The sequence below is a fragment of the Sceloporus occidentalis genome, unplaced genomic scaffold, assembly GCF_023333645.1.
Source record: "Sceloporus occidentalis isolate IW3139 unplaced genomic scaffold, rSceOcc1.0.p SCAF_21, whole genome shotgun sequence".
Classification (NCBI taxonomy): Eukaryota; Metazoa; Chordata; class Lepidosauria; order Squamata; family Phrynosomatidae; genus Sceloporus; species Sceloporus occidentalis.
In genome coordinates this window covers 9,779,343-9,840,477 of record NW_028317001.1, presented here as the reverse complement: position 1 = coordinate 9,840,477, position 61,135 = coordinate 9,779,343, and the positions used below count along the sequence as shown (strand labels likewise).

The following is a 61,135-nucleotide window of genomic DNA, read 5'->3' as shown; positions in this document are numbered from 1 at the left end:
ACTAATTTATTCCAGGATTTGCTCTTCCTTTTCCTCATATTTTTTGTTATTAATGTTGTTTTGTCTCTCTTTACTTTTAGTCCTGAATCATATTCCAATTCCACTATTACATCCATCAATTGTCTTGTGCTCTTTCCTGGGTTCTCCAGGGAATACAAATGTCGTCTGAGAAGACTCTCATTTTAAACTCAATTGTTTTTAATTTTTATTCCATTGATCTTATTTTCTAATCTTATCCTATTATTCAGTGCTTCAAGGATCAGAATGAACAAAAGGGGTGAAAGTGGGAAAGCTTGCCATGTACCTTGAGAAATCTTAAATGCCTGTTTTTTTTATAGTTAACAATTATTTTGGCTCTTTGATCTTTATACATTGCCTTTATCCATCTTAAATAAGAAGCTCCTATTTCCATTTTTCAAGTGTCACAAATAACATATCCCATCCTATGTTATCGAAGGCCTTTTCTAAAAAGATATGTGTTTTTTTGTTGTGCCTTTGAAAATATTCAATTATATTTCAGATGTTTTGAATGTTATCTCTGACTTGTCCTTATGAATACAGTGTTTAAGAACTTTTTTTGAGTCTATGGGCCAAAATCATAGAAAATAGTTTATAATCCATATTTAATAAGGAAAGTAGCCTATAGCTCTTTACCTCAGTTGCATCTCTATCTTCTTTTAACAGCAAAGTTATATTAGCTTGTTTCCATGTTTCAGGATAATGGTTTTCTTTGATGGCATTTTCTTTGATGGCATTTACAGGAAGAAATTCCTTTAAACCCTTTGATCTTTTTGCTCAATATGACATGTAAACTGGAAAAGGAAGTAGCTAAAAGATTTTCCAGACTAATTTTGTAGATGGTCATTTACAGTATTGGAAAAACATCCAAATTCCTAAAATAGAGGAGTGGATAATTAAACTAAGAGAAGCAAAGGGATTGGACATTTTAACCGCAATCATGAGGGATAAACCAGTTGAGAAAACTAAAGAGGACTGGTCATGCTTTGATTTATTTTGTAATACTAATTATTATTGTACAATCCCAGATATCATATGGAAAGTCTACATGAACATTAGAGGTTTAACACGTATTGATACCTTGTAGGAATTTAAGTAAATTAAATAAAAGGGTCATCTTAGCTTAACTGGGAAGTAACTTAATAGTACATTTCTGACTGTTTTGTATATCAGGATGTTATTTATTGCATGTTGTATGTGTATGTTATAGGTATTTCTACCTTTTTGTTGTTGTAGCTGTATTTGTTATGCAAATGTCTTGGTATGTTGTTTTTTTCATTTTTGTTTGTAAAGGATTGTTTATAAATAAATTGCAAAAGAAAAAAAAGTGGTTTCCAACCGTATTATTTCTGTAGTTCAGATACAGCCTCAGTCGGTTATAAAGGACAGAAGCACCCAAGTCAATTTTTTATCCTGTTAAGAATGGTTTTGCTTTTTAAAATAAAAGCAGTTTGTTTTAGTGTCTCATCCTTATTTTTGTTGTTTGTTTGTATGTTTGTTTGTTTCCTTCTTGGTAATATGAGTTATTCTGGTCTGTCTCCTTCCTTCTTGCCTGAAAATCTATTAATAAGGAAACTGGGGAGACTTTAAAACCTCCCAAATGAGCAACTTTTGGCCTTGTTTGGGGGACAAGCCTCCTCTTAGAAGCCAAAGCCCAATGTTTGTGAAGAAGAAGAATCAGGCTTGTATTAAAACTCTCCTCCCCATTTCTGATCCCTTTTAAAACCCATGATCCCCAGAAGGAGCAAAGCTTTGTAATAAGAAAACCCTCTCAGAAAAGACACACAAAAGACACACAAAGAGACACACTTCGTTCCTTTTGGCCCAAGGAGCCTGGCCTCCTTCTGACTCTGGAGCCTCAGGAGAGAAAGAGAAGCCTCTGTTCAACAGAGGCTCAGAGAAGGTTCCGGAACATTATTCCCCAGAGTCACAAACAGCACAAAATGGACATTGGAACACAAAATGGCTGCCTCTGCCTGAACTAGGGTTGCCATTAGTCCGGACCTCCAAACCGGGACAAATGTAGGACAAAATTTTCAAATGTAGGACCTTTTTTTTGGGGTCCTACATTTGAAAAAGAGCCTCGCTGAGGGGAGGATTCCTTCTCTGCCTGGGCTCCATTGGAAGCAGCCCAGGGGGAGAAGGAATCCACCCCCAGGGAGGCTTTCTTTCCCCCCTGGGCTCTGTTTTTGCTAACGGAGCCCAGGGGGAAAAGAATCCTCGCTGAGGGGAGGATTCCTTCTCCACTTGGGCTCTGTTCTCACCAAGGATGGAGCCCAGGTGGAGAAGGAATCCTCCCCTCAGGGCGGCTTTCTTTTCCCCGCCTGGGCTCCGTTTTTGCCGGCGGAGCTCAGGCGGGGAAAGAAGTCTGGCCTCGGCAGGCGAGGCTTCTTTCCCTCCCTCGGCTCCAGCGGAGCCAAAGAGGGGAGAGGGAAGCCCCCCGCCAAAGGAGAGAGGCCTACAGAGGCCTCTCTCTCTTTCCCCCACCACCGCTGTTGCACACTTTGCAACAAAGCCCGGGGGCAGGGGAAATCCCGGGGGCAGGGCCAACCCGGGGTGGGACCGTGCGGACCCGCCCAAAACCGAGAAAGTCCCGCCCACAGGCGGGATATGGCAAGCCTAGCCTGAACGCTTGGCAGTTGGCAGTTTGAGGCCTTCAGGGAACCCAAAATGGAGGATGAAAGTGCCCCAAAGTCAGAAGGGACCCCAAACAGCATTTCAAAACCTTAACAGCACCTAAAATCTTTCCTGATGCTATAATACAGAGACTCACTGAGATACTCTTTATAAATGCGTCTTTACATGTCTTTATAAATAAATAAAATTTAATAATACTAATGCTACTACTAATAATAGTAATAATAAGTTACAACCAGGAGATTTCTCCCGGTGGCTTCTCCCCCAGAGGCCTCTGCGTATGCTCAGGAGCCCCTTCTTCTTCTTCTCCTTATTCTTCTTCTGCAGAATCCTCCAGAGGTCTCTCTGCTCCTCCTCCTCCTTAGGCTCTTCCTGTAAGCCCTCCTCCTCCTCCTCAGGTCCTTCTTCTAAGCCTTCCTCCTCTTCCTCCTCCTCTTCCTCTGGCCCTTCCTGTAAGCCCTTCCTCCTCCTCAGGACCTTCCTCTAAGCCTTCCTCCTCCTCCTCCTCCTCCTCCTCCTCCCCCTCCGGTCCTTATTCTAAGCCTTCCTCCTCTTCCTCTTCCTCAGGCCCTTCCTGTAAGCCCTTCCTCCTCCTCCTCCTCCTCCTCCTCCTCCTCCTCAGGTCCTTCTTCTAAGCCTTCCTCCTCTTCCTCCTCCTCTTCCTCCTCCTCCTCAGGCCCTTCCTCTATGCCTTCCTCCTCTTCCTCAGGGCCTTCCTTTAAGCCCTTCCTCTTCCTCCTCCTCCTCCTCCTCAGGTCCTTCTTCTAAGCCTTCCTCCTCCTCTTCCTCAGGCCCTTCCTGTAAGCCCTTCCTCCTCCTCCTCCTCCTCCTCCTCCTCCTCCTCCTAAGCCTTCCTCCTCCTCTTCCTCAGGCCCTTCCTATAAGCCCTTCCTCTTTCTCCTCCTCCTCCTCCTCCTCCTCACGCCCATCCTCTAAGCCTTCCTCCTCCTCCTCCTCCTTCTTAGGCCCTTCCTCTAAGCCTTCCTCCTCATCCTCTTCCTCTAAGCCTTCCTCCTCCTCCAGCCCTTCCTCTAAGCCCTCCTCCTCCTCCTCCTCCTCAGGACCTTGCTCTAAACCTTCCTCCTCCTTTTCCTCCCAGACTTTGGGGGGAATGTTGTGTGCCTTCAATTCCTTTCTGGGGATCCTAAGGCAACACTGTCACAGGAGTCTCTTTGTAGGTTTTGTTGAAGGGTGTTTACCATTGCCATCATTTGAGACTGAGAGAGTGTGCCTTGGGGGCTGGGGGTGTGCTGCGTGCCTTGAACTCGTGTCTAGTGACCCTATTCCCAGGGTTTTCTTGCCTTCAGGTTTGCCTTCCACTTTGCCCTTTGTCTTCCTCTGAGGCTGAGAGAGTGTCTGCTGCCCAAGGTTCCCCCGCAGTGGGTTTCATGGCCCAGAATGAATGCCATTTCCATCATGTAGATGTGTGTTTGTGTGTGTGTGTTGTATGCCTTCCAGCTGGCCATTGGTCTTCCTCTGAGGCTGAGAGAGTGTGACTTACCCAACGTCACCCATTTTATATAATGGGACTTGAGCACCTATGGATTTTGCTATCCAAACCAAATCCCAAAGGATACCAAGGGCCTATTGTTTTTCCATCTTTTCTTGCAAACAGCAAAGCAGATCTTGCTTGCCTGATCTTTGCATGTTGGGCAAATGCTAAGAGCTGCCTTGTGAGGTTAGGAAGAGAGTCCTGGAAAACAGTCCTCTTCTTCTGGACCCACAGACTCAGAAAGACATGCCCCCCCCCATTCAATGGGACCCCTTTCTTTGAGGCTGCTTTAGGTCCAGGAGGGTCTCTCAGGAGAGATTGGGAAAGTCAGCATTTGAGACGTTCTGGTCCTTAAAGGTTAATATCTCCAGGCTTTGCTAAGAGGGCAATATATGGGATTTGGGCAGATCCAGGCTGCAGGGCTCTCTCAGATCTGGTTCAAAAACACTGCAGAAATGATGATGATGATAATGATGATGATGATGAATCTTCCCTTCAAACCCACAGAGCCTTGTGGATGCTCAAATAGTAACAGAGGTCAAAAACACATTGCAGAAATAATCCAGTTTGCAAAAATAAACCACTTTAACTGCCCTAGTTCAGTGCTTGGGAATCCTGGGAATTTTAGTTTATTATGGCATCTGAGTTGTCTGACAGAGAAGACTAAATATCTCACAAAACTACAGTTCCCAGAATTCCCTAGCATTCAGCCAGACAGTTAAAGCAGCCCTGAACTTGGACCATTGTTAGAGGTTGGCTTGGAGCCTGAATAGGGTTCTAGAAGGCTGGTGGCTTTGGTCGTTGGCTGCTTAGGAAGAAGGGCTCCTTCTGGGTTTCCTCGGCAGGAAAGGAAAGGAAAGGTGGGTGCCTCAAGATGCCGATGGGAACCCCCTAAATTTGGTTCCTTTGTAAGTATGCTGACTGAGGGGGAAGAGAAGGGAGATGGATTTGGTCCCCAGGGAGGCCCCCAGTCAGGCAGGGCAGGCCACACAACATTCGCTAACTCCCAAGTCAAATCCTGGTTTCCCTTCTTTTGCCCAGAACCTAAACCTGGACCAGAAAGGATCAGGTTTTATTTGCTTTCTTCTCCTGTAACAGGTGTTTTTCCTTGTCATTTTTACACGTGGCATTAAAATGCGATATATCAGGGCCTGGCATTGAGCTTCCAGTTTTCATGCATGATCTTCAGACAGGAGATGAGGCTGCCTCTTCTCCATTTTGGAGGGAGCCCAATTCCAGGAAAGAGGAAAGGTCAGAGGTGATGTGAGAGCAGTAGCTTATTATAATTTGTGAGGCTTGGTTAATTGGTTTCTTCAACTAGAAAAATTGCAGGGGTCTATGGATTGGTTTAGTTTCTTGCTTTCTCTCAGTTGTGGTGGTACAAGGGCTCACTACTATACTCTGCATTCGCCATCTGGCAAGAAAGAAGTAGGCTAAATTAAATGCTTTTTATCCTTAGGTTTTTGTGGATATTTGGGACTATGTGGCCATGTTCTAGAAGAGTTTCTTCCTGATGTTTCGTCAGCATCTGTGGCTGGCATCTTTGAAGATGCTAGACTCAAGATGCTGGCGAAACATCAGAAGAAACTCTTCTAGAACGTGACCACATAGCCCCAAAAACCCACAAAAATCTATGGAAGCCGGCCATGAAAGCCTTTGACTTCACGCTTTTTATCCTGTCTCTCCAAGCAAGTGAGAAAGAATAATTCTCTCATTTCCCTTTGATCTGGGAACAGACCTTTAAAATTTTCTCTCTTCATTTCTACACAGGAAAGTATACTGAGTAGATTTGAATGACAAACTGTGAGTGACTGTGGTTAGTAATTTATGCATTAGGCTGAATGAGATCGCTAGAGGTCCTGCCCCAGGTCCTAGGTTTTAGCTCACAAACCTCAAGACCTGAATTCACAACCCTATAAGAGAGATGGAGGGACACCAGAAAGTAGGCAACCTGTACATATTATCCAATTGTAGCAGTTTGGTGCCATGTTACCGGCTGTGGATCCACCCCAGAGAAACCTGGGAATGGGGTGCTTAGAACTGGATGTTTGGTAGAGAGCCCCAGTGCAGTCCTTCATGAGTTGCTATATAATTCTAAGTACCTGAGAGATGAAATCCCAGGATTCTGTTGGACAGAGTCCTGGAAGTTTCAGGGTGTCAAAGTGCTAGGTTTGGGCAATGGAGATACAACCCAGGTGCCAAAAATGACCCCTAGCAATTCTGGACAGACTCATTCAGTCTCTGTCTCTATTGGTGGAGGGGGTATTTACACCAAAAAACCCATGGATCTTCAAGGGATCTCCAGTTTATTTAGTTTATTTATATACATCCATCCTTTCTCCCAATATAGGGACTCAGGGTGGCTAACAGCAAATTTAATATAGTACAAATTCGAAACAACACAAAGGCATTAAAATTATAACATTTTTTTTAAAAAAATTAAATCATTTATACAGTTGGACTATGAAAATAGTAAATTGCATCAAAAACCACATACAAACCTTGACCTCTGAATTGCAGTTCAAACCTTATTTCTTGTTTTGCTTAGGATCCAGCCCTTGAGGCATCAGCATTTCCAGAAAGGAGAGAAAGTGGAAGTGCGAAATACTTTTCGTTTGGAGGAAGTGTCTATCCAGATTCTGTCCTGTAAAACTATTAGAGCCCCCTTTGATGCTGTTTTTGATTCAGAACATATGATTTTAAGGCATCTTGCACTTCTATCTCCATCCAATAAACCTTTGAACTCTTTCAAGCATTCTGTTTTCCTGGCTGTCCATCCCAAGAGTATGAAACATAGCACCAGTCATGGAGATTCAGTCTTTTTCTTAATGGGGATATGGAGCGAGGGTCATAGGATTCCCACTCCTGGCGTAAGATGTGGCCCAGTTGCAGATATTTGAAGTCCTTAAAGTTAGCGCCAGACTGGGAGGTTTTGGGAGTCCCTGTCCCTCCAAAAGTAACTTTCCCAAGAGCACTCTAGGTCTCCCTTCCAAAGAGCAGCAGTGGATGGAGAAGGAGTCCTTGGGAAGCAGATGAGAGCTTGGCTTGACCCCCAAGGACTCTTCCTTGAAGGTTTCCATCTCTCTAGGAAACGGTGGAGCCTGGGAGGGAGACTGAGGACTAGGGCATGCTGGGAAAAGCTTCAGGGGGAGCTTATGGGAGCAAATGTGGGACTTTGCTTTCTCCTCCTGATTATTTACGTGCTCTCCTTTGAAAGGCTTGAAGACAACACAAGGTAAGCTCAATGGTGGAAAAGACTGCAAAAGCCATCTTCCCTGTACGTTCCATGCTCACCTCCATGGCACCATAGGAGTAAGCAAGTTTCCACTGAGGGCAGCACAGTCAAAAGACAAAATCCAAAATGGGAAGTGATCTTTGAGATCCTGATGGTCCTCTGAGAGGAAAATGGCAGCCCCTGAAACCAATCCTGGCCAGCTTTTGGAAAAGTGCCCTCAAGGTTTGGCCCAAGCGGCTCTCAGCCCCTTGCAGACTGTCCCTTCCCTGAGTCTTGCTCTCCTGGAGGATCAGAGGGGATTCTGGGGGGCCTGGGCACCTCCTCTTCTTAGGGACCCTGAGCCCCAGGTTCAGCTGACAAATGGTAATCCACCCATGAGGAGCCCCCTGTTCCCCGCTCTGTCCTGGCACATGCCTTAGGAAGCCTCTTCCATGGGAATTTGGGAGCTCCTGATCTTAGTGGAAATGGGAACCTCTGGAACACTCCTATTCTTCCCAGCAAACAAGGTATAGTTGTGAATCTCTTCCAAGGAAGAGGGGTTGTTGCTGTTGTTGTTGTTGTTGTTGTAATAACAGGGCTCCAGTCAATGGTGTTCTTCTTCAGGCAGTAAAGGGAGGTTTATGCAAACGCAGAATGACATCACTGCTACGGAAGGCTCTCTTGACCAATCAGAGAGCAAAATAAAGGTTCTTCTGGAAGCTTCCGTGAGAAGGAGATATAAGGCCTGAGAGACCAAGAGACAGTTGGGGGAATTGTGTCGGTTGGAGAGCGAGAGAGAGAGAGTTAAAGAGCGGATCTTAGAAGTTAGTCTCAGAATTGGACGCTTAGGTTTATTTATTGTTTTAATAGCTTTTATGAACTGAATATTATATACTTACAAATATTGTACCTGCAAGACTCTTAATACCTTGTGTGACGTATATTTCAGTTATATGTTGTTAACTATGATAAATATCTCCTTGGAGTAGCTACTACTTGACGCTCCTTTTACACGTATCTTGGCTCGGTTGATCCTTGGGAAGATCAATAAAGAAGTAGAAATAAGGTTCTTTAACCGGTTCCAGTGTAGTTTAAGGGAAATCCTTTTATAATTCACTGGGTGGAGGCAGCGTGATTTAAGGAATTTAAGGGTCTGCTGGGCTAAGAGCCATAACAGGGCTGTGGTTTGGCTGCTTGGACCCCAGGAGATCATCACAGTGTCTGATCCCACGCATTGTGCAGGTCATACTCTCGATGTGGTCTTCTGTATGGAACAGGCACATCCGTGGGTGGAGGTAGTCCATATCTCCGCATTGCCATGGACCATTGATCGTTTCCTGGTCAAGGTTGGGCTGAAGGTCACTATTCCCTCCGTTGGGGGCAGAGGACCTATTAAAATGGCCCCACATAGAAGCTAGTAGAGCTATGGCTGTGAGATCTACTGGAGCAATCCTTAGATCCTACAACCAGGCAGGGGGTCATCTGGTCGCACCAGCTCTAAAAATATTTCAGAGTAACGTTATAGCTCAGATCCTATATGGCGCTCTGTGTGGGGATGGGATGATTCCCAGTTGGTGAAACTGGAGGCCATCCAGAATACATCTTTCAAGAAATTGCTTCTACTTTCACCTGAAACACCTGCAGCTTTGGTTCGGGCTGAGGTCGGCCTCCCTTCCATCAGAGCTTGTATTCATTTTGCTTTATTTAACTACTGGAGATCTGTAATAGATTCTCCGGTTAAGGTTTTTCCTAAGTTGTGTTTCCAACATTTACCAAGCTGCATTTTTAACCATGATGTGTATCTGGATAGACTGGCTATTAACATTTCGACATTTTCCAAATGGTTTAGATTATATAAATTGGACCATCAGATGGCTGTTTACCTAGGGAAGCTTACATTCCCAAAGCTTAGGCAGGCTTTTACAGCTCTTCGTTTCCAAACAATGCCTTCAGCCATGATCGATGGTAGATATTCACACACACCTACGGATTCCCGTTTATGTATTTGTGGAGCTCCAGAAATCGAGGACTTGCCTCATTATCTGCTTTTTGTGCTCACTATTTACTGATCCAAGAACTAAATTTATGGGATCTATTCTGTCCAATTTACAGTCTAATACCACTTCTGAAGAGATTTTTTTTCCTCCTGTCTGATATTGATTCTCAGGTAACTTATAATGATTCACTGTTTGCCTCAACAGCAATCAAAATTTGGGCAAGGCTAATAGTGGACATCGCAGTTGATTGTCATGGGGATGATCTTATCTAAACTTTGAAGTTTATGTTGTTTTATTTAAATGCCTGGAATTTTATTATGTATAAAATTTGTATGTTAGTTATTTTATGGAGCAATTTATAATTCTGAATTTCTGTCACCGATTTTACATTTTAATCATGCGAATGGCCTTTGGCTTAAGCATTAATAAAAAAATTGATTGATTGATCTAATGCTATTGAAGCCTATGCTGTGTGATGTTCTTTATTTGGCACAAAAATCTCCCCCAAATGAGGCATCAGAAGGGAGGGTCTCTCCTCTGCCCCACTTTCCAGCAGGAAGGGGGCTCCTCAAACCCCTTTTTACCTTCAGATCCCCCTCCCCTCCATGGCCATGCCTCTCTCCAAGGGTCCCCCCTGCCCTCTTTTCTCATAATAACCTCCCAAGTACCTGGGCCTCAAGGACCCCCCGAAGGAGGGGGTAGGGAAGGAAAGAGGGAAAGAAGGACTGGCAGGCCCCTGCCTTTCTTTGGGGGGAAATCGGGGTTTCATTCCTTCTTACAACTCCCCAGACCCCTCCCCAGAAGACCCTCCAGCCAATCCTTCAAACGAACAAGGGCTCTCCTCCACTTCCCTCCCTCAGAGCAGGCTGTGAGGGCAGCAATGGCTTCAGATGCTGAAACTCTGCATGCACATTAGCAACCAAAGGCCCCTCCTGAGTATGCGCAGGGATCACACGGCCCTTGCTGCTGCTGCTTATTCCACTCTCGGCCTTTGGAAGAAGGGAAGGAGTATGCCCTTCCTTCCTTCCGTCCTTCCTTCCAGAATGGAGCCCAACCAGCGGAGCTGGGCTCAGGAGAGAAAGGCTAGGAAGGCTCTGCTTTGTACATATAGCTCTGTTTCTCTGAGTGTGAGTGTGTGTTTGTGTGTGTGTGTTTGCCTCTGTTCTTATGGCTGGGAATGGAGCTGAGGACTGAGGAGAGACGAAAGTGTCAATTTTGTGCAAATTCACAACTTCTGTCCATCAGTGAGTCCAGTGTGTTGAAACAGCAAAGAACTTTATTAAGAACACATGGTGAGAAATTCAGCTTTTAAATCAGAGCTGCCCTCCCCAAGCCAAAGAATACATTAAATCCCTAAAACCAAAAACTCCACCCTCTTCCAAACCTAGCCCCCACCTCCAATTCCCACAGTCTACGCCTCATAGGTAAAAAAGCCCCCTTTGCCATGCCCAGAAACTAGCCCTCTTTATGTTACTACCGACTACCAACTTTCTTCATCCAACATCCCACAAATTCCAAAAGCTATCATTCCCTTAACTATTCTAGCCAGCTGCAACAAATCCCACCCCTCCATCTAGCTAACCTATTCCACAACCCATAATCCCCAGCCAAATTTATAAACTAAAGCAAAGAAATATACTAATAGCAATTAAAACCAAAACTTAACAAAATAGTTTTAAAACTTAAACAGACATATCGACAGATAAACTTAACAAGATCACAAGGGCCTTTTCTTATCACCAGCGGACTGAAAATATATTCTTTGTATGCATTCTTGAGAAAAATAATGTCATTTCACTTCTGGGATTTGTATGGCTTCTCTCCAGTATGGACTCTCTGATGTCTCACTAGGTTTGACCTCTGAGAAAAACATTTCCCACAATGCTGGCATTTGTAGGGCTTTGCTCCTGTGTGGATTCTCTGATGCAACGTGGCAAACTTTACTTTATACATTGAAGAAGGAAGAAGATCTTGATAACTCTCTGTGTTATAATTGAATCTCTGAGCAGCAGCTCCTTACCAGGAAGAGTGTGGGAAAAGAAAACCTTGGACTGAGGAAAGCTGGACTCTGTTGTAAATTACTGATAAACATGGAGGTAAAAAAGAGGAGTAAGCTTCTGAACTTACTTTTCTGTGGTAAGTGCCTGCTACTCCTTTACAGACTATTTGTTGTATCTAAGCTGAAAGTCACTAAGTATTGAGTTGTAAGAAATTGATGTAGAAAGTTAATAACAGATCCTGAATGTTTGGAATACCTGAATGTTTGTGTTTACAAAAGGGGTTTTCTTTGGTGCATTTGAATTAACAGAAGGATTTGAATAAGATTGGATACTGGACACTGGACTGGACATTCGATATCTTGATAAAACAAACTTTAAACATTAATTTGGAGAGTGTAATTGTTGGACAACGAAAGAAATTGGAAATATTGGGAGTTGACTGCAGACAGCTGGGAAGACACCAATTCAAAAGTGAGATAAAACAGCGAAAGGAACACATCTGGAGCTCATTACGGACAGCTGGGAGGACAGGCTGAGTAAATTAAGAGAGAGAAATAACAGCGTAAAGATAACAACCAGACCTCACTGTAAACAGCTGGAAAGAAGGTGGAATTAAAAGACTAGACAGTGATGGAAGAGAGAATCAGACTCAAGGCACCCACATATTAAGGGGAAAACATCTAAAGCAATAAGGACTATAATTATCTGATTCCCATATTGGTATTTGATATATGCATACTTTAGTACGGATATTGGTTTTGCATGAATAGTAAATTAGGGATTGTAATCCTCTAAAGTGAGTAAGGAAAATAGGAGAAAAGGTAATAGGTAAAACATAAGTGAATGCAAACTAGAAGTATGACGGCGAGAAGAGGATCATTGGGGCAAGTGGACATCTCTGCTATAATACTAGAAGAAGTAAGGGAATTTTAAAAAAATTAAGAAGGAGATACGGGATGAATTGAAGGATAACAGGAATGAGATAAGGGAGGATATGCAGAAAGAGATAGATGGATTAGGGGGGGAAATAGACAATTTAGCTAAAGAGATATCAGGAGTGAAAGTGGAGGTGGAGGAAGTATTAGAAAGAACGGAAAGTTTGGAAAAAACAGAAGAATTGGAAAAGGCTCAATTAAGGGAACAACAGAGTAATCTTCTGCAGCAGGTCAGATATAGGGAAAGGGCAATTAAAATTAGGGAAAGTAAAGAACAAGACAAACAAATATATGACAAAATTATACCTATGCTGGCAAAATATGTGGATATTGAGGAGGATTTGATGGAGGCACAGATTGATAAGATATTTAGACTTAGCTCAAAGATAGCAAAGGAAAGGAAATTGGACAGAGACATTACAGTATGTTTTACAAGCTCAAGGATGAGAGAGCAAATATTGTAAATATGAGAAAAAATTGATTGTGGAAGATAGAATAGTGGACATTTATAAGGATTTATCATTGCAAATAATTAGAAAGAGACAGGAATATAAATTCCTAACAATATTCTTTTGCAGTAAGAATGAGATACTGTACAGATGGGATAAGATAGAAAGAGTGATCTTTCATTACCATCAGAGGAGATATAGGATAAGTACAATAGAACAAGGAAAAGCCTTTTATGAGAGATTAAGCAGAGATAACAGAGAGCAAGAAGAAAGAAATAAAGAAAGGGACAAGAAGGAAGGAGAAAGTGTAAATAGACAAAGAGAAGAAAAGACCCAGAGAAAAGGGCAAGGAAGGAGAGATAATCTAGGGATTAAGGAGGTAAATACTGACAATTTGGGAAACAAAAGCTCAGAAGAGGGTTACTCAGGAGAGATAGGAAAGTCTACATAAAAGACATAAGAACCTCTCTAAAAGGAAAATGGGGCTTAAAATAGTTTCGTGGAATGTAAAAGGAATAAGCCAAGAGAGAAAGAGAAAGCATGTAATGCAGTATCTAGGGAAGAATCATTTTGATTTATTGTGTTTACAGGAAACAAAAATAAAAGATGGATATATAAAGAAGAAAGATAAAGACGGTAGATTCTTGTGTGTGGAGATTTTGATAGATAATGTTAAATCTGTACTGATTAATGTTTATGAGCCATTAGAGAAGAAGGAAACCTTTTACAGAAATTTGGCGGAGGTTAAGAGAGAAGTTGATAATGACAAATTAATCTTGACAGGAGATTTCAATGGAGTTCTCAATCCAATTTGGGACAGGAAATCCCAGAAAAAAGTAATTAAGAAAAGACAAGGAAAATTACCAAGAGGTTTTTTGTTTTAAAAGAGGAATTTAATTTGTTAGATGTTTGGTCACATTGTAATGGGAACAAAGGAGGGTATACCTTCTATTCAGATGCACATAAATCCTTCTCAAGGTTGGATATGTTTTTCGTGACGAAGCAACTGGTTACTAAAGAGAAAAAAATGGAAATTTGGCCAAGGACGATGTCGGATCATAATATGATAGAGCTGGAATTAAATATAAATTGGGACAAAAATATAGGATGGAGAATGAAAGAGGATATCCTAGATGACGAAGAATTTGTAAATAAGGTAAAGAGAGAGTTAAAGATGTTTTTTAAAGAAAACAGTGGAAAGGAGGTAAAAATGAAGGTTGTATGGGATACTAGTAAGGCATTTGTAAGAGGACTATTTATACAAAGAACAATGGAAATTAAAAATTAGAAAAGCAGAAAGAGAAAAAAATTAGGAATGAATTTAAAATAAGAGAACAAAAACTACAACAAACAAAAGGGGATAAAAATAATGAATGAAATAAAACTATTAAAAGAACAATTAGAGAAAAAAATGACAGAGGAAATAGCTATAAATTTAAGAAGATCAAAGCAAAATCAATTTGAGAATGCTAATAAAAAAAGCCGACGGATGGCTAATAGATTAAAGAATGAGAGAGAAAAGAAAATGATAACTAAAATTAAACAAAATAACACAATCATAACGGAACAAGGGAAAATTAAAAATACTTTCACTACATATTTTGAAAAATTATTTGAGGAAAAAGGTGAGCAGATATATTCAGAAAATCAGTTAATAGAAATAATTGATAAATATAATGAAATAAAATTAAGATCAGAACTATAGTGTTTAGGTCTTCAGCTTCCAGGACTGGGTGCAGTTAGCATATCAACTGAAGGAGATAATAGGCACTCCTCGCCGTCACATGTATCTGAGCTGACATCTGGAGTGATGGATCCAGGAGCATCCCCCAAACTACTAACACAGTCCTTTAGGGAAAGTGTGACCCCTTATACAGGTGGATCACACGTGTCAAACCTCCATACCTGGATTAGGATCTCCAGCATTACGCAGCTCTGTCTTATCTGGATTCAGCTTCCTTCTGTTTTTTTCTCACCCAGCCCATTAATTCTTCAAGACATTCATTCAGAGGGGAGATGCCTTTCTTAGTTGACGCTGAAGTCCGGGACATGGAGAGATATATCTGGGATTCCTCAGCATACTGATAACACCCCATGCCATGTCTCCAGATGATCTCTCCCAGCAGCTTCATGTTTATGTGTCCTAAGGAACATCAGATTTAAGCTCCCTCTTAGAGGACCAACTATCCCCAAGAATCTCCATCTAGAATCTGCCCAAGAGATAGGACCAGAACCACTGCAATGCATTGCCTCCTCGTCCCCAATTCCTTCAGACGTTCAAGAAAGATGCCATGGTTGATGGTATCGAAGGACCCTGAGAGATCCAAAAGCACCACCAGGGTTGCACTTCCCCTGTCCATATTCAAGCAGAGATAATCTACTAAGGCGACCATAACAGTCTCGACTCCGTATCCCATCCTGAAGCCAATTTGAAATGGGTCTAGATAATCTGTTTCATCCAAGACCACGTGGAGTTGAAGAGCAACAGCTTTCTCAATCACCTTGTTTAGAAATGGAAGATGGGAGACCGGTCTGTATTTGTTCATGTCCAAGGGATTTAGGGAGGGCTTTTTCAGAAGCGGCTGTACCACCGCTTCATTTATGGAAGATGGAAAATAGCCCTCCCTCAGAGATGCATCTATGATATATCTCAGGTGAGTCCTAAGTGCATCTCCTCCTTGGATGACTAGCCATGAAGGGCAAGGGTTGAGAGGGCAAGTTGTCTTCTTCACACTTCCAAGGAGCTTGTCCATGTCTTCAGTACTCACAGATTTAAATTGATCCAGGATGATCCCATTCACAGAGTCACTGGACACCTCACCTATAGCATCAGCAATTATGTTAGCATGCAAGTTGGCTCTTATCTGAGAGATTTTATTTGCAAAATGGTCATTTAAAGCATCACAGTGAGCTGTGGAAGGCTCTAATAATGGGTTCTGGGGGGGGGGGAGTGCCTGAGTCAGGTCCCAGATTCCCCCCTCCTCCCCCCAAGACCCCAGAGAAAACTCCTCCCCCCCAAATAATGTTGTTTCCAATGCTATTGATGCCTATGCTGTGTGGTGCTCTTTATTTGGCACAAAAATCTTCTCCAAATGAGGCATCAGAAGGGAGGGCCTCTCCTCTGCCCCACTTTCCAGGATGGAGGGGGCTCCTCAAAGCCCTTTTTATCTTTGGACCCCCCTCCATGGCCATGCCTCTCTCTAATGGTCCCCCCTGTCCTCTCTTCTCATGATAACCCCCAAGTACCAGGGCCCCAAGGAATCCCCCGAGGAGGGGGCAGGGAAGGAAAGAGGGAGAGGAGACCTGGCAGGCCCCCTGTGTTTTGGTTGGGGGGAGAAGAGGGGATTCCTTCTTCTTATAATCCCGAAGCCCCCCTCCCCCCGAAGACATTCCAGCCATTCCTCTGAACAAACAACGGTTTCCCCCCATTTCCATCCTTCCTTCCCTCAGAACAGAGTGTGAGGGCAGCAATGGCTTTAGGGCTGAGACTGTGCATGCGCACATACATCCAAAGACCCCTTCTGATCATGCGCAGGGATCACCAGGGCTTTACTGCTCCTGCTGTTTATTCCACTGGCGGCCTTTGAGGGAAGGGAAGGAGTGTGCCGGGGGTTCAGCAACCTCCCCTTCCTTCCTTATTTTGAGGACACTTCGAAGAGGCCACAATGGAGCCCAGGAAAGGCAAGAAAGGAAGGCTCTGCATTGGAAATAAAGTCTATGTATACTGTATGTATGTAGATATAATACACACACACACACACACACACACAAACACACACATATATACATATATATAAATGTATGTGTGTTTGCCTCTGCTGTTCTTATAGCTGGGGATGGAGATGATGGCTGAGGAGAGAAGAAAGGGTAAATTTTGTGCAAATGCAGAACTTCTGTACACCAATGAGTCCAGTCTGTTGAAACAACAAAGAATTTTATTGAGAAAACATAGTCAGAAATTCAGCGTTTACGTCAGAACTGCCCACTCCAATCCAAACAATACATTAAAACCCCCAAACCTAAAACTCCACCCTCTTAAAACCTAGCCCCCACCTTCAATTCCCACAGTCTAGGCCCCACAGGTAACAAGCCCCCCTTTACCATTCCCAGAAACTAGCCACCTTCCTGTTAATATCAGCCTCCGCTTTCTTCAGCCAACATCCCACAAATTCCAAATGCTATCATTCCCAAAACTATTCTAACCAACTGCAACAAATCCCAGCCCCCCATTTAGCTAACTTATACCACAAACCACAATCCCCAGCCAAAGTTACAACCCGAAACAATTATCTATCCTATTAGCAATTAAAACCTAAATCTAACAAAATACAATTTTAAAACATAAACAGACATATGGACAGAAAAACAAAATCACAAGGGCCTTTTCTTAGCACAGCAGGATTGCAAATATATTTTTTGTATTCCTTATTGACAAAAATAATGTTAGTTCACTGCTGGCATTTTTATGGCTTCTCTCCTGTGTGGACTCTGAGATGTCTCACTAGGTCTGACTTCGGAGAAAAACATTTCCCACAATGCTGGCATTTGTATGGCTTCTCTCCTGTGTGGACTCCCTGATGTCTCACTAGGTCTGACTTCTGAGAAAAACATTTCCCACAATGCTGGCATTTGTATGGCTTCTCTCCAGTGTGGACTCTTTGATGTCTCACTAGGTGTGACTTCATAGAAAAACATTTGCCACAATGCTGGCATTTGTATGGCTTCTCTCCTGTGTTGACTCTCTGATGTGTCATTAGGACTGACTTCATATAAAAACATTTCCCACAATGCTGGCATTTGTATGGCTTCTCTTCAGTGTGGACTCTTTGATGTACCACTAGGTCTGACTTCTGAGAAAGACATTTCCCACAATGCTGGCATTTGTATGGCTTCTCTCCAGTGTGGACTCTTTGATGTATCACTAGGTGTGACTTCATAGAAAAACATTTCCCACAATGCTGGCATTTGTATGGCTTCTCTCCTGTGTGGACTCTCTGATGTCTCACTAGGTCTGACTTCATAGAAAAACATTTCCCACAATGCTGGCATTTGTATGGCTTCTCTCCTGTGTGGACTCTCTGATGTCTCACTAGGTCTGACTTCTGAGAAAAACATTTCCCACAATGCTGGCATTTGTATGGCTTCTCTCCTGTGTGGACTCTCTGATGTCTCACTAGGTTTGACTTCAAGTAAAAGCATTTCCCACAATGCTGGCATTTGTATGGCTTCTCTCCTGTGTGGACCCTCTGATGTCTCACTAGGTTTGACTTCAAGTAAAAGCATTTCCCACAATGCTGGCATTTGTATGGCTTCTCTCCTGTGTGGACTCTCTGATGTATCACTAGGTGTGACCTCCGAGGAAAACATTTCCCACAATGCTGGCATTTGTATGGCTTCTCTCCTGTGTGGACTCTCTGATGTTTCACTAGGTCTGACTTCTGAGAAAAACATTTCCCACAGTGCTGGCATTTGTATGGCTTCTCTCCTGTATGGACCCTTCGATGCATGACAAGGATTGACTTGTAAGCAAAATGTCTCCCACAATGCTGGCATTTATGTGACTTCTTTCCTGTATGGATTCTCTCATGACTCAAATATTTTTCTGTAAAGAAGCACAGTGACAGATAAGACTGAAAATCAGCGTTAAGGGAGGAGGGTGTTACCCATGATTTAGCCCTCATTAACCCCTCCTTATTAGAGATTAAATTAAGAGAGTTTCTGTTAGTAACCCAAGCATGACCGTGCTACTTATGCCCCTAAATCCATGGAACAATTGTATCCTTATTTATAGGAGTTAACAAAGAAGAGATTGGAGGGGGACTTAAGGGAATCACTGGAAGCAGATAGTCAGAAAAAGGAATGTTGCAAAAATATTCTATTAAACATATGGATAAATAGTTTGATTGGCAAGTGGCATCATATCCTGTGAGACTGCCATAAAGTCCTGAGTCAGAGACCAAGGCATGATGGAAGCTAACTGCAGAGGTCCCTTCATGCTGTGTGGCACCAGGAGATGACTCACAACCAATACAGTATACAGCTCACATGTGGATTGGTGTGGATTAGAGTTGTGTGTACAAGGGATGGTGAAGTTGATGGAAGTTGGAGAGGAGAGCTTGCAAATAAATGTATTATTAGGAGCAGGTAACTGTTAAAGTTGCCAGATATTGGGCATCTGCGATTATTTGTAGCAGATTTTTTTTGGAACAGACGTAGAAACACCCATGTAATATCTTGAAATAATTATGACCAAGAGTCAGGCTATTACATTTTTATACAACTTCCATTTTGGAATTAATAGGATTGTATACGGTGTTTTCTGCACTATATCCATTTGACTGTTCTGTTTTATATGAATCATTTTAGAAGTTTGAAGTTAATGAGTGGGTTGCCACTATAAACACTATAAACACGCCATGTGCAGCTTGTATTCTGCTTGAAATGTTATATAAATCAGCTTGGGAGATACTCGATTAGGATACAACTTTCTAAGCAACCGTGCCAAAGCTACTATTTTAAGTCTATATTTCTCAAAGTTATTTGGGACAATTTTTACCTGCCAGGTTTAGGATTTCATTTTATGGATTGATGTTTACCCTTATTGCTACAATACAAATTACTTCTTGTGATGCTTTGTGTGTTTTTCAAGCTAGGCGATCCTGGCTTTGCTCCTGCCTTCCCCTCCTGGATCCCAGAGGCCTGGTCCCCTTCCTTTTCTCCTTCCGCTCTCCAACCCTGCCTCTTGCCCATCTGCACTGCTTTACCATTTGACCTTCAGCATCTCTTCCCTGCCTTTCTGTTTTTCACATTGCCTCCATATCTCTATGACAGACACACACCCACAGAGTGTGATGCACAAAAGGGACACTTTGAGGCTCATTTCTTGAGAAAGGCAAGACAATCAATATACAACTAATGCATTAGGAAAGGCAGAACAAGGAGTCTGGGACCTGGTTTCTGATATTAGTGAGGGTCAAGTGTGAGGGATGAACCTTAAAACAACCTTAAGGCATCTCTAAGACAGGGATGAACTACTGTTGGGAAGTGGGGTGGTCACATTGGACCCCAGGGGATCTCAGGGGAAACCCCAAATTGTGTTGCCTAAAAATATGGTATAATGTTTTGCCCCTCAATATCCCACAGCATCCCTTTGTGGAAGTGGAGGCCATTTTGCCACTGTTGGGCCCTCTCTGATCCATTGAAGGGCCAAGGGAGGCCTTTTTTTCCCATGAAGCCTCTCCAGAGCCTCATAAGGCTGGAAGAGGGGCCACAAAAGCCAGGAAACCTGCTCAGGAAAGGGCTGAGGACCATTTAGGGGCAAAAAGCATTAATCTCCATGGCTCCTTACCACAAAATTCTAGAATTGGCAGTTTAGGATTGGATATTGAGAATCCTTACAAACTGGAGAACAATAGTGCCTCACTAAAACTAGAAATTCCAAGATTCCACAGGAAGTTGTTATGACAATTAAATTACGTGTGAAAGGGAACTAGGAATGGTAGTAGAGCACAAGTTGAACATGTGTCAACAGTGTGATGCAGCAGCTAAAAAGGCCAATGTGATCCTAGGCTGTATCAATAGGAGTATAGTGTCAAGATCAAGGGAAGTAATAGTTCCACTCTATTCTGTTTTGGTCAGGGCTCACTTGCAATGATCCTGTGTCCAGTTCTGGGCACCACAATTCAAACAGATGTTGAGAAACTGGAGCATGTCCAGAGGAAGGAAACCAAAATGGTGAATGGTCTGGAAACCATGCTCTCTGAGGAATGACTTAGGGAGCTGGGTATGTTTAGCTTGGAGAAGAGAAGGTTAAGAGTGGATATGACAGCCCTGTTCAAGTATTTGAAGAGATACTGAGTATGCAGCAAGCTTGCTTTCTGCTGCTCTAAAGCAAAGGACACAGAACAATGGACGCAAGTGTTAGGAAGGATCGAATCAGAGGAATTTAATTAGCTCAAATTTACAAGAGGCGTGTCCTAACAACGCACGCAGCAGATTGGATCCCTATGTGTATACCAGAGGTCATATAGTCCAACCCCAAGAAACAGAGACTGCAATGTCAATGAGTTGCAAATAAAATATAAACATTTATTAAAGCCACACAACCAAAAAGGGATCACACACGCACACGCACATTCAGTGCTAAAGCAAGGGAGGGGAAGAGTTGGGGGTAAAGGAGAAAGGATAGAGGCACCGTTGAAATATTTACCTTAGGAGTCTTCTCCAAGCGACAGATGTGAGGGATGTTGGTAAGTGAACACAGCAGCGGGGAACAGAAAGCAAGCGGCAACCGCGATGGCTAGGAGCTAAGTTCCAGCGGGCTAAGCTAACAAGAGGCCCGAAAGAGACAGTGGGCTTTGGCTTGCCCAAGTGATTTCAGCAGGGCACAGTGCCCAAGAGAGCTCCGGAGCGATTGCTCGACAGAGTTGAGGTTTGGAACTGTAGCTCAGAAAGCCCAAAGGAGGGCTGGAATCTGGGTCTTATTTATACTGCGAAACGTATCCTCAGGCTATAGCTACCTGCAGAACAAAGGTCTTCATGGCTATCTATTGACTAAGACTAAAGTTAAACAATGGATACACAAAAGGGTCTGCCATGGCTTTGGGAGAAGACTACAATGTAGATGGCTGGGTACTTAATACCATCAATAGGTGAGGCAAACTTCCTTTGTCCTCATTCGGGTTGCCTGCGACAATGGCAACTCCCAGAACTGGTTTTAAAGGTTTAAATCTACCTTTCTGCTTTAGCCATGGCCTGCTAGGCTTGTCTGGCTACGTGGTCAGCTCGCTTTTGGGATAATGGCGGCTGTGATGGGGTCAGTCAGGGGTCATGATTTTTGATCGCTTGGTACCCAAAATTTATATAAATCCAAACTCGATCACACAAGCCACAGGAAAAAAGGTTCCACCAAAATATTAGGAGGAACTTCCTGACAATAAGAGCTATATTCAACAGTGGAATATACTCCATCAGAGCATGGTGGCATCGCATTATGGTTTATTATTATTATTATTATTATTATTATTAATTTCAAATTAATGGACATGGAACAATGGATGCAAGCCACAGGGACAAGAGATTCCACTTAAACCTTAGGAGGAACTTCCTGAGAGTAAGAGCTCTTCAACAGTGGAATATACTCCCTCAGAGTTTGGTGGAGTCTCTTTCTTTGGAGGTCTTTAAACAGAGGCTGGATAGCCATCTCTTGGGGGTGCTTTGAATGTCTATTCCTGCATGGCAGAATATTGAACCGGATGGTCCTTGTGGTCTGTTTCAACTCTTTGATTTTATAATTCTAAAGTGGAATCATAGCACTCTGACAGTGAATTATGAAAGGGCCCTCAGTCTTCACAGGAAGGGAAATGGATTCAGGTTCCTTACCCACAGAGGCTACATTTCCATAATTCTCCATCATCACATAACTGTACATCAGTCTCTGTTTCTTCGTTAACAGTTTCCATTCCTCCTCAGTGAAATATACAGCCACATCCGCAAAGGTCACCTGCAATAGAAAATAGCCCTGATCCAGAGAGTGACTAAACAAAAGGGGAGGAAAGCACATGGTGCATCGCAAATATTATTTCAACACTTCAGAATTCAGTCCAGGAAATAAACTTTAAATTCTGCAAGAAAGCAAAAAGCTACAGCCTTTGAGATCCAGTTTGTCTCCAATCCTTTCAATATAATATACAATATGATAAACAATATAATTTCGGCCATTTCTGGAATATTATTGATTGATTAACATACTGGCTATTCCAACATGTATATTAGTTTTCATTTAGCCATATTTCACCTAATTTCAGAGGCAAATTTCATTTTTAAAAAACAGTTCTGGGGAGTAGTCTGGGCTTCAGGGCCACTGGGCCCACCCTCAATTTAAGTCCAGAGATATTCTTCCATATCATCCAGCATTTCACAGATGGCGAAAGCAACACACATGTGGACAAGCAACACCAGAAGTGGGTCAAGATGGCCAAAGTTGTTAATGATAAAGATCACACAAGCGAGAAAGGGTACAGCATTTTGCTTTTGGCTCAGACTCCTGGCAAGGGCAAGACCCTGCCCCCTTCTCTCCTCCCCTCTTCCCTCTTTTGAATTGATGGGCTGTAGACTCTTTTGAACCTGGAATGCAGGTTCTGAACTGACCTGAGGAGAAGGAGGAAATGGGAGGAGGAGAGTGAAATAGGACATTTCCTAAGCCCCTGAAAAAATGAGGAGACAGAGGATTAACCTGGACACTCTCTGCCAAACTGGGACAGTATCTTCTTCCCTTGCTTTCATGATCCAGCCCAGACACAGATGAAAATACCAGTCAGGATGGCAACTTACCAAAGAGCTGTTAACCCTCGGCAGCCTCTTTCTGTTGGAGCCCAGCAACGTCTGCTTGGCCTTTCAGGTGGGCAGGGGGATCCTGGTGGCCCTGCACTTTGGTCTCTTCCAGCAAACAATGTCCCAACGCTGTGTACAAGGGGATCGTGATGAAGTTCCTGAGAAAAGAGACCAGGGTAAGGCTTGGTTTAGCAAGAAACCCTGCAGCAGTCAAAGACACAGAGAACAGCATCCTGCTGATGACATACGCAGGTAACATATGCCTCCTTTGGGCCGATGTAGAGGTGAGCATCCCCTTCCTCCCTCTGCACCAAACAAAACCTTCTGGACCTAGCACAGACTCACTGCAGCTCCCCTACACAACAGTTACTCCATGCCTTGTGAGAGTAGCTGGGGATCAGGGGATGGGGAATTGGAAAGGGTCCTGACTATGTCCTCATAGCTGGATGTGAAATGAGTGCATTATCTGCTGAAACCTGCAGAGGTCCACAATGCCCTCAGAGGAAGATTTCTTCATTTTGCTTCTGACTACAGAAACATAACTGGATGCTTCTCTAATACCTCACACCAACACTCTCACCAGGCACGGAATGGCCATGTGGGATGCCTTCCACAACTGTATGGTAGGACCTGGGTCACTGAATGGCCAGTTGTAGTCTGATTCCACTCGGAGCAACACTGGAGCATAGACGGTTTTGCTGGGTCAGGCTGTCTGGCCTGGTGGTTCCTCATTCTCCCAGTGGCCAAACCAGCAGAACTCTCTATGCTCCAGTGTTGCTCTGGGTGGAAAGGGTCTACAACTGGCCATTCACCAGGGAGGCGCCCGGTCAGGTAGGGCAGGAAAGAAGGTCTCTCTTCTCAGGTTTCTCCCCTTCTATGGGATCCAGCCCTTCTCCCAGGATCAGGGGGCACCAGAGGATTGAGCTGATGGAAAGGGAGCACCCAATTCCCATGGCAGTCTTCTGCATGCAGAGAAGTCACAATTCTGATAATGTCTTTGCCCATGTGGAGAGTGCCCATTTTCCATACTGTTGCCTGTCAATCTTGTCTTGGGAATATCCTGTTCCAGCCACATGCAGACCTAAATCCTAGCCTGTATCCTATGCCTAGTGCTAATCAGAGTAGAATCACTGAATCAGATGGATTTATCTATATGTCGACTCACCAGTCACTTATGGTTTCAGTGGGTCTACTCTCTAGGGTTAACCAACAGGATTCAGGACTCCTCAGATTTTTAAATGCAGGAATGCAAATTTTTCATGCTGTGTCATCATCACTGATGAGAATTTGACTTCTCTTTCACACAGAGGAGGAGGGGGAGGACCTGCTTTATGTCCCAGGTGAAGAAGCTCTAGCTCTTGGGCTGGATGAGACATGAATTACCTTACAGATCTAATCCATGCCCTCCCATCATCATGGCCCCCTCCCCATTTAGACACTGGTCAAAATAATTATTTCATTTTTGCAAATGAGACTATTTTTCTAAGCTTAACTGCTGTGTTTCCTATGTCAGTCATAGCAGGAGCATGAAGTATGAACCTCCTCCCTCTTCTTGCTAAAGCCATATAGAAATTGAGGCATGTACATTTGTGTGCATTGTTTCTGAATGGATCTATTGTTAAAATCACAATTTCTTCATTTTTCCTTGAATATTTTTTAAAAAGATGCAAACTGCTGAATATGTTGCACTTGATATAACAAATATCTATAAATGTATAGGTTTATGACTTGAATATTGCACCCTGGATTATGCTCATTTGGAGTAAGTGAAGATGTATATAAATTCATTTTATAAACCCAGTGAAACTAATATCTCACAAAGTTCTAGTAAACAACACATACACACACAGTTCCCATAAAAAGGACTCACTTGCGCAATGTGTGTCTGGGGTCTGGAGATCTCACTTCCACCTTCTGGGAAGACAATGCTGATAGAGAGCGAATTTGGGGCTTTATGCCTGCAAAGCATGGGCTCACTCTCTCAGCTGCAACCCTTCCATACAATCCTGGACTGAAACATTCAAACAAAGGTCCTCTTTCAGCTCCAGGAAGAAAGACCTACCTTCAGTACAAAGACCCTGATTCCTGCGACCCCAGAAAGGGCTCTCCTTCAGTCCTTTATGGCCGGAGCTTCCCCGGGTCAGAGGCCGTCTCCTCAGCCGTAGAGAAGGGTTGCTCTGAGTGCGAAGGAGGAGAAGGTCCAAGGGCTGAGGGAGGGAAGGCAATGGGAAAAGGTCAGTGCCAATGGCCATGGAGGACAGAAGGGAACAATGCCTAGGAAACTCCTCTGAGTCCCAGCCCTAGTCTATTCAGGTCATTTTGAATCTTGTTCCTGTCCTCTGGGGTATTAGCTATTCCCCCTAATTTGGTATCATCTGCAAATATGATAAGTATGCTCCCAATTCTGTCATCCAGGTCATTGATAAAGATGTTGAATAGCACTGGGCCCAGGACAGAGCCCTGTGGGACCCCACTGGTCACTTCTCTCCAGGATGAAAAGGAGCCATTGGTGAGCACCCTTTCGGTTCGGCCGGTCAACCAATTACAGATCCATTTAGCAGTTCCTTTGTCTAGCCCACATTTTGCAAGAATGTCATGGGAAACCTTGTCAAAGGCCTTAGTGAATGCTCAAGTCCCATTTGTCCCAATGGCGTCGCGCATGCACGCGTGCCACCATTGGGACAAAAGTTCCTTCTCCCTCCCCTCCCTCGCTTCCCTCCTCCCTTTCCTCCCTGCCTCCCTCCCTTCCCTTCCCCTTACTTACCTTCTTGGCGCAGCCGCTTGGCCTCCGCCGCCGCCACTGCGGGAAAGCCGGGTGGCAGCAGCGGCGGCGGAGGCCAAGCCTCGGCTTCCTTGCTGCCTCCATGCAAGGGCGCGATGGCGGTGCTGGAGGACTCTTGGCCCCCAACAGCACCGCCACCGGGTCTTTGCCACAGCGGCGGCGAGGGAGGAGGGCTGCCGCGCCAGAGGCCTTTAAGGCCTCCCGTGCTGGCATTCGGCCTCCTCCAGGCCGCCTCCACTGCAGAAGGGGCGGGTGTCGGTGCTGGAGGCCAAGAGGCCCCAGCACTGACACCCACCCCTTCCTTGGCCGCGGAGGCCTGGAGGAGCCCGGGTGCTGGCGCTGGAGGCCTTGAAAGCCTCTGGTGCTGCTGCCCACAGCGCCTCCTCTTCCAAAAAATGGTGCGGACGTGGGGAAGAGGAGGCACGGAGGGCAGCAGCGCCAGAGGCCTTCAAGGCCTCCAGCACCCACACCCGGCCTCCTCAGCACCACGGAAGGGGCGGGTGTCAGTGCTGGAGGCCAAGAGGCCCCAGCACCGACACCCGCCCCTTCTGCGGAGTCCTGGAGGAGGCCAGGTGTGGGTGCTGGAGGCCTCGCAGGCCTCCGGCGCTTCTGCCCTCCGTGCCTCCTTTTCCCCACCTCCGTGCCTTTTTTTGGGCATGGAGGTGAGGAAGAGGAGGTGCGGAGGGCAGCAGCAGCAGAGGCCTGCGAGGCCTCCAGCACCCACTCCCGGGCTCCTCCAGGCCTCTGCGACCAAGGAAGGGGCGGGTGTCAGTGCTGGGGCCTCTTGGCCTCCAGCACCGACACCTGCCCCTTCCGCAGTGGCGGCGGCCTGGAGGAGGCCGGATGCCGGCGCAGGAGGCCTTAAAGGCCTCCGGCGCGGCAGCCCTCCTCCCTCGACGCCGCTGTGGCAAAGGCCCGGTGGCGGTGCTGTTGGGGGCCAAGAGGCCTCCAGCACCGCCATCGCTCCTTTGCACAGCGGTGGCAAGGAAGCCGAGGCTTGGCCTCCGCCGCCACCGCTGCCACCCGGCTTCCCCTGCAGCGGCAGCGGCGGAGGCCAAGCTGCTGCGCCGAGAAGGTAAGTAAGGGGAAGGGAAGGGAGGGAGGCCTGGAGGGAAGGGAGGGAGGAGAAGAGTGTGACTTGCCAAGTGTCACCTAAATCCAAAATACACTGCAGCAATAATCCAATCTGATACTGCTTTAACTGCCCTGGCTCAGTGCTAAGGAATTCTGGGAAATGTAGTTTTGTGAGACATTGAGCCTACTCTGTCAGAGAGGTCTGGTGCCCCAATAAACTCCATTTCCCAGGATTCCCTAGCACTGGGCCAGGGCAGTTAAAGTGCTCTCAAAATGGACTATTGCTGGCGTGTGTTTTGGACCTTTCTTGGCCGCAAACTGTCCATAGCCTGCAATGCATCTCCTAATTCTGTTGGCAGTCCCTCCCTCCCAACACTTTATCATTTCTCCCCAAAACCAGCGCAAAGATGGCAGATGGAAAGAGGTTTTAAAGCAGCATTTAAATCTGCCATATTTGTTTTTAAAAGACTAAATGTCCCAAATGCTATTATCAGTTTCGTAGCTATTATTACAGAAAGACATAGAGCGCAAACTCCTCAAGTACCTTTATTTTCTGGAGTGAGATGGGATTTTCCGACTGACTCTCTGTGATGATCTCCGGTGGTCCAAGCAGCCAAACTGCAGCCCTGTAATAATAATAATAATAATAATAATAATAATAATAATAATAATTTTATTCCCCTTTCTTCAACCAAAAGGCTATCAGAGTGGATTACAATTTGTTAATTAGACATTTAGACATTATGGCTCTTAGCCCAGCAGACCCTTAACTTCCTGAAATCACGCTGCCATCATCCAGTGCATTATAAAAGGGTTTCCCTTAACCTACACTGGGACCAGTTAAGGAACCTTATTTCTACTTCTTTACTGATCTTCCCGAGCATCAACCGACCCAAGACACGTGTAAAAGGAGCGTTGAGTAGTAGATACTCCAAGGAGGTATTTACAATTAATAACAAAATATAACTAAAATATAAGTCCTACAAGACATTAAGAGTCTTGCAGGTACAATATTTGTAAGTATATAATATTCAGTTCATATAAGCTATTAAAATAATAAATAAACCTAAGCATCCAATTCTGAGACTAACTTCCAAGATCCGCTCTTTAACTCTCTCTCTCTCGATCTCCAACCGACACAATTCCCCCAACTGTCTCTTGGTCTCTCAGGCCTTATATCTCCTTCTCACGGAAGCTTCCAGAAGAACATTTATCTTGCTCTCTGATTGGTCAAGAGAGCCTTCCGTAGCAGTGATGTCATTCTGCATTTGCATAAACCTCCCTTTTCTGCCTGAAGAAGACCTCCATTGACTGGAGCCCAGTCATTGCACTTTCCCAAGGCAAGGCTTGAACCTATTTCCCAATGTTGTTCTTGGTGTCTGCCTTCCAGTTGTTTCCAGGTCTTATGGTGACCTTATGGGAGTCTCTGAAGGGGTTTTCTTGGCAGGTTTCTTCAGAGTGGGTTTCCCATGGCCATCCTCTGAGGCTGAGAGAGTGCGACTTGCCCAAGGCTTCAGTTCTTTTGGAAGCCTTTTTACTTTATCTTCTAGAAGGCAGCTGAAGTGCTGCTTCTTGCTCTGAAGAATGAGAGGAACCTTCTGGCATCCAAAAGGCTAACATTATCTGGAGTTATGTCTGATAATATGTATAAATAGGATTGCAATTCCTGTTCATTTATTAAAAGGTTTATAGTGCACCCCATATCCTAGATTCTCATAGCTTTGTCTCTTAATAGCAGTTAACTGTAAAAAGTTTGTTAAACAGATGTAATATTTTATAATATAATCTCAAAATCTGTATAGATGGCTTGATTTAACCGTAAAATTTGTAAATGAGGAGGTATGGCTGTATTTTATCATACCATGAAACTAATCTAGTTTGGGAATAAAGTCTAATGAAGTTACCCCAATCAGTTGCATCTGATTAATTTGTATTCATTAATTAAATTAGTTTGCTGAGGCACCAGAGCTCTCTGGCAGAGAAGGCTCAATGTCTCAGGACACTACAGTTCCCAGAATTCCATAGCACTGAGCCAGGACAGTTAAAGTGGAGTTAAACCAGATTATCTCCTCAGTGTGGATGCAAGTTAAGAGAATGCAACTGTTACGAAGGGAAGGAGAGATGTAGATGAAATAGATGAGGAGAATGACAGGAGGATAGATGTAGATGTGGCTGAAATGGATGGGGGCTCTGAATTTGGCTGCCAGGGATGGGGAAATGGAAGGGAGGAAGAAAGGTGCAGCTGTCATTCAGGTGAGGCTAGCATTCAGGTGAAAGTGGAACCAGGCTCCTTTCTTAACCCCAGAAGTGCAAAGGTTCAGGATGCGTTCAGACCCCCACTGAGCATGCGCAAGGGTCCCAGTTAAAATCGTTGAATCTGAATGGTATGCACCATGTGGTGATACAATTTGCACTCGCTCCGCTTTGCCTGAATCCGCATCATGTGACTTGCCTTGGATTCAATTCCCATCTATTCGGAAGAGTAATGGAAGGGCACTTTGTAGTTTACCTCTTGCTTGGACAGGGGATATGATTGTGGTTTTGAACTAATATGTCTTGAATGTGGTGCTCTATTACACAATATCATAGAGTTGTTTGTGAGGTGTATTAAAACTATCTTCCCCATTTCTGATCCCTTTTAAAACCCATGTTCCCCAGAGGAAGCAGAACTGTGTAAGAAAACACTCTCAGAAAAGAGACACAAAAGACACACTTCCTCCCTTTTGGCCCAAGGAGCCTGGCCTCCTTCTCTCTCTGGAGCCTCAGGAGAGAAAGAGAAGCCAATGGTCAGTTCAACTGTGGCCTTAGAGAAGGTTCTGGAACATTATTCCCCACAGTCACAAGCAGCACACAAAATGGCTGCCAGAAAACAAAATGGCTGCCAGAAGGCAAAATGTGAGTCTGGGGCAGTGGGTGGGGTCTTCCAGCTGCTCTGCCTCCATTGGCCAGCTTCAAGAAGAGGCGGATCTTCAGCTTCTATATTTAGCTCTCGGTGGGGAAGAGAGAATGAGGAGAGAGCAGCAGCGTTTTAGAGGGAGAAAGAGACAGACATTAAGGGAGGAAGGAAGGAGAGAGAGGGGGGAGTGGAGTGAAGCGACAGCAGAGAGACAAGGCCTGGAACCACTAGGCTTCACTGCTGCCCTGATGTCTGGCTGGGCCTGGCTTGGGTCTACTGCTGCTGCTGCTTTCCTTTGGCCACTGCCATTAAGGAGGGGAGGAAGGAGGCCCAGCAGCCCTTCTAGGCAAGGCCCAGTCTCTCTGAAGGTGGGAGAGTGGGGCTCCCCAAAAGGGATTTCAATGCTTTTAATGGTTGCTCTCATGCTGTAGCAAAGATGATGATGATGATGATGATGATGATGATATCAGGCCTGGGGGGGATGGAGCTGCCGCCAGACCTTAATCATCATTAATGCCACTGTCGCTAGGCCTTCTTGCTCTGAAGCACTGTAATGGCCATGGCTCAGTGTCATGGAACTCTGGGACTGTTCTTTTTGTTTGGCATTTTAGGTATTGTTAAGGTTTGGAAATCCTGTTTGGGATCCCTTCCGACTTTGGGGCCCTTTCACCCTCCATTTACGGTTCCCTGAAGGCCTCAAATTGCCAACTGCCAAGTGCTGAGGCAGAGGCAGCCATTTTGTGTTCTGGCGGCCATTTTGTGCTGCTTGTGACTGTGGGAATAATGTTCCAGAACCTTCTCTGAGGCCTCAGTTGAACAGAGGCCTCTCTTTCTCTCCTGAGGCTCCAGAGAGAGAAGGAGGCCAGGCTCCTTGGGCCAAAAGGGAGGAAGTCTGTCTCTTTTCTGAGAGGGTTTTCTTATTTCAGAGCTCTTCTCCTTCTGGGGAACATGGGTTTTAAAAGGGATCAGAAATGGGGAGGATAGTTTTAATACAAGCCTTATTCTTCTTCTTCACAAACATCGGTCTTTGGCTTCTAAGAGGAGGCTTGTTCCCCAAAAAAGGCCAAAAGGAGCTCCTTTGGGAGTTTTTAAATGTCTCCCCAGTTTCTTATTAATAGATTTTCAGGCAAGAAGGAAGACCAGACCATCTCATATTATCAAGAATGAAACAAACAAGCAAACATATAAACAAACAAACAAGGATAAGGGACTGTTTGGGGACTTTTTGTGTTCTCACAGCCATCGGGTGCGATCAGGAAAACCTTTCTTTAGGATCAGAAATCCTGTTTGGGGCCCTTCCAACTTTGAGGCCCTTTCATCCTCCATTTTGGGTTCCCTGAAGGCGTCAAACTGCCAACTGCCAAGCGCTGAGGCAGAGGCAGCCATTTTGTGTTCTGGTGGCCATTTTGTGCTGCTTGTGACTTTGGGGAATAATGTTCTGGGGACCCAGGGCCAGTGGGGAGGCTGGGCTTTGGGGGCTGGGAGAGAGAGTTGGGACAGAGACCCTCCCTTTGGGCCCTAGCTGTGGAGGGTATCACCGGTCCTTGCCTCCCCCTTTGGGAAAGGAGACCCCTCAGCCCCCTGGACTAACTCCTGACACTCATTCCTAGAATGTCTGGGACTCAGAGGAGTTTCCTAGGCATTGTCACCTTCTGCCCTCCATGGCCATTGGCACTGACCTTTCCCCATTGCCTTCCCTCCCTCAGCCCTCTGGACCTCCTCCTCCTTCGCACTCACAGCAACTCTTCTCTACGGCTGAGGAGACGGCCTCTGACCCAGGGAAGCTCTGGCCATAAAGGACTGCAGAAGAGGCCTTTCTGGGGCTGAAGAAGTCAGTGTCTTTGTACTGAAGGTAGGCTTTTATTCCTGGAGCTGAAAGATGACCTTTGTTTAAATGTTTCAGTCCAGAATTGTATGGAAATGTTGCAGCTGAGAGAGTGAGCCCATGCTTTGCAGGCATAAAGCCCCAAATTCGCTCTCTAACAGCATTGTCTTCCCAGAAGGTGGAAGGGAGATTTCCAGACCTCAGACACACAGTGAGTCCTTTTTATGGGAACTGTGTGTGTATGTGTTGTTTACTAGAACTTTGTGAGATATTAGTTTCACTGGGTTTATAAAATGAATTTATATACGTCTTCACTTACCCCAAATGAGCATAATCCAGGGTGCAATATTCAAGTCATAAAGCTATACATTTATATATATTTGTTATATCAAGTGCAACATATTCAGCAGTGTGCATCTTTTTTAAAAATATTCAAGGAAAAATGAAGAAATTGTGATATTAACAATAGATCCATTCAGAAACAATGCACACAAATGTATATGCCTCAATTTCTATGTGGCTTTAGCAAGAAGAGGGAGGAGTTTCATACTTCATGCTCCTGCTATGACTGACATAGACAAACTCAGCAGTTAAGCTTAGAAAAATAGTCTCATCTGCAAAAATAAAGTAATTATTTTGACCAGTGTTTAAATGGGGAGGGGGCCATGATGATGGGAGGGCATGGATTAGATCTGTAAGGTAAGTCATGTCTCATCCAGCCCAAGAGCTAGAGCTTCTTCACCTGGGACATAAAGCAGGTCCTCCCCCTCCTCCTCTGTGTGAAAGAGAAGTCAAATTCTCATCAGTCATGATGACATAGCATGAAAAATTTGCATTCCTGCATTTAAAAATCTGAGGAGTCCTGAATCCTGTTGGTTAACCCTAGAGAGCAGACCCACTGAAACCATAAGTGACTGGTGGGTCAACATGTAGATAAACCCAATTGATTCAGTGATTCTACTCTGATCAGGACTAGGCACAAGATAGAGGCTAGGATTTAGGTCTGCATGTGGCTGGAACAGGATATTCCCAAGACAAGATGGACAGGCAACAGTGTGGAAAATGGGCACTCTCCACACTGGCAGAGACACTCTGAGAATTGTGACTTCTCTGCATGCAGAAGGCTGCCATGGGAATTGGGTGCTCCCTTTCCATCAGCTCAATCCTCTGGTGCCCCCTGATCCTGGGAGAAGGGCTGGATCCCATGGAAGGGGAGCAACCTGAGAAGAGAGAGCTCCTTTCCTGCCCTTCTTGACCGGGGGCCTCCCTGGGGAAGGACCATTTGTAGACCCATTCCACCCAGAGCAACACTGGAGCATAGAGAGTTCTGCTGGTTTGGCCACTGGGAGAATGAGGAACCACCAGGCCAGACAGCCTGACCCAGCAAAACCCTCTATGCTCCAGTGTTGCTCCGAATGGAATCAGCCTACAACTGGCCATTCAGTGACCCAGGTCCTACCATACAGTTGTGGAAGGCATCCCGCATGGCCATTCCATGCCTGGTGAGAGTGTTGGTGTGAGGTATTAGAGAAGCATCCAGCTGTGTTTCTGTAGTCAGAAGCAAACTGAAGAAATCTTCCTCTGAGGGCATTGTGGACCTCTGCAGGTTTCAGCAGATAATGCATTCATTTCACATCCGGCTATGAGGACATAGTCAGGACCCTTTCCAATTCCCCATCCCCTGATCCCCAGCTACTCTCACAAGGCATGGAGTAAGTGTTGTGTAGGGGAGCTGCAGTGAGTCTGTGCTAGGTCCAGGGGGTTTTGTTTGGTGCAGAGGGAGGAAGGGGATGCTCACCTCTACATCGGCCCAAAGGAGGCATATGTTACCTGCGTATGTCATCAGCAGGATGCTGTTCTCTGTGTCTTTGACTGCTGCAGGGTTTCTTGCTAAACCAAGCCTTACCCTGGTCTCTTTTCTCAGGAACTTCATCGCGATCCCCTTGTACACAGTGTTGGGACGTTGTTTGCTGGAAGTGAACAAAGTGCAGGGCCACCAGGATCCCCCTGCCCACCTGATGGCCAACACAAAGGCCAAGCAGACGGAGCTGGGCTCCAACAGAAAGAGGCTGCTGAGGGTTAACAGCTCTTTGGTAAGTTGCCATCCTGACTATTCGTTTTATCTGTGTCTGGGCTGGATCACGAAAGCAAGCGAAGAAGATACTGTCCCAGTTTGGCAGAGAGAGTCTTGGTTAATCCTCTGTCTCCTCATTTTTTCAGGGGCTTAGGAAATGTCCTATTTCACTCTCCTCCTCCCATTTCCTCGTTTCTCCTCAGGTCAGTTAAGTTGTTGCAAAGTGCATTCCAGGTTCAAAAGAGTCTACAGCCCATCAATGCAAAAGAGGGGAGAGGGGAGGAGAGAAGGGGGCAGGGTCTTGCCCTTGCCAGCAGTCTGAGCTAAAAGCAAAATGCTGTACCCTTTCTCGCTTGTGTGATCTTTATCATTAACAACTTTGGCCATCTTGACCCACTTCTGGTGTTGCTTGTCCACATGTGTGTTGCTTTCCCCATCTGTGAAATGCTGGATGATATGGAAGAATATCTCTGGACTTAAATTGAGGGTGGGCCCAGTGGCCCTGAAGCCCAGAGTACTCCCCAGAACTGTTTATTAAAAATGAAATTTGCCTCTGAAATTAGGTGAAATATGGCTATATGAAAACTAATATACATGTTGGAATAGCCAGTATGTTAATCAATCAATAATATTCCAGAAATGGCCGAAATTATATTATCATATTGTATATTATATTGAAAGGATTGGAGACAAACTGGATCTCAAAGGCTGTAGCTTTTCGCTTTCTTGCAGAATTTAAAGTTTATTTCCTGGACTGAATTCTGAAGTGTTGAAATACTATTTGCGATGCACCATGTGCTTTCCTCCCCTTTTGTTTAGTCACTCTCTGGATCAGGGCTATTTTCTATTGCAGGTGACCTTTGCGGATGTGGCTGTATATTTCACTGAGGAGGAATGGAAACTGTTAACGAAGAAACAGAGACTGATGTACAGTTATGTGATGATGGAGAATTATGGAAATGTAGCCTCTGTGGGTAAGGAACCTGAATCCATTTCACTTCCTTTGAAGACTGAGGGCCCTTTTATAATTCACTGTCAGAGCGCTATGATTCCACTTGAGAATGATAGAATCAAAGAGATGAAAGAGACCACAAGGACCATCCGGTTCAATCTTCTGCCATGCAGGAATAGACATTCAAAGCACCCCCAAGAGATGGCCATCCAGCCTCTGTTTAAAGACCTCCAAAGAAAGGGACTCCACCAAACTCTGAGGGAGTATATTCCACTTTTGAAGAGCTCTTACTATCAGGAAGTTCCTCCTAAAGTTTAAGTGGAATCTCTTGTCCCTGTGGCTTGCATCCATTGTTCCATGTCCATTAATTTGAAATTAATAATAATAATAATAATAATAATAAACCATAATGCGATGCCACCATGCTCTGATGGAGTATATTCCACTGTTGAATAGCTCTTATTGAGAGGAAGTTCCTCCTAATATTTTGGTGGAACCTTTTTTCCTGTGGCTTGTGTGATCGAGTTTGGATTTATATAAATTTTGGGTACCAAGCGATCAAAAATCATGACCCCTGACTGACCCCATCACAGCCGCCATTATCCCAAAAGCGAGCTGACCACGTAGCCAGACAAGCCTAGCAGGCCATGGCTAAAGCAGAAAGGTAGATTTAAACCTTTAAAACCAGTTCTGGGAGTTGCCATTGTCGCAGGCAACCTGAATGAGGACAAAGGAAGTTTGCCTCACCTATTGATGGTATTAAGTACCCAGCCATCTACATAGTAGTCTTCTCCCAAAGAAGTGGCAGACCCTTTTGTGTATCCATTGTTTAACTTTAGTCTTAGTCAATAGATAGCCATGAAGACCTTTGTTCTGCAGGTAGCTATAGCCTGAGGATACGTTTCGCAGTATAAATAAAACCCAGATTCCAGCCCTCCTTTGGGCTTTGTGAGCTACAGTTCGAAACCTCAACTCTGTCGAGCAATCGCTCCTGAGCTCTCTTAGGCACTGTGCCCTGCTGAAATCACTTGGGCAAGCCAAAGCCCACTGTCTCTTTCGGGCCTCTTGTTAGCTTAGCCCGCTGGAACTTAGCTCCTAGCCATCGCGGTTGCCGCTTGCTTTCTGTTCCCCGCTGCCGTGTTCACTTACCAACATCCCTCACATCTGTCGCTTGGAGAAGACTCCTAAGGTAAATATTTCAACGGTGCCTCTATCCTTTCTCCTTTACCCCCAACTCTTCCCCTCCCTTGCTTTAGCATTGAATGTGCATGTGCGTGTGTGATCCCTTTTGGGTTGTGTGGCTTTAATAAATGTTTATATTTTAATTGCAACTCATTGACATTGCAGTCTCTGTTTCTTGGGGTTGGACTATATGACCTCTGGTATACACATAGGGACCCAATCCGCTGCGTGCGTTGTTAGGACACGCCTCTTGTAAATTTGAGCTAATTAAATTCCCCTGATGCGATCTTTCCTAACACTTGCATCCATTGTTCTGTGTCCTTTGTTCTAGACCAGCAGAAAGCAAGCTTGCTCCATACTCAGTATCTCTTCAAATACTTGAACAGGGCTGTCATATCCACTCTTAACCTTCTCTTCTCCAACCTAAACATACCCAGCTCCCTAAGTCATTCCTCAGAGAGCATGGTGTCCAGACCATGCACCATTTTGGTTTCCTTCCTCTGGACATGCTCCAGTTTCTCAACATCTGTTTGAATTGTGGTGCCCAGAACTGGACACAGGATTATTGCAAGTGAGCCCTGACCAAAACAGAATAGAGTGGAACTATTACTTCCCTTGATCTTGACACTATACTCCTATTGATACAGCCTAGGATCACATTGGCCTTTTTAGCTGCTGCATCACAATGTTGACACATGTTCAACTTGTGCTCTACTACCATTCCTAGTTCCCTTTCACACGTAATTTAATTGTCATAACAACTTCCTGTGGAATCTTGGAATTTCTAGTTTTAGTGAGGCACTATTGTTCTCCACTTTGTAAGGATTCTCAACATCCAATCCTAAACTGCCAATTCTGGAATTTTGTGGGAAGGAGCCATGGAGATTAATGCTTTTTGCCCCTAAATGATCCTCAGCCCATTCCTGAGCAAGTTTCCTGGCTTTTGTGGCCCCTCTTCCAGCCTTATGAGGCTCTGGAGAGGCTTCATGGGAAAAAAAGGCCTCCCTTGGCCCTGCAATGGATCAGAGAGGGCCCAACAGTGGCAAAACGGCCTCCACTTCCACAAAGGGATGCTGTGGGATATTGAGGGGCAAAACATTATACCATATTTTTAGGCAACACAATTTGGGGTTTCCCCTGAGTTCCCCTGGGGTCCAATGTGACCACCCCACTTCCCAACAGTAGTCCATCTCTGTCTTAGAGATGTCTTAAGGTTGTTTTAAGGCTCATCCCTCACACTTGACCCTCACTAATATCAGAAACCAGGTCCCAGACTCCTTGTTCTGCCTTTCCTAATGCATTAGTTGTATAGTGATTGTCTTGCCTTTCTCAAGAAATGAGCCTCAAAGTGTTCCTTTTGTGCATCACACTCTGGGGGTGTGTGTCTGTGATAGAGAGATGGAGGCAATGTGAAAAACAGAAAGGCAGGGAAGAGATGCTGAAGGTCAAATGGTAAAGCAGTGCAGATGGGCAAGAGGCAGGGTTGGAGAGCGGAGGGAGAAAAGGAAGGGGATCAGGCCTCTGGGATCCAGGAGGGGAAGGCAGGAGCAAAGCCAGGATCGCCTAGCTTGAAAAACACACAAAGCATCACAAGAAGTAATTTGTATTGTAGCAATAAGGGTAAACATCAATCCATAAAATGAAATCCTAAACCTGGCAGGTAAAAATTGTCCCAAATAACTTTGAGAAATATAGACTTAAAATAGTAGCTTTGGCACGGTTGCTTAGAAAGTTGTATCCTAATCGAGTATCTCCCAAGCTGAGTTATATAACATTTCAAGCAAAATACAAGCTGCACATGGTGTGTTTATAGTGTTTATAGTGGCAACCCACTCATTAACTTCAAACTTCTAAAATGATTCATATAAAACAGAACAGTCAAATGGATATAGTGCAGAAAACACCGTATACAATCCTATTAATTCCAAAATGGAACTTGTATAAAAATGTAATAGCCTGACTCTGGGTCATAATTATTTCAAGATATTACATGGGTGTTTCTACATCTGTTCCAAAAAAAATCTGCTACAAATAATCGCAGATGCACAATATCTGGCAACTTTAACAGTTACCTGCTCCTAATAATACATTTATTTGCAAGCTCTCCTCTCCGACTTCCATCAACTTCACCATCCCTTGTACACACAACTCTAATCCACACCAATCCACATGTGAGCTGTATACTGTATTGGTTGTGAGTCATCTCCTGGTGCCACACAGCATGAAGGGACCTCTGCAGTTAGCTTCCATCATGCCTTGGTCTCTGACTCAGGACTTTATGGCAGTCTCACAGGATATAATGCCACTTGCCAATCAAACTATTTCTCCACATGTTTAACAGAATATTTTTGCAACATTCCTTTTTCTGACTATCTGCTTCCAGTGATTCCCTTAAGTCCCCCTCCAATCTCTTCTTTGTTAACTCCTATAAATAAAGATACAATTGTTCCATGGATTTAGGGGCATAAGTAGTGCGGTCATCCTTGGCTTACTAACAGAAACTCTCTTAATTTAATCTCTAATAAGGAGGGGTTAATGAGGGCTAAATCATGGGTAACACCCTCCTCTCTTAACGCTGATTTTCAGTCTTATCTGTCACTGTGCTTCTTTACAGAAAAATATTTGAGTCATGAGAGAATCCACACAGGAAAGAAGTCACATAAATGCCAGCATTGTGGGAGACATTTTGCTTACAAGTCAATCCTTGTCATGCATCGAAGGGTCCATACAGGAGAGAAGCCATACAAATGCCAGCATTGTGGGAAATGTTTTTCTATGAAGTCACATCTAGTGATACATCAAAGAGTCCACACAGGAGAGAAGCCATACAAATGCCAGCATTGTGGGAAATGTTTTTCTACAAAGTCATACCTAGTAACACATCAGAGAGGCCACACCAGAGAGAAGCCATACAAATGCCAGCGTTGTGGGAAATGTTTTTCTCAGAAGTCAGTCCTAGTGACACATCAGAGAGGCCACACAGGAGAGAAGCCATACAAATGCCAGCATTGTGGGAAAGGTTTTTCTTGGAAGTCAGACCTAGTGAGACATCAGAGAATCCACACAGGAGAGAAGCCATACAAATGCCAGCACTGTGGGAAATGTTTTTCTCAGAGGTCAAGCCTAGTGACACATCAGAGAGTCCACACAGGAGAGAAGCCACACAAATGCCAGCATTGTGGGAAATGTTGTTCTATGAAGTCACACCTAGTCATACATCAGAGAGGCCACACAGGAGAGAAGCCAAACAAATGCCAGCACTGTGGGAAATGTTTTTCTCAGAGGTCAAGCCTAGTGACACATCAGAGAGTCCACACAGGAGCGAAGCCACACAAATCTCAGCAGTAAACTAACATTATTTTTGTCAGTAAGGAATATAAAATATTTTCAATCCAACGGTGCTAAGAAAAGGTCCTTGTGATTTTGTTTGTAAGGTTTCTCTGTCCATATGTCTGTTTGTTTTAAAATTGTATTTTGTTAAGTTTAGGTTTTATTTGCCAATAGTATAGATAGTTGCTATGGGTTGTCTATTTGGCTGGGGATTGTGGGTCATGGTCATGGTCATAGCTAGATGAGGGGCTGGGATTTGTTGCAGCTGTCTAGAATATTTATGGGAATGATAGCTTTTGCATTGTGTGGGATGTTGGCTGAAGAAAGTCGGAGGCTGATATTAACAGAAAGGGCTAGTTTCTAGGGATGGCAAAGGGGGGCTTGTTACCTGTGGGGCATAGACTGTAGGAATTGGAGGGGGGAGCTAGGCTTGGAAGAGGGAGCAGTTTTAGGTGTTTGGGGTTTTAATGTATTGTTTGCTTGGAATGGGCAGTTCTGGCTTAACCACTGAATTTTTGACTCTGTGTTCTCAATAAAGTTCTTTACTATTTCAACACACTGGACTCTTAAATGCACAGAAGTTGTGAATTTGTGCTAAACTGACCCTTTATTCCCTCCTCAGTTTTCTGTTCCATTCCCAGCCATAAGAACAGCAGAGGCAAACACGCACAAACACAAACATAGAAGATACACAGAGAGAGCTTTATTTCCAAAGCAGAGCCTTCCTTTCCTGCCTTTTCCTCCTGAGTCCAGCTCTGCACCTTGGGCTCGCCTGGAATCTCCTCAAAGGAAGAAAGAAGGGAAGAAAGGGGAGACTGCTGAATCCCCAGCGCATACCTTCCTTTCCCACAAAGGCCACCAGTGGAATAAGCAGCAGCAGCAGAGAGGCCCTTGCAAATCCTGCGCATGTTGAGGAGGGGCCTCGAGGGGGATGTTGAGGTCGCCCAGGACCAAAAGCCTAGGTGACTCCAGCAGCATCTCAGAGACCAGTTGTGTCAGCTCCGCTAGGGAGTCTGTTAAGGAACGGGGTGGACATTAAACCAACAGAATCCCTAGACTTCGCCTAGTCTTTAAGCTGAGGCAAATACATTTGATGTGGTCGATCATATGGATAGATATCCTGCTCAAGGCAAGATTGTCTTTATGGACCAAAGCAATGTCCCCTTACCTGCTCACTGACGGAGAACCCGGCTGGTAAGGCCTGATCCCAGGTGGCTGAGCTATCATCACGCAGCCAGGTCTCCATGAAACAAGCCAGGTCAGCCTCTTCGTCCAGTAGGAGATCCTAGACTATCTGCGTTGTATTTTTGACTGACCTGGCATTACACATGGTTGGTTTGGTATGCTCTCCAGCCCTTTTGGGATAGAAGGGTGAATGGAAGGGGAGAGAGATATCTGTCAGGGTCCTAATTGCAGCCCATCTTGCAACACAAAAGGCAGTACTTTGAAAAAGGAATAGCTTTTATTGAAGAAGAAGTAATGGAAGTGACTTTTTTGTCAGGAATTAAAGAAGGTATAAACATATCCCTTTTATAACCATATGCATCCACCTCACTCCATTTACCAATGAAGCTAATTAATCGGGTAGCCCTTTCCCGCACAGCGTTCTCCCGCCCTTTTAGGTGCAGTGTCCTCCCATCCGGGATTCTGGCAGCTTTCCTAAAAGCAATGAAGCTCTCATGTGCCTTTTCTCAACCACTGCACCTCTGGCCTTGGACCACAGAACTCAGCCACACAACGGTTTTAATTTACATTATGGCTTAGCAATATATATAGCTATCTATAATATAAAACCCTATCAATCTCCACATAATATGATACCACATGAAAATATAATATGCCTAAACCCATAGCAACATAATATAATATAAAAATATCCATAACTCTCTATGTTTCCCCTCCTTTTCCAGAGACCAGTCTTTTAAACTCAAGCCTCTGTTAGAAGGATGATTCCCACATATTCCAATCCTAGCAAAGAAGCACATTCTTTAGCCATGATCTCCCTACCTCTTTCTAGTATCTTCTATTAAAGCACATATTAAAACATATTATTTTAACCCACCATAAATCCCATCTATCTTAACTCTAACCTAAACCTAAACCTATAACCCTTATGACATGAATCCCTAAATGAATAGATGCATAAATAAAGGTATTAATGACATATTGTGACTTCAGGCTGGTGCTCCTTACCTGAATGAGACTGGCCCATTGCGACCTCAGGCTGATGCTCCTTGCCTGAATGATTGAGATGGGAGAATTGTCACTTCAAACTGGTGGTGTGTCCCTGAAGGATTGAGACATTGTGTGTCAGAGTTCTGTCATAAAGGGTAAAAATATTAGGGTTTGGTTATTAAAGTAGGAGTTATAGTTGCAGTCCATAGTAGGCAGTGTAGAGTGATGGGTTATAGAAAGCCCGTAATGGAAAATGATAGAAGGGCAGATGGAGTGGCTTTTAGATTAAGCAGGACGTTTGGAGAGGGGCTGGGGTTGTAGCTGTAGATGGTTATCAAGGAGGAGTGAAGCTGGCTTGGGAAGACCGCTCTTCAAGGGGAGGCTGTCTGGGAGAAGGGAAGGGAAGTATACACAACCTTGGTATCTATGCACCCTCCGCTTGTGTTGCTTTAGCTTGGGAATTGGGGGCTGGCTTAGGGAGGGATTGAGCAAGTACCTTTGGACTTCAGACTTTGCAAAAAGGTGTTAATGGGTGTTTCTGCCTGGATTCATCAATAACGCTTCTTTTGTTTCAAATGAGTTTTATTTTCTGAGCACAGTACTGACTCCAGATCTCACTGTTTGCAAAGTCTCACAGTTTTACCTCCAATGGAGACCCAGGAACAAGAAGAGTTCTTGGGGAACCCAGTGGTTCTGGAAATCCCGGTGGTGGAGGAGCAGGTGCCTTCTTCAGAGGAACTAGGGCCAAGCCCAAGACTGGGAAACCTTATGAAGCTCACAGCATCCAGGCCACCACTGGAGGATTTGGGTTTCCGACCCCAGACTGGGGAAAGGAAGGCCGTCGGGGGGCAGAGTGACAGCCTGGGACCTGGCAGTGGGGGAGTCGCTTGATAGCCGCCCCAGCACAGAAGAACCCCAGGTAGACGTTTATTGAATGGAGGAAGACATAAAGGAATTAAAGGACCTTATGAAGTGGATGGTGTCGAAATTAAAGATATGGAGGAGGAAGATGTCAGAGGCGAACCGAGGGCAGCTGATGCTCATTGCCTGAAGCACTGAGGATGTCCCATTGTGATTTCCAAATCCTTCACCATTTTAGCTGCCCTCCTTTGGGTGTCCTCCAGTTTCTCAACATCCTTTTGAATTGTGGGGCCCAGAACTGGACACAGTATTCCATGTGGCGCCTGACCAGAGCAGAATAGAGTAGTACTATTACTTCCCTTGATCTAGGCTCTATACTTCTATTGATGCAGCCTAAAATTGCATTGGCCTTCTTAGCTGCCACATCGCACTGTTGACTCATGTTCAACTTGTGGTCTACTTGGACTCCTAGATCCCTTTCACACATAGTTTCATTCATCAAGGTGTCCCCCATAATCCTATATCTGTGCATTTCATTTTTCTGCCCTTAATGCAGTACCTTACATTTCTCCATGTTAATTTTCATTTTGTTAGCTTTGACCCAGCTTTCTAGTCTATTCAGGTCCTTTTGAATTTTGATCCTGTCCTTTGGGGTATTAGCTACTCCTCCTAATTTGGTTTCATCTGCAAATTTGATAAGTATGCCCCCAATTCTGTCATCCAAATAATTGATAAAGATGTTGAATAGCACTGGGCCCAGGAAAGGACCCCACTGGACACAGCACTGGTCACTTCTATCCAGGATGAAAAGGAGTCATTGTTGAGCACCCTTTCGGTTCGGCTGGTCAACCAATTACAATTCCATGTAACAGTTTCCTATTCTAGGTTGTTTCATGTTTTTGTTTTATATACTGTACCGTTTAATTTGGTTAATTGCTATTAGTGAATTGCCCAGAGTGGCCACCAGATGGCGCTCCAGGATAGAAGTTGGTGAGAAGCCCAGGGAGGCTGCAGTGCCTTGAGTATCCACAAGAGGGCGGCGTTGTATTAGGAATGTTCTTTATTGATAAAACAGAAGTCTATGGGGACTAATGTGATTTTCCCATTGGCTCCCCATTCCTGAGGGGGCGTGGCCTCCTTCCCTTTACCTGGACCTTCCTCTGTTCCCATTGGTTGCCTATTCCCCCCCCCCCCTTGGTTGCCCTGAAAGCGAAAGGACCACCGGAAGGAAATGGGGGGGAATTGCAGCACTGCATCATGGGAAATTTGCAACCGGGGGGTTTGCAATGGTGAAACAGAGCAGAAGCAGAGCTGCATTCCACACGAGACCAATTCGGAGTGGAATCAGAGTGAGCTTGGAAGCAATTTCTGAGCATTCGCTTGTTACCTATTTCACCAAAATGAGGGGTCACTTTGGAACCACTGCGGAAGCCCATGGAAGGAGCCCCCATAGAAAGGAATCCTGTGTGATGACAATCACATTTTCGCGTGGATTCGCATCGTTTGACCTGCAGTGGCTTCAAATCTGAGCTGCAAAGAGCTGCAAAAACCTCCGTGTGATAAACACAGTCTTTCAGATTTCAGAAAACTCTGTGGTTTGGGGAATAAGAAGCTAATTATCATAATTGTTGTTGAAATTCAATGCCCCAATAATATGGAAGTCACAGTCTGTCAAAGTTTACATGAACTGTGTGAAATGTGGTTTTCGTTTTGCTGAAGTCTGTCCTGAATTTCCCATCTCCACTAAATGACCCCAAGATCAAGCAAGAAGAGAGAAGTGTGTCTCCTTCCACTTTCTCAACCAAGTGCAGAAATGTATGAACCTCTTCCATGGCCATTCTTAGAGACAGTTTGGCTCCTTAAAAAACACAAGGCTTGTAATCTTTCACAGAAGACATATTATTTGGGAGGCAGACCAAGAAAAATCCTACCAGGAAGGTGCCCTCAATTTCTTTTCTAGGCATAGAGGCTGTTGGGCTTTTCATCCACAGTTTTATGGTGGAGGTGGCCTATGACAAACCTCCTTTGAACACAGACCAATGAAGAACTGCCTTCAACTTGACCACTAGCGAACCTGTTAAAGGTTTACACGATGAAGAGAGTTCTGCCTGATGGATCCTATGATGCTTCTTCTGAGTTTCACTTAATTTGCTGAGGTTAAATTGTATTTATTTGTTAAGACTGTTCTTATACTTTAAAAATATTCTTCTCCAGACAAAGGACTTGGAAAGAAGAAAGGTCCCTCCACAAAATTGTCTGGCCTTAAGATGAATGATAAAGGCATCATGCGAAATGAAGAAGAGACGGCGATCCTGAACCAGACAATTCTTTCTGACCCAGAGGAAGGGATCCAAGTGAGTCTGGGACACTTTTATGCAATAGGTTCTTGGCCTTAGGAGAAAAGACGCAATATAGAAAAGGGGCACCAGCTCATCTTTCTACTCTTTGTTCAAATGGACAGGTTTTCTCTGACCTACGGAGTCAAAGCAGCCCATTTGGATGTTGAATGCGGATTGGAGGATGACTCACATTTGCCGCTGGGATCTTACTGGCATGGCTACAGAAACATGGATCTCATAGAATCAGACGACCTGGAACTAACTGACAAGGTACAGAAGAAGCCTATGCACTTTCCATGGTGTTTTAGAGTTGGGCAGCGGGTTCACATCTCCTTATCTTGCAAAGAGAGTTAGTTATTCCTCCCCACTGAGAATTTATCCTTAAAGTAATGGAGGTCAGGGCAGGGGAACATTAAATCCACCCCAAACTTTTTACTGAACTCTCTTCCCCCCAATAAAGTCAATGCCTTGGACAGTCAAATTAAAACCAACATGGATTCACTGTCCCACTAAGATGGAAGCCACTAAGGGGCTTAGACATAATGGGACACAGACCGTTGTCTTTAGTGAGAGCCGTTCAGTGAATTTTATGAGGCAAGTCAGGTTTATTTACATACCACCTTTCTAATGTAACAGTGAACAGTGACCAAATTATCAATGGGGAATTTAATTAGCACAAGGTCACAAGAGGAGGCCTGTTGCTACACCTCAGGGATCGCCCCTTCAATCTGGATACCAGGAACTAGAAATCCAGAAACGAGGCAGAGGCTCTAAGTACAATCAATGACTCTTTTATTGGAAACGGGTTCAAACACACAGAGACACATACGCACATGCATTCATAGAAGGCTCAGGTAGATGTGGGATAGATAATAGGCTTTTCTTATGGTAATACTCACCTGATGTAGAGGTTCTCTCTTGGGAAGTCCAATTTGTGTGAGGGTTTGTAAGTCTGCTTAATATTTAAGGCTTAGCAGACCAGGTCAGAGCGACTCTGACTTCAAACTGACATAGATGTTGGCTGCAAAATGACCAGAGACGTGGGTGAGGGAGGCAGCTGAGAGTGGATGGCAGCAGCACATCCCTAAATTTAGCAGCCCTTTTAAGGGTTTAACAGGGTCTCTAGACAAAGGGCAATCAGTCTGAAACTGTTTGAAGTGTATTTCACATCTTAGGTCCATGTTTTGATCTCACCAAATGTTTCTGCTAGAGTAGGGACCCAAATGGCTATGCAAATGCCATTCCTTTGATTCAAATGGCTCCCCCTCAATCACAAGAGAGAAACACTGCCTTAAGACATCTGCCTGATAGCAGCTAAGCAGCTCCTCTTCAGAGCTGGGAAAGGAAATTTGTTTACATATCAAAACCCATGGCTTCCCCTTGTTTCAGTGGGAACCTGTTATTTGGATCCCATGCTAGAGCCATACAGCTACTCAGGTCAAGATGCACTTTTGATATCAAGGTGCAGGTCAGAGCCTATCATTTAGATATATTAAAAGGTGTAGATCAATGCCTATCGCTACTGGGGGGGAAAGTATATAAAGTGAATTCCTTACCAAAATAAACACACAACTAATAATAATAATAATAATAATAATAATTTACTTATACCCTGCTCTTCAACCAAGGCTATCAGAGTGGCTTACAAATTGTTAATTAGACATTTCCCAGATACAAGAGAATATTTCACTATACAACATTTTTGTTGGAGATTTGGGATATCTTTATTGCATATGTAAACAAAAATAGACACATCTCCCTTTAAACCTCCTGCATCTGTTTGTAGAAAGGTACACAGGTCCAAATGATTTGTCTTGCTGGGTTTTCCTATCTGACATGATTTGGAAATCGTTGTCAAAACTCATTTGTTTGTTTATTGCATCATTACCTTTACGTGTCTGTTATTTCTCAGTGTTACGTTTATTAATACAGAATGAGAAGGAGAAAAACTGCAATCAAAGAGCATATATTGTTGTTTTCCAATTACAAAAGAACAACCAGTAATACCATGATGACCATGTGAACCAGATGTGCCACTTACAACCTGCCCCCAGGAAAACAATGTTCACATCAGGTTCAGACTCTCACCTTCCGACTCTTGTTTCTCCTGCTCTGGCAGGGAATTTTAATTAAAAACTATGTGAGATTTTCTTTTCTTTTTGTTCTTTATTTTCCCATCCAAAGGTCATGTTAGTTGAGAGATACAAAAGGCCACAGGAGAAGCAGCTCCAAGCCCGAGTTCACTACCTGCTGAATTTAGTCCAGAAATGGAGAAGAGAAAGGACTGTGTGAAAGAGAAAAGTGAGGCCAGTTGTGCCAAAAACCCAGTGGAGAAGCCAAGAGGAGCTGGACCAGGTCTTTTGCCTTGGAAAGAAGTTTTAGCATCTGCTTTTGTAGACTTGATCTCCTTCGGCAGATGCAAGGAGTGAGAGGGTGCTCCGGAAGGATCTAAGGTCTTTCCTGGGCACCTGTTGACTCCATGGATCTGAGGACGGAGACCAAGTCTACAAAAGTTTATGCTTCAGCTTCTTTTGCTCAGGTAGTCTCACAGGTGCCACAAGATGGCAATGCAATTTAAGACAAGAGTGATTTAAGTGGGCTTAATCTGTATTTTAAAATATGGCAAATTAAAAGAGAAGAGCCAACAGCCTTTTAAAACAATTTGAAGCGAAAGACATGCAGAAATTTGAATCAAATCCAATGGTCCCTGGAAGTACAGCTCAGGACTGGCAAAGCTTCGTGGAGGGCATCAGAGGCGTGGGCCCATTGCTCCTCCCCACCACGGGCCCCTACTCTCCCCCAGCTGAGAGACAGATGGAGGCAGGGGAAGGGCAGGAGGAGCAGGAGCAACAGCATGTGTCCGTCACCCCCCCTAATTTCCCCCGGCTTCTAGCTGTCTCTTCCTGCCCTGGAAGCCCCGCCTCCGATGGTGGAAGCCCCGCCCATGGATGGCAGAAATCCCACCCACAAAGGGCAGAAGCCCCGCCTCCACCACGTGGACCTAGAAATGTTCGCCATCACCGCAAAGGAGGCCAAGGCAATGCAAAATGCCGGATGTTATGGTGACCCCAAGGTGAACCTATCATGGGCTTTTCTTGTAAGATTTGTTCAGAGGAGGTTTGCCATGGCCTTCCTCTGAGGCTGAGAACATATGACTTGCCCAGGATCACCCAGTGGGTTTACATGGCCGAGCGGGGATTTGAAACCTGGTCTCCAGATCCATCGTCCACAACTGGAGGCCAGGGGAAGGGCAGGAGGAGTCCATTACTCCACCCTGGCTCCTGTGGTCTACCTTGCCAAGCTTTATTGTCTTTTTCTAGTGATTCAGGTCTTCTCGTGGCATGTCCAAAGTATGACAGGCTCAGCTTAGGATGGGTGACACCTTGCTTGAAAGGAGCACTTGTGAAACGGATCTTGGGGTCTTAGTAGACACCAGGCTAAACGTGTCAACAGTGTGGAGAAGCAGCCAGAAAAGCTAGTATGATTCCAGGCTGAATCATCAGGACTCTAGATCATAGGAAGTAATAGTGCCACTGTATTCTGCTCTGGTCAAGCCTCCGCTGGAATCCTGTGTCCAGTTCTGGACACCACGATTCAAGAGGATGTGGACAAGCTGGAATAATGTCTCCAGAAAAGGATGAGTGAAGATGATCAAAGATTTGGAAACCATGGCTTGTCCACAATACAAAATATAACTTTAGTGGCCTCCCAAAATGGGCAAAAAGTTGCATCGTGCAAACTTTCAAAGCTTCACTGGCTTCTTCGTCCGGCAGAAACTCTAGGATATTGAATTATATGACATTGGTAGCCAGAATCTTAATAGTACATAAATGGAAAGAGTTCAACCCCTTTGATGCAAGACTGGTCATTAAAACTATTAGAAATGGCTGAACTAGACAAATAGATATGTCTCATGAATTGTTTTATTTATTTATGCTCTGCCTTTCTCCCAATGTGGCTTCGCAATATAAAACGCCTTTAAAACAATAAAAAAACCAATTTAAAATAAGACCATTAAAACAGTATAAAATTAAGGTTAAAAACATACAAAAGTGAAAACGCATTATCTAATACATTTACCCCATATAAAAGCCATGAAACCCGAAAGCCTAGGGAAACTTGTCAGTATTTGGGAACTGGTAATGAAATATTTAAGTAACATGTTGGGAGAAATGTCAACTGTTGGTTTTCAGGTTTAAGTAAGAGAAGCTGTTGTATAGTTATTCAGAATTTGGCATGATCCATATATTTAAGATAGATCCAAAAATCATTTGTATGTAAGTAACAGCATTGATTCTACATTGTAGGTGCAGCCTTTATTATTATCTATTATCATGTGTATATAAGAAAGGAACATTACCAAAAATATGTATAAACACCAAGCATAGATATCTTAGGAAGGAGAGAAAGAATGAAAGGAATTCTTATTATATATTTTATGTCATTTTGTATGTCATGTCATTAGTTTATGTTATGTTTTAGGTTACAATAAACGAATAAATAACTGTTGTTGTGTGCCTTCAAGTCATTTCTGACTTATGGAGACCCTATCAGGAGGTTTCTTGTCACACTTCTTCAGAGGGGCTTTGCCTTGATCATCCTCTGAGGCTGGGAATGTGTAGCCTGACTACGGTCACTCAGTGGCTTTCATGGTTGGGCTAGGATTCGAACCCTGGTCTCCAGAGTCATAAACCAGTGCTCAAAACACTTTGTGATGGAGCCACAGGCCTACATGCTGCCTCTGATGTTACTCAGGCCCTGTACACACCGGCCATTAAGACCGGCATAGGGGCGGTGTCAGGGCATAGTGTTCTTAAGTTGCATGCCCAACTCTGTCTCTCAGGACGCCCTGATGCCATGTGCTGCTCCACATGACACAGCCCCAAACAAGTGCTGAATAACTGTGGCAATGCAGCTATGGTGCCCTTTCAAGGGTGCAAAAAGGAGATCCTTTTTGCAGATCAGGGGCACGGGGTGAGCTTGCCGCAGCCCTGATCCATCGCAAAAAGGGGCGACTGCAGGCCATCCCTTAGGGATGGTCTGTAGAGCTTCTCAGTTAAGATGATAGTGAAGGATCTCAATGCAGGCAGAGGCCATTCCCCTTCTTGCTCATATGGACAAAGGGCAATAAAAGACAGATAATAAAGCTGCACCTACACTGTAGGATTAATGCAGATTGATGGCTCCATGCTTTGGAATTCTGGGGGCTATACTGTATATACTCATAGAATCATAGAATCGTAGAGTTGGAAGAGACCACAACGGCCATCCAGTCCAACCCTATTATGCCATGCAGGAAATCTCAATCAAAGCATCCCTGACAGATGGCCATCAAGCGTCTGTTTAAAGACCTCCGAGGAAGGAGACTCGACTGCGCTCTGAGGAAGGAGTGTGTTCCAGTGTTGAACCGCTCTTACTGTCAGTTCCTTTTTCCTAATGTTGAGGTGAAATCTCTTTTTCCTGGAGCTTGCATCCATTGTTCCGGGTCCAAGTCTCTGGAGCATTAGAAAACAAGCTTCCTCCCTCCTCAACATTACATCCCTTCAACTATTTAAACAGGGCTGTCATATCATCTCTTAACCGTCTCTTCTCCAGGCTGAACACCCCCAGTTCACTAATGTGTTCTTCATAGGGTATGGTTTCCAGACCCTTCTCCATTTTAGTCACACTCCTTTGGACATGCTCCACTTTCTTCACATCCTTTTTAAATTATGGTGCCCAGAACTGAACACATTATTCCAGGGTCTTTCCTCTGGTCCAATTTCCAGGGGGGAGGGTGCTCCTCAAAGACCTTTTTATATTTGGATCATGATCCCCTCCATGGCCATGCCTCTCTCTAAGGGACCCCCCCCCGCCCTCTTTTCTCATAATAACCCCCAAGTACCTGGGCCCCAAGGAATCCTCCAAGGAGGAGGCAAGGAAGGAAAGAGGGAGAGGAGGCCTGGCAGCCCCATGCCTTTCTTTGAGGAAAGAGGGGCTTCCTTTCTTCTTATAACCCCCAAGCCCCCCCCCCCCCCCAGAAAATCCTCAAACCATTCCTCTAAGCGAATGAGGTTGTCCCCCATTTCCATCCCTCAGAACAGACATTGGTCTGAGACTGCACATGTGCACATACATCCAAAGGCCCCTTCTGATCATGTGCAGGGATCACCAGGGCCTTACTGTTGCTGCTGTTTATTCCACTGGCGGCCTTTGAGGGAAGGGAAGGAGTGTACCAGGGTTCAGCAGCCTCCTCTTCCTTCCTTCCTCCCTCCCTTCCTTCCTCCCTTCTTTCCTTCCTTCCGTCTTTTGAGGAGATTTTGAAGAGGCCGCAATGGAGCCCAGGAAAGGCAGGAAAGGAAGGCTCTGCTTTGGAAATAGTCTCTCTGTGTATACTGTATAGACACACATAGATAGATAGATAGATAGATAGATAGATAGATAGATAGATAGATGATAGATAGATAGACAGACAGATGTGTGTTTGTCTCTGCTGTTCTTACAGCTGGCAATGGAGCTGAGGATTGAGGAGAGAAGAAAGTGTCAGTTTTGTGCATATTCACAAATTCTGTGCATCAAAGAATCCAGTGTGTTGAAATAGCAAAGACCTTTATTGAAAATGCATATCAGAAATATGTATAAGCCAGAACTGCCCAGAATATATTGAAACCCCAAAACCTAAAACTCCACCTTCTACCAAACCTAGCCCCCACCTACAATTCCCACCATCAATCCCCCATTATTAACCAGCCCCACTTTGCACTTTGCACTTCTCACACGCACAATCTCTCCCTGCCCCAGACATTTGAAGAAACTAGATCCCTTTCTGTTAGTACCGGTCCCCAACTTTCTTCAGCCAACATCCCACAAATTCTGAATGCTATCATTGCTATTCTAGCTAGCTGCAACAAATCCCAGTCCCCCATCTAACTAACATAAACCATGACCCATAATCCCCAGCCAAATTTATAACCCAAAACAATTATCTATACTAGTAGCAATTAAAGCCTAAACTTAACAAAACATAACTTTAAAACATAAACAGACATATAGACAGAAAAAAATGTACAAATAAAATCATGAGGGCCTTTTCTTATCACTGCCGGATTGAAACAGTATTTTTGTATTCCTTCTTTACAAAAATAATGTTCGTTCACTGCTTGGATGTGTGTGGCTTCTCTCCTGTGTGGCCTCTCTGGTGATTGAATAGGCCTGACCTCCAAGAAAAGCATTTTCCACACTGCTGGCATTTGTATGGCTTCTCTCCTATGCGGACTCTCTGGTGTGTCAGTAGGGTTGACTGCCGAGAAAAACAGTTCCCACAATGCTGGCATTTGTATGGCTTCTCTCCAGTGTGGATTCTCTGGTGTGTCACTAGGTATGACTTCAAAGAAAAACAGTTCCCACAATGCTGGCATTTGTATGGCTTCTCTCCTGTGTGGGCTCTCTGGTGTGCCATTAGGATTGACTTCTGAGAAAAACCTTTCCCACAATGCTGGCATTTGTATGGCTTCTCTCCTGTGTGGATTCTCTGGTGTGCCATTAGGATTGACTGCCGAGAAAAACATTTCCCACAATGCTGGCATTTGTATGGCTTCTCTCCTGTGTGGGCTCTCTGGTGTGCCATTAGGATTGACTGCCGAGAAAAACATTTCCCACAATGCTGGCATTTGTATGGCTTCTCTCCTGCGTGGACTCTCTGATGTCTCACTTGGGCTGACTTGTCAGAAAAACATTTCCCACAATGCTGGCATTTGTATGGCTTCTCTCCTGTGTGGACTCTCTGGTGTGTCACTAGGTTTGACTTCTGAGAAAAACCTTTCCCACAATGCTGGCATTTGTATGGCTTTTCCCCTGTGTGGACTCTCTGGTGTGTCAGTAGTTTTGAGTGCTGAGAAAAACATTTCCCACAATGCTGGCATTTGTATGGCTTCTCTGATGTGTGGACTCTCCCATGATTGACAAATTCTTCTGTAAAGAAGGATAATGACAGATAATACTGAATATCAGAGGTAAGGGAGGAAAGTGTTAGCCCAAGATTTAGCCCTGTGTTTACTCCTTCCTATTTGATATTAAATTAAGTTGGAGTCAGATTCCAATAACTCATTTGCAAAGGCAGAGTAAGGGGGCTGGGACCTGGACTCCAATTTTGTTGAGGGTCAAGTGCCAGGGAGCAGCCTTAAAACAGCATTAAAACATTATAAGACAGGCATGGACTACTGATGAGGTTTGGAGGAGATCTCAGGGGCAACCGCACATTGTATTGCCGGGGGGGGGGGTTGAAATAATGTTTTGCCCCCAACATCCAACAGCATCTGTTTGGGGAAGAGGAGGCCATTTTGCCACTGTTGGGCCCTCTCTGAGCCATTGCAGGCCCAAAGGAGGGCTTTCCCCCACAAAGACTCTCCAGAGCCTTAAAAGGATAGAAGAAGGGCCAAAAATGGTAGGAAACTTGCTCAGGGATGTGCTGAGTACCATTTGGGTGTGAAAAGCATTAATCTCCATGGCTTCTTTCCACAAAATCCTAGAATTGGCAGTTTAGGATCCTTAGACACTAGAGAGCAATAGTGCCTCACTGAAGTACAGATTCAAATATTCTACAGGATGTTGCTATCACAATTAAACTAGGCTTGAAAGGGATCTAGGACTCCTAGTAGACCACAAGTTGAACATGGCCCAACAGTGTGATGCGGCAGCTAAAAAGGCCAATGTGATTCTAGGCTACATCAATACAAGAATAGTTTCTAGATCAAGGGAAGTAATAGTGCCAATCTATTCTGCTTTGGTCAGGCCTCCCTTGGAATAATCCTGTGTCCAGTTCTGGGCCCCACAATTCAAAAAGGATGTTGACAAATTGGAGCATGTCCAAAGGAGGGCAACCAAAGTGGTGAAGGGTATGGAAGCCATCAAGCTCTATGAGGAGCAGCTTAGAGAGCTGGTTATGTTTAGCCTGGAGAAAAGAAGATAAAGAGTGGATATGATATCCATGTTTAAATATTTGAAAGGGTGTCATTTTGCGCAAGGCTTGCTTTCTGCTGCTACAGAAAAAAGGAGACACCACAATGGATGCAAGCCACAGGGAAAGAGGTTCCACCTAAACATTAGGAGGAACTTTGTGACAGTAAGAGCTCTTTGACAGTGGAATATACTCCCTTAGAGTTTGGTGGAGGTCTTTAAAGAGAGGCTGGATGGCCATTTCTTGGGGGTGATTTGAATGTGTATTCCTGCATGGCAGAAGGGGGTTGAACTGGATGGCCCTTGTAGTCTATTCCAACTCTATGATTCTACAATTCTAGTGGAACCATAGCGACATGATAATAGAGTATGAAAGGGCCCTCAGTCTTTATAGAAAGAGCAATTGATTCAGGTTCCTTACCTACAGAAGCCACATTCTCATAATTGTCCATCATTACAGAATTGTACAAAAGTTTCTGTTTCTTTGTCAACAGATTCCATTCATCCTCGGAGAAATATACCGCCACATCTGCAAAGGTCACCTGAAATAGAAAATAGCCCTCATCCAGAGAGTGACTAAGCAAAAGGGGAAGAAAGCACATGGTGTATCCAAATATTATTTCACCACCTCAGAATTCAGTCCAGGAAATAAACTTTAAATTCTGTTAGCAAGAAAAAAGCTACTGCCTTTCCCCCCTTTTTTTTATTGTGGTAATACATCTTTTTTTTTTTTTACAAAGCTTGCATGTTTACAACAAGATAAATAAAAACATATATCAACAAGCTATTAATCTGTTAGGCTTATTCCTGATAACTCTCCACAAGAAACTGTATAATTTTATCTTTTAATACAACATCTTATTCCCCTATCTCTAGGTATGAATAGAAAGGTTTTGTTTCTTGTACCTCTCCTTACTGAGCAGCCGCTAAATAAAGTCTTACAGCTTCCCAATCCTTTCCCCATTTAACCATATCCTTCTTGTTTATTAATGCTGTTAATCTGTCTAGATCTTTCAATTCCCGGATTTCGTTTTGCCAAGTCTCTATTTGTGGGGTTATTATAGGTAATTTCCAGTTCTTTGCTATTATCCTTCTGGCAGCCGATATTAAGTATAATAATATTTCCCAATATTTCCTTTCTTCTTCTGGGTCTAGTAATGAAGTCTTGTTTAACAGATATATTTCTGGTCTAAACTCAAAATCTATTTTTAATATTAACTTTATTTCCAAACGAATCTTGACCCAAAAGACTTTATATTTGCGCATTGCCACCACATATGCAAATATGTACCTATTTCTTTTTGGCATCTCCAACACCGGTTATCCTTTACTTTATAATTTTTTCTAGTGAGAATGGTGTTTGATACTTTCTATTTACAACTTTAAAATAATTTTCTTTTATTTTTTGTGCTACAGTAATTTTTTTTGTTTTTAATCTAGCTTTCCCCCATTTTTCCAAGTCTAAATTGTATCCCAAATGCCCATTTTATCATCGAATCTTTAATTTCCACTTCTTCAAGGGATCTCTTCAGTAAGATGTTATATATTTTACATAATATATTTTTTCAACTGCTTTCATTAATATTCATTATATTCTTTCTCAAAACCAAATAAACTCTCATCCTTTGTAAATCTGGCTTGGTAGACCTATTGTGACAAGGTCTATCATGCGCATGATGAATTGGGCACAAGGCCATGAAGGTTCATGTTGCCAATCTCTTGCTTTTAGTTGGTTTCAAGGTGCTACAAGATTCCTTTGCATACTGTTGGGCATGCTTTGATTGTGAATTCCTGCATGGCAGGGGTTGGACTTGATGACCCTTGTGGTCTCTTCCAATTCTACGATTCTATGATTCTTTCTTTAAGTTGAATATAATTCAACCAATTCATATGGCCTATTTTAGTCATGATTTCTTCCTTTAATCTTAATATAACATTTCCTTCATTATCATGAGTTCATATGTCTCTATACCTTATCCATTTCTGATTCTTTCCCCATTGGCCTAAAAAGCCTCTTGTGGGGAAACCCAAAGTGGAAGTCCAATGTAAAACATTTTTTCACAGTTAGCCAATTATTAATTAAAGGTTTCCTCAACAGATGTTCATTAAAGACTTTGTCCCATTGTGCCCATCATATGAGACGTATACAAAAAAGCTACTGCCTTTGAGATCCAGTTTGTCTTGAATCTTTTAAATATAATATAAAATATAATAAAAAATATAATTTAGGCCATGGCTGGGATATTGATGATGGATTAGGATACTAACTATCCCAACACATATAGTATGTTTAGCCACAAAAGTATTATGGTGCATTTAGCCATTTCTTGCCAAATTTTGGAGGCAAATGTCATTTTTAAAAACCTGTTCTGGGGAGGATGCTGGACTTGAGGTCCACTGGGCCCACCCTCAGTTTAGATTCAGAGATGGTCTCCCATATCCCCAACATTTCACAGACAGTAAAAGCAAGGCACATGTGGACAAGCAACACCAGAAGGTGGTGAGGATGGCCAAAGTTGTTTATGAGGAAGATCACACAAGCTATGAAGGGCACAGCAGTTTGCTTTTGCCACAGCCTCCTGGCAAGGGAAGACCCTGGCAACCTATCTCCTCTCCTATCCCCCCTTTTGGGTTGATGGGGTGCAAACTCCTTGGAAGTCATTTTGCAGCAACACAAGAGAGCTGTGGAGAAGGGGGAAAGTGGGAGGAGAGAGAAACCTGGACATTTTTGAAAGCCTCTGAAAAAGTGGGGTGACAGAGGATTTACCAGGACTTTCTCTGCCAAACTGGGACAATATGTTCTCCACTTGTTTTCATGAGCTGCCCCAGCAGTGACACAAAGGAAACTAATAGTCAGGATGTCAACTCACCAAAGAGTTGTACTTGGACAGCCTCTTTCTCTTGGAGCCCAACTCCCTCTGCTTGGCCTCTGTGTTGGCCATTAGGTGGGAAAGGGGTTCCTGGTGGCCCTGCACTTGGGTCTCTTCCAGCAAAATATTTCACAAAGCTGTGTAGAAGGAGGCTGAGATGAAGTTCCTGAGAAAAGAGACTAGGGTTAGGCTTCGTTTGTCAAGAAGCCCTATATCACTCAAAGACACAGAGAACAGCATGCTGCTAGTGAGATACGCAGGTGACATATGCCTCCTTTGGGCCAATGCAGAGATGGGTATGCCCTTCCTCTCTCTGCACCAAATAAAGCCCCATGGACCTAGCATAGATTCACTGCAGCTGCCGTACACAAGAGATACTCCATGTTAAAACGCTTTTGACGTTGCTATGTTGCGCAGCATGTGAGGCAACACGTTAACGTATGGCACCAGATTCTCGACCTTGACTGTAGTCAGTAGCTTGTGAGCTGAAGAAACACCTGTCGCTTTCTCAATGTAATCTTCTCTCAGATGAGGCTTTTATTCCTATAAGAAGTTCCACTGTGTACAACACTATATACATCGACACCCTCCACCATCCACACCAGTAACAACCCACTCTGAGGCACACACTGTCTGACTCTTCCTCAGTGACAGTTGAGAATGACAGTTGACAGTTGCATCAACCTTCCAATGGCGCACTGTTTAAATGCTGACACATCTAACTGCCACTAGAGCTGTCAATGACTTCCACAACAGCTCCACCTAGTGGCCACATGCATGTCATTTCCTCAGACCTGTTCACCATGGTCCTGACACTCCATGCCTTGTGAGAGTGGAGGGGGGTCAGGGGATGGGGAATTGGAGAGGACCCTGGCTATGTCCCTGTAGCTAGATGTGAAATGAGCGCATCATCTGCTGAAACCTCCTGACCTCCCCAGTGGCCCTCAGAGGAGAATGCCTTCCTTTGGCTTCTGGCTAGAGAAACACAGCTGGATGCTTCTCCAATGCCTTGCACCCAACACTCTCATCAGGCATGGAATGACCATGGAGCATGGCTTCCACAATTCCCATGTTTCATTTTGTATTCCTTCTGATTTCACATCTATTTTAAACCTCTCCCTCATTTGACGATAAAGATACCAGTGACAATCTAAGCCAGATTCTTTAGGTTCTTCTTGTGTTTTGATCTCTAGTTTTCCTTGCGATTCTTTCAGGACATCCTTGTATCTTAACCAGTTAGTTTTCTGGATGCCTTTCCTCCTGAAAAGAGCCTCATGCGGCAAAAACCATAAAGGTATTTTTGGACATATTCTACACTTGTTTTTCCCCAGATCTTCAATAGAGCTTTTCTTACGAAATGATTTGTGCTTTCTTTATGAACTTTCTCTTTACCGTAAATTAGGTATCCATGCCACCCAAATCTTAAATGTTCACCCTCCAGACATAACAATTGTTCATTCTCTAACAAAACCCATTCTCTAATCCAAACTAAACAACAAGCAGCATAATAAAGTTTTAAGTTTGCTAAACCCAGCCCTCCTCTACTTTTGTCATCACAAAGTATTTTCGTCTTTATCCTGGCTCTATTTTTAATTCCAAATAAATTTTGAGATTTCCTTTTGCCATTGATTCAATGGGTTTTCATTCTGGATGATGGGTATCGCTTGGAACAGAAACAGCATTTCAAGAAGTAAACTCATTTGGATCAGTGACATTTTTCCTAATAGCGATAAGTGTAATTTCCCCCATTTTTCTAGGTCTTTTCTGATTTCCTTCCATGTGTCTCATAGTTATTCTGAAATGGATCTGAGTTTTTATGTGTTAAATTTATTCCTAGATATTTAACTTTCTTTCCCACTTTAAATCCACTAATTTCTTCCTGCATTTGTTCTTCCTTTTCCCCATATTTTTTGTTATGAATGTTGTTTTGTCTCTGTTTACTTTTAGTCCTGAAACATATTCCAATTCCACTATTACATCCATCAATTGCCTTGTGCTCTTTTCTGGGTTCTCCAGGGAATACAAATGTCATCTGAGAAGACTCTCATTTTAAACTCAGTTTTATTTATTTTTGTTCCATTGATCTTATTTTCTAATCTTATCCTATTATTCAGTGCTTCAAGGATCAGAATGAACAAAAGGGGTGATAGTGGGAAAGCTTGCCTTGTACCTTTAGAAATCTTAAATTCCTCTGTTTTTTATAGCTAACAGTTAGTTTGGCTCTTTGATCTTTATACATTGCCTTTATCCATCTATAATAAGAAGCTCCTATTTCCATTTTTAAAGTGTCACAAATAACATATCCCATCCTAGGTTATTGAAGGCCTTTTCTAAAAAGATAAGTGTTTTTTCGTTGTGCCTTTGAAAATATTCAATTATATTTCAGATGTTTTGAATGTTATCACTGACTTGTCCTTATGAATCCAGTGTTTAAGAACTTTTTTGAGTCTATGGGCCAAAGTCATAGGAAATAATGTATAATCCACATTTAATAAGGAAATTAGCCTAAAGCTCTTTACCTCAGTTGCATCTCTATCTTCTTTTAACAGCAAAGTTATATTAGCTTGTTTCCATGTTTCAGGATAATGGTTTTCTTTGATGGCATTTTCTTTGATGGCATTTACAGGAAGAAATACCTTTAAACCCTTTGACCTTTTTGCTCAATCTGACATGTAAACTTAAAAAGGAAGTAGCTAAAAGATTTCCCAGACTAATTTTGTAGATGGTCAGTCACAGTATTGGAAAAACATCCAAATTCCTAAAATAGAGGAGTGGATAATTAAACTAAGAGAAGCAAAGGGATTGGACATTTTAACTGCAATCATGAGGGATAAACCAGTTGAGAAAACTAAAGAGGACTGGTCATGCTTTGATTTATTTTGTAATACTAATTATTAATTTACGATCCCAGATATCATATGGAAAGTCTACTTGAACATTAGAGGTTTAAGACGTATTGATACCTTGTAGGAATTTAAGTAAATTAAATAAAAAGGTCATCTTAGCTTAACTTGGAGGTAACTTAATAGTACATTTCTGACTGTTTTGTATATCAGGATGTTATTTATTGCATGTTGTATGTGTATGTTATAGGTATTTCTACCTTTTTGTTGTTGTAGCTGTATTTGTTATCCAAATGTCTTGGTATGTTTTTTTTCATTTTTGTTTGTAAAGGATTATTTATAAATAAATTACAAAAGAAAAAAAGTGGTTTCCAACCGGATTATTTCTGCAGTTCAGATACAGCCTCAGTCGGTTATAAAGGATAGAAGAACCCAATTCGTACTTTTATCCTGTTAAAAATGGTTTTGCTTTTTTTAAATAAAAGCAGTTTGCTTTTCTGTCTAATCCTTATTTTTGTTGTTCTTGTTTGTTTGTATGTTTGTTTGTTTCATTCTTGGTAATATGAGTTATTCTGGTCTGTCTCCTTCCTTCTTGCCTGAAAATCTATTAATAAGAAAACTGGGGAGACTTTAAAATTCCCAAAGGAGCCACTTTTGGCCTTTTTTGGGGGACTAGCCTCCTCTTAGAAGCCAAAGCCCAATGTTTGTGAAGAATAAGAATAAGGCTTGTATTAAAACTATCCTCCCCATTTCTGATCCCTTTTAAAACCCTTGTTCCCCAGAAGGAGCAGAGCTCTCAAATAAGAAAACCCTCCCAGAAAAGAGACACAAAAGACACACTTCCTTCCTTTTGGCCCAAGGAGCCTGGCTTCCTTCTGACTCTGGAACCTCAGGAGAGAAAGAGGAGCCTCTGTTCAACTGAGACTCAGAGAAGGTTCTGGAACATTATTCCTCACAGTCACAAGAAGCACAAAATGGCTGCCAGAACACAAAATGGCAGCCTCTGCCTCAGCGCTTGGCAGTTGACAGTTTGAGGCTTTCAGGGAACCCAAAATGGAGGATGAAAGGGCCCCAAAGTCAGAAGGGACCCCAAACAGGATTCCCAAAGCTTAACAACACCTAAAATCTTTCCTGATCCTATAATACAGAGACTCACTGAGATGCTCTTTATAAATACGTCTTTCCATGTCTTTATAAATAAATAAAATAATACTAATGCTACTACTAATAATAGTAATAATAAGTTACAACCAGGAGATTTCTCCCTGTGGCTTCTCCCCCAGAGGCCTCTGCGTATGCTCAGGAGCCCCTTCTTCTTCTCCTTCTTCTTCCTCTGCAGAATCCTCCAGAGGTCTCTCTGCTCCTCCTCCTCCTTAGGATCTTCCTCTAAGCCTTCCTCCTCCTCCTCCTCCTCCTCCTCCTCAGGTCCTTCTTCTAAGCCTTCCTCTTCCTCCTCCTCTTCCTCAGGCCCTTCCTGTAAGCCCTTCCTCTTCCTCCTCCTCCTCAGGTCCTTCTTCTAAGCCTTCCTTCTCTTCCTCCTCCTCTTCCTCAGGCCCTTCCTGTAAGCCCTTCCTCTTCCTCCTCCTCCTCCTCCTCAGGTCCTTCTTCTAAGACCTCCTCTTCCTCAGGCCCTTCCTATAAGCCCTTCCTCTTCCTCCTCATCCTCAGGTCCTTCTTCTAAGCCTTCCTCCTCCTCTTCCTCAGGCCCTTCCTGTAAGCCCTTCCTCTTCCTCCTCCTCCTCCTCCTCAGGTCCTTCTTCTAAGACCTCCTCTTCCTCAGGCCCTTCCTATAAGCCCTTCCTCTTCCTCCTCCTCCTCAGGTCCTTCCTCTAAGCCTTCCTCCTCCTCTTCCTCAGGACCTTCCTGTAAGCCCTTCCTCTTCCTCCTCCTTCTCCTCCTCCTCAGGCCCTCTAAGCCTTCCTTC

At 43.9% G+C, this 61,135-nt stretch overlaps 2 protein-coding genes and 2 long non-coding RNA genes across 4 annotated transcripts; 1 reads left to right on the top strand and 3 right to left on the bottom strand.

Moving 5' to 3' along the window:
• Positions 1 to 18,209: 18,209 nt before the first annotated feature.
• On the bottom strand, positions 18,210 to 23,134 carry LOC149301576 (uncharacterized). The gene is made up of 3 exons (XR_016272216.1): positions 23,075 to 23,134; positions 22,124 to 22,244; positions 18,210 to 18,344 (listed from the first exon to the last, which is right to left on the bottom strand). It is a non-coding gene; the product is annotated as an uncharacterized LOC149301576 (long non-coding RNA).
• A 5,627-nt stretch (positions 23,135 to 28,761) lies between these two features.
• On the top strand, positions 28,762 to 39,265 carry LOC149301575 (uncharacterized). Its single transcript, XM_089484247.1, has 4 exons — positions 28,762 to 28,769; positions 33,576 to 33,744; positions 34,579 to 34,699; positions 38,474 to 39,265. Exons 1-4 carry the CDS (start codon positions 28,762 to 28,764, stop codon positions 39,205 to 39,207), a joined length of 1,032 nt encoding a protein of 343 aa, XP_089340373.1. The 3' UTR covers positions 39,208 to 39,265.
• A 6,282-nt stretch (positions 39,266 to 45,547) lies between these two features.
• On the bottom strand, positions 45,548 to 53,991 carry LOC149301574 (uncharacterized). The gene is made up of 3 exons (XM_089484246.1): positions 53,920 to 53,991; positions 52,035 to 52,514; positions 45,548 to 45,585 (listed from the first exon to the last, which is right to left on the bottom strand). Exons 1-3 carry the CDS (start codon positions 53,951 to 53,953, stop codon positions 45,548 to 45,550), a joined length of 552 nt encoding a protein of 183 aa, XP_089340372.1. The 5' UTR covers positions 53,954 to 53,991.
• A 2-nt stretch (positions 53,992 to 53,993) lies between these two features.
• LOC149301573 (uncharacterized) lies at positions 53,994 to 60,553 on the bottom strand. Its single transcript, XR_016272228.1, has 3 exons — positions 60,463 to 60,553; positions 56,369 to 56,534; positions 53,994 to 54,040 (listed from the first exon to the last, which is right to left on the bottom strand). It is a non-coding gene; the product is annotated as an uncharacterized LOC149301573 (long non-coding RNA).
• Between the last annotated feature and the right edge of the window lie 582 nt (positions 60,554 to 61,135).

What these genes read in the sequence shown, in the direction of transcription:
- LOC149301575 (XM_089484247.1), top strand. An exon ending in TGAGGGTTAACAGCTCTTTG is followed by an intron (nt 33,745 to 34,578) that starts GTAAGTTGCCAT and finishes TTTCTATTGCAG; the next exon opens with GTGACCTTTGCGGATGTGGC. An exon ending in TGGAAATGTAGCCTCTGTGG is followed by an intron (nt 34,700 to 38,473) that starts GTAAGGAACCTG and finishes GCTTCTTTACAG; the next exon opens with AAAAATATTTGAGTCATGAG.
- LOC149301574 (XM_089484246.1), bottom strand. Translation starts at nt 53,953, where the DNA reads ATGATGGACAATTATGAGAATGTGGCTTCTGTAG. An exon ending in TGAGAATGTGGCTTCTGTAG is followed by an intron (nt 52,515 to 53,919) that starts GTAAGGAACCTG and finishes CCTTCTTTACAG; the next exon opens with AAGAATTTGTCAATCATGGG. An exon ending in GCCATACAAATGCCAGCATT is followed by an intron (nt 45,586 to 52,034) that starts GTGGGAAAGGTT and finishes GTCATTTTGCAG; the next exon opens with CCAACATCTATGTCAGTTTG.